The sequence below is a fragment of the Megalops cyprinoides genome, chromosome 5 (assembly GCF_013368585.1).
Source record: "Megalops cyprinoides isolate fMegCyp1 chromosome 5, fMegCyp1.pri, whole genome shotgun sequence".
NCBI lineage: Eukaryota > Metazoa > Chordata > Actinopteri > Elopiformes > Megalopidae > Megalops > Megalops cyprinoides.
The window spans coordinates 15,908,749-15,966,868 of record NC_050587.1 but is presented as its reverse complement, the minus strand read 5'-3'; the positions used below and the strand labels follow the sequence as shown (position 1 = coordinate 15,966,868).

At 40.9% G+C, this 58,120-nt stretch overlaps 1 protein-coding gene and 1 non-coding gene across 2 annotated transcripts; both read right to left on the bottom strand.

The window, feature by feature from the left end:
- Window positions 1–3,209: 3,209 nt before the first annotated feature.
- Window positions 3,210–53,359, bottom strand: LOC118777658 (lipoxygenase homology domain-containing protein 1-like). Its single transcript, XM_036528765.1, has 41 exons — window positions 52,591–53,359; window positions 49,250–49,364; window positions 46,436–46,516; window positions 45,634–45,818; window positions 44,179–44,277; window positions 43,459–43,607; window positions 41,496–41,619; window positions 40,782–41,032; window positions 40,241–40,376; window positions 39,401–39,561; window positions 39,190–39,276; window positions 38,747–38,882; window positions 38,080–38,234; window positions 37,169–37,329; window positions 36,764–36,840; window positions 36,319–36,515; window positions 35,959–36,151; window positions 35,486–35,646; window positions 34,665–34,995; window positions 33,235–33,386; window positions 32,472–32,605; window positions 31,016–31,164; window positions 30,368–30,472; window positions 29,905–30,033; window positions 29,212–29,376; window positions 27,811–27,992; window positions 27,079–27,195; window positions 26,068–26,230; window positions 24,047–24,201; window positions 21,707–21,916; window positions 21,387–21,531; window positions 21,013–21,221; window positions 18,069–18,254; window positions 17,064–17,191; window positions 16,592–16,709; window positions 13,480–13,657; window positions 6,170–6,355; window positions 5,042–5,212; window positions 4,577–4,715; window positions 4,036–4,191; window positions 3,210–3,690 (listed from the first exon to the last, which is right to left on the bottom strand). The coding sequence occupies exons 1-41, from the start codon at window positions 53,357–53,359 to the stop codon at window positions 3,210–3,212; spliced, it is 7,326 nt and encodes a 2,441-aa protein (XP_036384658.1).
- trnal-aag lies at window positions 7,773–7,854 on the bottom strand. The gene has a single exon. It is a non-coding gene; the product is annotated as a tRNA-Leu (tRNA).
- Window positions 53,360–58,120: the final 4,761 nt, after the last annotated feature.

Here is a 58,120-nt window from a genome sequence, read left to right as displayed (position 1 = left end):
GGAGATATTATGTGCATTCCTCTCAGACACAAACCTGCCCTATTTTGTGTACTTGTTTGGATTCCATTTGCACAGCAAAAGCAAAGCTCTTTTTTGACTCACATTTGCAATGAAGGGAAAAAAAAAAACTATTTGCAGTATTTTCTATTTGGACATTCGATCCTGGTTCAGAAATTAAGTTTATGCCTTTTTATTGCTATGAAAACACTGGGGTATAATTACAAGCTATTATATCTAACATTTTATTCACATTCTTGGCGAAGAAGGATCAGTTAAAAGGAATATGAATGTGTGTTGTAAAAAGGACACATTCTGTGTATTCATTGGGCATTGGGGACAAGGTAATGATATGACATGAAATTCAGTTTTCCTGAAAACACTTTTATTGATTGGTCCCATTTCATTCAAATGCTGGAAAAAAGCCTTCATGACCAAGACACCGAGGCACAATTATGTGGCACTGTCTATAAATACAAAGGCTATGGTCATGTTATTACAATTAGTCTAAAGACTGGAAGGTGTAAGAAATTTCATACAATCCACTTCAGCCACCTTTTCATCCACCCCAGGAGTGTTTTAGGGGGAAAAGTGAGGAACAGCGAAGGAGTCTAGGATACAAAAGAGACGGAAGTCAAACAAATAACGTGGATTCTTTCTGCTGTACAATAACAACATTGCCATGACCTGACTGGCTTACACGTTCTCTCTCATTCAGAGGAAATAAATTATCCAGGTGACCTTTATGGATTCAGAGCTTCACTGCCTTGTTGGACCTTTCACTAACTTTAGAGAACAATTTCCATTAACATCCAAACAGCTCTGAGCATTTTTAAACACTGCCACGGCAAATGGAAATTGAATGAGCAATTTACAACCTTGCGGCCACTCAATCCTGTAATATCCAATGATGAATTGAAATACTTTCGCTTAATGTTCTAAAAAAAATTGCATTCAGCTACAGAAACTATCATTCCAAATAGCAGCACACAAGGGGGATCTATGAGATATTCAAAAATACATTCTGTTACATGATACTGAAATTAAATATTATTGAGATTGAATTGTTAATTGCTAATAGAATGGACTGTTAATAAATAATTCAGGAATTTAGTTTTATTATTATGGATTGTTCCCATTTGTATTCATAGAGCAGACATGCTAAACAGGAATGCTGAAGGATAACTGAGAAGTTAATCATATTTAGTAAATAACAGGGTAATTCATTAACTCATCAACATGCAGGAATCCTTGAGGCTAAAGAGGGGAAAACAATATTAAAGACTCCACTGCGTATCAATGCTCAAACTCATTAGGGTGCCATTTGAAAGAATATATTTATTTAGAGTATGTGGCACCACATCAGCCTGTGCCTGCCAACATATCGCCATTCAGTCAGGAATATTCAATCACCCATGACAAATGATCACCTACATCTGAATACTACTGTTTCCTCACTAACACCTAATCATTATCATACACACCATAGCAATATTAAGCGCCGCACTCCACTGATTTACCACCAACATCTCATCTGATTAGCGTTAGCGTTTCACCAAACACTTACATCCTCTGCTCAGTTTCTAAAATACAGGGGATCAATTTTCTAGTTGTGACTAAATGTATCAGGTGAAGGGTTGTTGCTCATGCCTGACCTGTGATAAGTTGTGAAAGGTAACAAACTGCATCTATTTCTCTTTAGTGTAATAGCCTGTTCTTTCCAAGCAACCTGATATAAAAAAGCCTTGCGATAAAAAATAAGCATACACTGATTTCTATAAATGCATGCAAAACGCTGTCTATTGTCCTCATTATACGGTCTATAAACTATGTACACACCTGACAGGTATATATTATACACTGACTTTTACATTATTCTACAGTACTCCAGTATTCATCATTGTTGACCATTCGTGCAAAACCTTGGATGTATATGTCAAAGTATGATCACTATATACATGCCTGAGATACGTTACTCCTAGTTCGATAGAGTGATAAAGAGAAATTTGAGGTAGGGAAGCTTCCAACAATTTACTGATTTCATAGTACAAAATTATTTAACAATTTAATTACATTTTTACAGGAATTAGTTACTTTCAAAGTTTACAACCGGTTAACCGGTGGCCGATTGGCTTGTAAAGAGCATATGACCAGACGCACATGATCATAGTTCACAGCAGATTCACCTGAGGGCAATGAAACTAAGGCTTTGAAATGTCTTTTAAAATCGAAAGAAAAACCTGAGAGGCCAGAATTTTCTTACAGTACTTTAAAATCTTGACTTGTCTATGTTTGAACATAGAGGAGTTCATAAAACCAAATCACATGATATGGCCTATGACAGCTAATGCTATTGCTGTATAAAAGCTACATTTTACCTCTTTTTAAAGAGCTGCAGGAGAGCATTACTCACCTCTCCTCCAAACCCACACTGTGCAAGACTTTGCTGTTTATGGTGTTATCATTCCAGGGTCATGGCTCAAGCCATGAATACATGTGGTTTCAAGGTACAAGAAAGGGACAGTGTAGTGCCTGGTACCAGCTTAACCCAAGGTCAAACACATCATTTGTCTGCCTTTTCTCAATTTAAGACTTGCTCCATTGGCAATATCCTCTTCCAAAGATCAAAGCTGTGTCTCCGTTGCACTATGGCAACTACTCATCAATAACACAGGGAGATGCTGTTTTGTTGGTAATCCCACACCCTACACTGCGGAATGTCCAGAAATTCCATCCAGGAGAGTCCGTAGTGTTTTGCATTGTTTGGCAAACATAAATAAAAGGAGGGCTGGGTTGAGAACTGTCCCAACCTGACGAGTGTAATGGTCCTCTCACAGTTATTTAGGCAAATACCTTGCACTATAGTATCCAAAGTCCTTTACCACATGCTGCTACAGCATCCAGATAAGGGTTCACATATCCTCTTTAGTCTCGCCTCCTCCCACAGATGCCTGCAGGATATAACAGGATCACTGAAAGGATTTGAAGAGATATACCCTAGTCTGATATACCTCAGTTTGCCAAGTTGTACACACCTCCATTCCTTGTATAAAAAGCTGTTTTCTTCTTATTCTCACCTGAAAAAAAGAAAATAAATTCAGCTCCAGATTATCTAGGCTTAAGAATCAAGTAAAAACACAGAAGGAAACAGTTTCAGTAAGAAACATTCCTTCCACCACTTCAGGGCTGAATTACCGTAAGCATCAAACCCCTCAGTACTTAGGGTAGAGCACTCTTTTGATCTGGCCATCTGACCGCTTGGTATCCAGCCACTTTCCACACAGGAAAATGGTGGTGACCCCGTTGGCGGTGTTGGTGACCTCCACGCGGTCCAGCAGCCAGCCGGCGCTGATGCCGGAGTTGTCGTGCTCCACCTTGACCCTCAGCAGCTCGCCCATGTCCAGCATCTCCAGCAGGAAGCGGTCGGTGCGGCCGCGCTCGAACAGGTTCCGGAACTTCTGCCGCAGCTGCCGCTTGCCCGAGTCCCCGTTGGAGCCGTAGATGGTGATGAAGACGTTGGCATCGGTGCCGGCGCCTTTCTCGTCGGCCGTGATGACGATGATCTCGTACTTGACCGGGACCAGGCTGCGGGCCTTGCTGGCGAAGCTCTCCATGGCCTTGGTGCACTCGAAGGTCATGAACTCGTCCCTCTTGGCCGAGAGGGGTATCTGCGCGTTGCAGCGGAAAATAAACCTGAATAGAGAGAATAAGGAGAATAAGATAAGAACAAGAAATAGGAGCTGTTCAGGTCTTGTTTCACATTTCAAAAATGACAAATTAGTCAATTAATATAAACTAGGAAAAACAAAAGGATCAAAAGAGAAAGGAGAACTACTGCACAGCAGGTATAAACCGTGCATTCAAAATTTATTTTGATCAAAATTTTCACATATAATTTGGCCCTCGTGTGGTATAAGGGACCAAAGAGATGTTGAACCTTGATATAAATACAAAAATGAAATACAGTGACATACATAGCCATAAATCATTAGCCTTCGTGAGAGAGCCCAGTTATCTCTACTGATGGGTTGTACTCACTTGTTTCCTAGCTCTTTCTCTGTCACAACAACCTCCTCCACGTGCCAGAAGGCCTCGCCCTTAACCTTTTTGCCATCTTTTGGAGTGTGCCCAAGGCAGATGCCAGCAATTTCACCCAGGTTTTTGGAGGAAAACTCGAATTTATCAATGCTCCCACTGATAAAAACAAAATATTTTAACCGAGTCACTCAGCACCAGATCAATAAATCATTCAGTTTTATCTTCTTACCTGACAAAATTTTGCTAGTTCTGAGAAATATGCAAATTCTTATTAAACACCGTTATTAATTTCACTAATGTGTCTCAAAAGCACATATTGACTTCATTCAATCTACAGGCTATATATTAAAGCAGACCATGTTAGCTGTGAGCTTTAAAGGCCACCTATTTACAAAATGTTATTCATCAATGTCTGTACCCTATTTCTGTAAATGTGAAGGTATTTTAAAAATATAAAGAGAGAACCTCTCAAATTATTAAGAGCTGAATACATTTTTAACAATTGGATAACTATTGAGGAGACAGAGAAACGCCAGCATACCGTAAGAACCTCTTCTTCTTAGAAGAATTCTCCATTACAAATTCCTTTGAACGTCCCTTCCTCCCCTCAAGTGCGATCCAGACATTTTCCTTGGTTTCTGCATCGTCTGTGTCAGCCGTTGTGGTGATAATTTCATACTCTTCCAAAGAAATACAAACCGCATTATTTAAAAGAGACAGCGTTGCCGCCGTTATCTTTAAAGTCTGCCTTCCCTTGAAGTGACCTTTTTTAACAGTTTTATTCAGTTTTCCAAGAACTATATTTTACAATTTCTCCATCATTTGTCTTGCACTGCACACTGAGCTCTGCCAAAGTACTTTTGTTAAAGGAGCACTTATAGAACAAATTAAAGTTAATAGATTGAATCTCATACCCATATTAATATGTGAGGTGACTCCAGGTAATATGTGATGAAACCTGATAACTAAAGCAAGTCAGAGCCGGACTCAACATAAGAGGGCTTACTCGTCTTTTCGTTGAGGTCTAGGATGTCATTGTTGGCACAGGGCAGCTCTCGCATGATCTGTCCGTCGTCCTCATTTTTGGCCAGCCAGCGGTCGCAGGGGAAGCGGAATGTTTTATCCAGCATTTCATCCTTCACATCAACGTGCTCCAAGTGCCAGCCTGGAGCTGGGCCTGATCGGCACCGACCATGACATTAACAGTTTCAGTGAGAAAACATAACAATCTCATGACTTGTAGAAAATGCACATGTTCAATATGTGATGGCCCTCTCATCATTGTAAATGTAATACTTGGCGGCTTTATTATGTATAGATATTTGTACTACAATTCTGACTTACATTATAAGATTGCATATCCAAAGTACTGCATGTCTTTGTGGGTATAAAATGTTATATTCATAGTACTGTATGCTTTGGGGGGTATAAAATGTTATATCCACAGTATTGTATGTCTTGGGGGATACACAATGTTATAACCACAGTTTGAGTTAAACACTATGAATGGGTTACTGACAGGGTTTGCTGTCAAATTGTGGGAACTCGTAACTAGTCAAAGAGTTTTGTAATAGACAAATAACTTCTAAACAGAACAAGAGACCTTGTGTGACTGTTGTCTGTATGCAGAAGGCTATTACAAGGGCTTATATTTCATCTGTTTAATCTCTGCTTGCATTAAAAGTCATCAGCTGCAATATATAAGCCCAACAGGGAAGGATGCTTAATTTCTCTGCCTGGAAATCTCAGGAAACTCTGTGTGAGAGAGCCTGTCACACTCTGCTCACATCAGCTGACAGAAGTAGACCAGTAATGGGCTGCATTATTCATGTGCTGGGTCTCCATTTTCACACATCAGGCAAAACAACCTGATTCATGTTCTAAAATAGGACACTGTGATACTTACTCATTCCCCCCACCCGTGTCTTTTCCTGCACTCAATTTTGCCTGCTTATCAATGAAGCATTCAGTGATATTCTACCTTTCTGGGAACACAATTGTTAGAGCAGATGTACCAGATGTTTAGGTAACTTCATCCTAATGGGCATCGCTGCCTGACTGTCAATCTTGACTGTGGCTGAATATCATTCCACTGCCTGTGGAGAGTGTGTGTGTGTGTGTGTGTGTGGCTCACCTGTGTTGTCGTGCCACACTCGGACTTTGGACAGGTCCCCCAGGCTGAGGACGTCCGGGAAGCGGAAGACGTCCGTCTGCTTCCGCTCGAACTTGTTGGTGTTGTTGCACTCCTTCAGCGCCAGGGTGCCCGTGTCCCCGTTCTCCCCAAACACGATGAGGAACACGTTGGCGTCCGTACCCGCCGCTGGGGGGAAAAGAGACACCGATTGCTCTGCGTCTTGAGCGAGCCACTATGCTTCCGCAGGAAGGCAGCTGTGAGGCTTACCAGACAAACACTTCATCAAAGCGTGATGTGGCTCGTGTATGTTGTGCTACCTGACAATTCCCAATCTGGATTCAATAAGCATTTCTGTGTCGCCATGACAGGCCCGCTTTACATATTATTAAACTGTTGCTCACTCTCTTGTTGGAATCGACAGTAAGGAGACATTACAGAGGAGTGTTACAGACGCATCTTGACATGTAAAACATTATTCGTAATACCTCATATTTGACATGTATGTATGGGGACCACACACCTTTCAGTAATTCAGAGTTATGAAAGGCTAAGCGATAACAAGGATGCTATGAATTGAAATCATTCAATCTTCCTTTAAAAATTGTTTGCATATGGTTTGGTGCCAAGTGATAGGCCTGATCGGTGGGCCCTCTCTCTACAAGGATCATGCCTTTATCTGACTGATGAGAAAACTGCCATGAGTGGCTTGTATTGCATGTCTGATGGGAGTCAGAAAATGGAGATGTCCCCCTGGTGATGACAAAGCTCAGGAGAGCGGGTGATGGAACAGGTAACTAAGCCTCATCTGCCCTTTCGGGCTCTGTCTGTAAATGGATGAAGCCAGCGTTCTTCCATCTTCTTTGATCGCTTCCATCTCGTTAGTCAAAATGTCATTAGTCTTGGTGCTTGCAGAAATATGATGGCAGTGGCTTACAGCGGAATTGCTTATAATGGTGTTTTTGTCCAAAACTGAGATTTTATGAAAACAGAAACAAGTCAGCACATTACACACTTCATCAGACAAGCCTCGATTGTCAGCCTTCCCCTGAAAGTAATGACATTTACTGTTCATTGGCATCCATTCCCAAAGGCTCTCATCTGTTTAAATGTCATATGAAATCCGTTTGCATGTGAAGGAGATGTAAAAGATATGTATTATCTTTAACGTGATATGTTTTCCATCGCAAGTGTTTTCAACAAAGTGGAGAGAGTTGGCACTCAGTGACATAACTTCTTGATAAAGAGGAAAGCTCATGATTGATTACATTACATTATTGGCACTTATCAGATGCTTGTATCCTGAGCAACTTACATCAATTACAGGTTTTTACAATGTTATCCATTTATACAGCTGGATATTTATGAAGGCAAATGTGGTTTAAGTACCTTGCCCAACGATACAGCAGCAGTGCCTGAGTGGGAAATTGAACCAGCAACCTTTTGGTTACAAGTCATGCTCCTTAGTCACTATGCTACAACACTGCCTGTAAGTTAAATTCATTTTTGAATGTAAGTATTAGCTGACAGAGGTTTTAGATTAGATTCAACTTTATTGTCATTGTGCAGAGTACGGGTACAGAGCCAATAAAATGCAGTAAAGAGATGGCAGCGGTGGGATTCGAACCCACGCCCCCGAAGAGACTGGAGCCTTAATCCAGCGCCTTAGACCGCTCGGCCACACTACCACATGTGGATGTTTATATGATAGGATGAGAAGGTATCTAAATTGGCAGGGGAAAGTAGTTTTGGAAGGGAAAGTAATATTTTTTTTGGGGGGGGGGGGTGGGACATGTCTGGCAGTATATCAAAACACTGGCACTACCATTGAGGGGTTCTTGTCCTCAAGACCTCTGTGTGTTATCTGATCCAACAAAGAGCCTAATACATCAAACTGCCCCCAAATTCAGACATAACCATCTCCTTGAAAACAGGAATTGATTTCAATGGACATGAGAAACTACACCAGTTACTGAGTATTGGGACCTCTTCAGCTGTTCTTATTCATTTCAGTGAGCAGGTGTATGGGGAAACACTCTGGGACCCTAGAGGGATACTTACTGTGGAAACATGTGATAAAATGTAATTTCTTCTGCGTCTTAAGCCTTAAATTGGCTGCCTCTGCCCAGGCATATTTCAGACACAGGTCTGGAGGGGTTTCAACTTCAAAAGAGCATCTCTTTTATATTGTACACATTAAAGGAATTTTCAAAAGTGAAAATGTGATATGTTTTATGTTACATATCACGTATTTAGATGCATGATTAAATGTTCTGCATCACATCCTGTAGGGCATGAAACTGACCATCCTCCAGTCAGTGACGCAAGCAGGCCTTACTTACAGCCAGAGCTTGTCATTAGAATGAACAGATACAGCCAAGATGCAGTCAAAAAAGCTAGAGATGACATCAAATGATGGATGACTCCTCTGACAGAACAAGCCATGCTTTTCACTCACCATCTAAACAATAAGCCCTCAAATTATGTATGGCATTATTATTTGTAATGGTTTTTACATGTACACAGTTACTGATATGAAAATATACTTAAAAACACAGCTGTTTCTAGGCTGAAAAAGTATAAAAGGTCTGAATTAATGCAGGTGAGGACTAAATATTTTAGCTTACAACAATATCTACTAAAGGTATTATTGTTATTATTAATAACAATAATAATAATAATAAATACATAGTTTAAAATTCCAGAATGTTCCAAAATAATTTACAATGCAGCCTTGAGCTCTTGTTCAAAATATCCTGTCAGGTCATGCTCAACTATCATTATGACAACATGTACCTAGATGCAGCATACGTTTGTATAAACAACATCATATCCAAAAGCATCCCCTGCTAATCTAACCCAACACTGAATTACATCATACAAGAGCATGGCACTGAGGCAGTATTTCAGACAATTACAGCTCAGTAGCATTACACAAATTAAGCAAAGGTCAAACCAGAGAACACAGTACCTTTAGACAGATAAATGTCTCTAGCATAATATTCTTCAAGGAATGGGGAACTGTTGAGACAGTTGTTGTTGAGACTAGAGCTCAATTATTAGCTTGATAACCAAGAAATTGCAGACCTGTCCTTGGGTTCAATCAATATTAGTATTAATAATCTCTTGGTTATACTTAACTGTATTTAAACACATTTTTTCTACACAAACCCAGTTTAGTAAACTCAGAAGTCACAAAATTCATTGAAAAATGTTTATATAAATATAAAACCAGCATTACTGACAATTCACAGTTAAGGACAGATCCTGGGGCCGTACATTAATGCGATGGTATCCTTATTTCACTGTTTGCTCCTGCAGCTGCTATTGTGGCCATTGTATAAGAGTAGTTCACCACCACAGCTATGGCATCTCCTCTCCTGAGTTTCCACTGCAATGCAGTACACAGCAGAGCCTGAGGGAACCGAGTGAGTAAAAGCCACTGTGATTTCCCTTGGTTAGGTTCTGACTCGCTGAAAACACATTCTGTAAAGAAGACTGCTTGAACCTTTCACAAAAACCGATACGGTGGGGCGTAATCTAAATCAAACAGAAGATGTGGGAGTCTCGCTAGAGCGATGTTTATGGACTACAATTGCCATTCCTTTGGGACAGGACCGAATCAAAAACTTTGATAATAATTATCGAACACACACAGTCTGCATTCTTTGCAGGTACTCCAATGCTGTTATCTCAACACAAATACTGACGAGCAAAAGAGGGTCTTCTCATTACTATTTTTTTTGGCTCTCTTATTGTTAGTGCTCGGTGTTGCTGTTGTTCTTTCACATTAGTATTTCCCCAGCTGGATACACATTTGCATCTGTGTCTCGACACCAGCAATGAAACAAATGAGACGACATAAGAGAAGTGGTCCTCAGCTGGAGGCAAACAGGCTATACGGTCTCTGATAACGGTCTCTATTCATGTAAAACTCCCTTTAAACAGAGATTTTATGAGCTTGGAGGCTCTTGGAATCTCTGTTTAATAAAAGTAGATTAGATTTCTTCTTGCTCCTGCGTTTTATCACCGAGGGTTTACACCTCTGTTTTATTTTGGTTGAACTGCAGGGATTTTTTTTTTTTTTGCTGCCCTATTTTTAGCACTTTATTACATCCTGAGATAATGAGAGTGGAGCTCACTTTTTTAAATGTGCAGCACTTAACCAGATTCTAAACTGCGTGAATGGAGTTCATGTGATTTCAGACACTTAAATGGGTTACTGGGCGATTGGATCGAAGCCTTATTTCAGAGCGTTTACTACTTCTTATCATTCAAGTGGTCACAGACTCTGTCTTGAGAATTGTTTTATTGAATTTTTAAAAACAGGTTGATACTTTAAAGGATGGTCAACTATTATATCACCTATTATATCCCTCAACCATAACAGGGAATTTAATCAGGGCTCAGCACTAATGGAAGGTTGCAACAAACTAATATTGCTCCTTTCAAAAATCCCAATCATTGGAGAAGCTGCACAGATTGAGTGATCTCATTTGAAGCTACCCATCATGTCAACGATTTCAAAAGGCACCATCTTTTTCTTGATTTTCTTCAAACTGTGCTTTGTGCGTCCCTTCACCTTATGCAGCGCTGTCACATCTGTCATGTTACTAATCCATATAATCAATCAAATGCAAGTCACGCCAGGGCAAGTAATTTCAGTGAGTATTATTATATAATCATATGGATAATCATATGGATAATGATGTCAGAATAATCTACTATCTGTCATTATATTTTGGGTACTAGATTAAAAAGTATAAATGAAAAATGAGAAATACTCTGCCCTGAGGACAACCATAAGGAGCTGTGACATGTAAAACTACACTGAAAATGGAACTGGTATGCAAGAATATGCTGAGGGTTAATAACAACAACAACAACAACAACAGCAAAACCTTTTAAAATGCATGGAGATACGGCAGGCCAAGTTAACAAGTACACAGTAATCTTATAATGACTATCAGTCTGAGAGAAAAAGGTGCTCATTAAATTCCTCATTAGTCTTCATGGAGTTTCTCCCTCATGGAATCAGCCCAGTTGGTTAATTATTCCCAAACAATCAGATGCTAATTGCTTTCTACAGGTGTATGTCTAACCCGTCATATGGTTTATTAGCAGTGTAAAATATAGCTCCGTATCTACAGTCTCCATAAATTGAAAGTAATGATGATTTTTGTGACACATAATTATGCACACAAACTTGCGCAATTATGGAACACTCAGAGCCATTACTAATAAGAATGGCCCCCTTCACTGTCTGTCACCTCAGCAAGCTGCTACGCCATGCTGTTATTAACAGGCAGTAAATACACATTTGTCACCCCTATGTACAAATGTACACTTCTACCAAATGACTCCCTCACTGACTTTGGCTCTGGGGATGCAGAAAATTGATGTTTCATGCTGGAAAATCATCAAAGTGGAGCGAGCAGATGACTTGGAGTTGAACTTGTGAAAGCTAAAATCGAACGGGTACAAAGTCAAACCCAGCTTTGGAATGAAGCAATCTGGAGGGAAACCTGGGGTCAGGGGTGACCCAAGCACATCAGGGGAAAAGATCTGTCATGGCTGCAACTAGCAATATCTTCCTTTTGTCTGCGTTAGTGAGCATTCCCGGTCCGGGTCTATACATACGTTATTACCAAGACCCATTTTTAAGCAGAAGATCTGTTGAAGACAATCCTCCATGGAGAAGAACACAATTTACAGATTAGCAAAAGCTTGTCTTATTCTGGGGGCTTGATCCTCTTTCTCACCACTCTCTGACCAGATTAGAACAAAGGCCATTCCCTTGCCTGTAGCAGTTCAGACCACAGAACCCACATTTAGGATCAGCTTGCCAAAAAATCCATCCCAGCAAGCCTTCTGCATGGTACTGACCAATCTCTACATGGCTCTTTCATGTAACTTCCCTCCTACCACTATGGTGAAAATACAATACAAACTTATCTGTCTGTCTGAGATGATGGTGTGGGGAAATAATACTGCCAAATTAGCCCAGTGAGTGCTGCCTTGCTGTTCCAGTGATAGAGAGATTCACATATCAGCGCTGGGATCCTGTGGGGCTGTGAGACTGTCAGTCAGAGACTCTCAGATGCTCAGGTTGAGACAAGGGAGACCAGACATGCTTTCTGAGCGCAATCGCTCCACATGGGACATGCTTTAAAAGAGAAACATCTTCATTACACCTACGGATCCCTGAAACAATATGAAATTCAGATTTTCCACTCACAGAGCTGCTTCTCACAGCATCCCAAAAATGGCAGAAAAACGGTGTAACCGCACTGTCATTTTCCAATCCACCACCAGCGGTTGAAAGCGTCTTTCAAGAACCTACAAAAAAAGGAGGCTGTTTTTCTGAGCCTACTGCGTGGCGGTGCTGTATGTGGGGGGAGGGGGGAGCGCCTCCATCTATTAAGTATTCCTTCACTCTGTTCATTCCATCGACTGCCAATTACCTCCGAGCTGAAATAACCTTTACCAGTCAAGGATCGGAATCATTCTGCCTTTTCCTTTTTTCCCCCTCCACCCTCTATATGCTCCATTTCCCCACAGCATTCCAGAGGGCAGATCCTGTTTTCTGGCACTGTGGAGTGCGGAGGGAAAAAAAAAAAAACAGTGATATTTTATTTGAGTTAAAATCACTATGCCTGAAACCCATAAACTGTATCAATATGTGCCACCACCCATATGTACGCGCAGCATCCACTGCACAGCAGAATTACTTTTGATGCAGCTCGTGACAGTGAATATAGCGACGGCGCTGTCTCATTGAAATGCAGAGGGCGGCTTTTTGCTGTTCAGGGAGCACTTTGAATTTTGATCAAACTGGCAGAATGAAAGGCCTTATGAAGTGTGCATCAACCCCTGACTCTCCTGGTCACATGCGCAAACACCTTTCACCGTGTTATAAAGACATGCTTCAGAGTCTAGATCAGCTGTCATTTTTATGGCCTATTTTTCCACGTAGCATTGCATTTCTGCAAAAGGTAACAGGGCTCCTTGCCTTTAAAACTGTGGTATACATCAGATATTGTACAAATAAAATGTACAGACTGGGCTTCTCCAAGGTTGTTTTGTTCAATCTTTTCATTCTGTGTTCCAAACAAGAATGAAAAATTAGCTTCTGAAAGTGCAAAACATTTGTGATGTAACATGATTCAACATGTTATGACAATATTTGTTGAACTTTGCTTGTATTGTAAATGATTAATGTGACTGTGATTAACCATGGAACCTGGTAAATGAAATGTTAAGACCATCATAAGTTTTTGGTGGTATAGTGTACTCCCATATGCTGGACTCACCTGTGACATCACTAGTTTTGACATGGATGATGTAAGTGGTGTGCTCCACCATTTCCTCGTCATCCACCACTGCCGGCATCTCGCAGATCATGGTCCTCTTAGGCCCCTTGGTCTTGGACAGCCATCCCTCGTAGGTGAACACAGACACCTCCTCCGTGGTCAGATTCCGCATGATAACCTGCAGAATGAGCCAAACCAAAGCAGGGTTCAGTGGCCTAGATGTGCCGGGCGCTTATTACCGTCATGGTGTGGGTGTGAAAATGTACGCATCTCTTAAAAGGCACCGAGGGTTGTTCTAAGGAAGAAAAAACATCAAAATGCAAACCTTTTATGAATCAGTCTTGTAAGCATCATTGACACGGTGTATGCTTGGTGCAGTTAATTCTGAAATAGTAACTGACTCTTTTCCAGAAAACTTCAAATGTATTTCAAGCACCAGTTTATTCCAGAAGCTACCACACTGTAAACAGAAGCTGTAAGGTGGAATGCTGATTATTTTTCAAAGAACTGCCCCAGGTGACATTTAATTTGAATTTGTAAACTAAACAACAACACGTTTTTACCACATGTGTATTTGACAATGCCATTTTACTGGCATAATGCGGTAAGCCCCCTTCTAGCCTGCACTGTCACATCATATTCTGCATACTGCACTGAAACGTGGGCCGCGCAGAAATTAACGGTGACCCGGGGCAGTTTGTAATGCTGTTAGCAGGGATGAAAGTGTCTGCCTTCCGATCTCGCGCACCGCTGCAGAACCCAATAAAGGTGGAAACACAGAAGGAGAGTTCATTAGCCCCTGGTATGCAGAAAACCAATGAGGAGGGGGCTGTGGGAGACATTCGGGAACAAATGGTTAATTAGAGGGGTTGATGGCTTAATTCAGTCTCCGCTCTCATCCTACTAGCTAGCATTTACAGAGGACCATCTGTCTAGTTATCCCACTTTAACAAAAAACAGAAAGGATTTCCCCCTGTCCTAATCACCAGCACATGGGAAGAAAATTACATTTACACGGGCTTAAGCGGCTGCTCGGCAGAAACACTGAGTGCAATTCATGTTTCAGAGTAGGAATCAATGTGTCTTCACAGATTTTTTCCAAGTATTATCTATCTTTCAGTTAACGTTTTTCTATCGATCGACAATTTTTAACAACCATCAGTTTATTTTGGGTCATTTGCACATCAGTTAAAAAGTTAAAGTTAGTTAAAAATCATTTGAATATATACGTTTGTGTAAAATGCAGTCCCGTGTAATGTAATGTCCTATGTTAGAACTAACCTACACCGTTAATTTCAAAAGGACACATAAATCTCAGATTTGAGTTGACCATTTGGTCTAATAGTGAATGGTCCTAGTTTCAGATAAACATTATTATTAGTCCAATGTGTACAGTTACAGGTACAACCTGATAAAAAAATTCAGATGATACATTCACATCAAATTGTTAACAATTACTTTGAATATCACCATTACAGCTAAAAAAGGGGTAGTAAACATAAGTCAACTGAAATTGTTATGAAAATAATGAAAAAAAGCTATGTATTTTTAACATTTCATATGCATTCTGTAGGTGTTCTTTCTTTTGAAAAAATGACCTTTTTTGAATATAGAAATACTGGGCTGAAGACTGCACCTAGTCTAATAATAACACCTCTCAAAACTTTCATTACTGCTACTTTATGCCACAGAAATAGACTGAAAATGCTATATATGCCTGCCTTACAGTATACATCAGTATTCAAAACAGCACACTATGAAAGATAAAAGAACTGTGGCACATCTCTGTGCATCTCCATACGTTTGTATGGAATGATGGAAACACCACGTATTTCAGACGTATCTCTCATGCCATATATATATATATATATATATATATATATATATATATATATATATATATATATATATATATATATATCTGCACAATATTCAAACTTCCATGTAATGACATTGTGAGATGAGTTTTTTAAAAATAGACATGATTATGCGGCCTACCTAAATGCTAGGATTTGGCTCGACTGGGCAAAACTCCATTTCGTTACATCAATATATTAATTTTAAAAGATTATGGTGCAGGCCAAATCCCAGATAACATCAGCATTGGCAATAAAAGAAAAAAAAACACAAAACAAAACCACTGCTTCTCAATCCACAGCTGCCCTCATCTGGTGCGTCTGCTGCCTATTAAGCTGTTAAGGTCATCTCTAGTGTAGGGAAAACCATTGACAAATGTGTTCTGACCACTAAATTAATCAAAATAATAAACTGCCTATCATTAGGTACTAGAAGCGTGATCATTTATCAGAACTGACAGGCTAGTGATCTTGGTGCATAATTAATGACCTCGTTTTCCAATCAGCAAGGCGAGTTCCGCTATTCTTCTGTGTCACTGACGTGCCATCTTTTCCGACATGGGTCACAACCCATCCTTGGGGATGAACACATTATTCATCAGCACACAAGCCAAATTATTAGTAATGCAATTATGTTGCCTAATCACACCTAGACGAACGCTACACAAGTGCACGCATCATGGTGTGACACGTGTTCAAAAGACCCAAACAACCAAGACTCAACTGCACTAAACATTCCAAAATGTTCTGTAGGATGCAGACTCCCTTTTGTACTGATAATGGGGTGTTTGACCGGTCAGAACAGTTATTTTGATCACAACATGAGCACGGTTGCGGTTTTACCCAAGCAAAACATTTACTCTGGAGAGTCTGCAGACATGTGTGAGAGGTCTTAGACATCTAAATGAAGCCAGGCCTTCAGGCATGACTGAGATCCTCAATTCTGATACAAAAATAAATACACCCAGTAGGGACATGCCCTGCCCAATCAAAAATCAGACCCTTGTATGACCTTGTATGTAAACCTAACATACTGTAAATGTCATGTGTCGCCTAAGTCAAGCTCCACGTATATGTAGAAGTGATTTATACTGTTTTTCCCCAATAAATTACAGTTGGTACATTAATATACCAGTTTTTCTACACAAGGCACAGTGTACAAACTGCTTCATGATTTTCCTTTCAACATATAACATTTTCTGAAATATCTGTCTTTTTCCTTAGTCTTTGTTTCTTGTAATGCTTTCAATACCTACCTTGTCAAGGAACCAATCGGGACGGCTTCCAGACCCATCAATGCGCACCCTCATCTTTTTCAGTGGGGCGATGTCATCGACCTCCAGACTGAAGGTGTCCTCTTGGCCTCTTTCGAACCTGGAACGCATCAGAATCACTGTGATTCTGCATTGCAAACTGGGCCCTTCAGATTGGCTTCAAAATAGCCACTGTCCTTTGGATTTCAATATATATCTTCAGTAAAAAACACCGTGCTCAGTTTTCAAAGTGTCAAAGGTCTGCTTGTGAGAAAATTGATATGGACAAAGCTGACAGCATTTATGTGCATAAGTCAACAGCAGAAAATAACACAGACTGCAAGGTCAGTGCTGGATCACATTTGGTTCCATCTGAATGAATGAGGTGGACTCTATGTGGCATCTATCAATACAACCCAAAGTAACACAGCCTGCCACATTACACTCCACTGCTCTGCGTGAATATATTTGGCACCTGTCCTCATTCTTCTGAAGCAGCATCTCCTCTGTGCTCCCATTGGCCCCAAACACAGACAGGTAGATCTTGGTATCGGTCCCAGCATTCTGGACATCCCCTGTGACAACTGTGATCTCATAGATGATCTGGGGGAAGAACATAGCTACATCAAATTACTGTTTCTGGTCTCAGCATGCTATCCATGGTGCTGTCTCTTTTCCAGTGTAAATGACTTAGAGAGACCATCGAAAATATAATTATGGAGCAATTTATAAACCTTGATTACAGTAACACAATAACAACAAAAACAATAAATATAACAATTATAATAATAATGATGATGATGGTGATGGTGATGATGACAAAAAAGAAGAATAAGGCAAAGAATGTTTGACAATAATTCAAAAGATTAAATGAAACTGTCTTGGAAAGAATTACAAGATATACTGTAATTCTTTCTCTTTTACGCATGTTCATGGAGTTTATGGACAGAATATTTCTGTTTCAGCACACGTCCACATGGGCATGGAACTAATTATCATCACAGTATTTCCCCTTTGTGTCTCAAGCTTTGTCTACATAGAAACATAGAATTATATATTATCAGGTTATTTCTGTGAAGGTAGCAAATTCCTCTGGGAAAGTAGGGCACAGAAACAGTCTCATGTGATGATGGACGTCACAATAATAGTTATTACATAATTACACGACTGTTCAGAATTGCTTTCACTCCAGCTTCTATAATGGCATCCATGGCTGTTCTCTGAAAACACAGATGATTCATCTATACAATGTCCTTTGCATAAATACTAACTTACCTTCAGAAAAGAAAAATAAAAAATAATAAATTCTTATGAATGAGTAATGAAATCTTCTCAAAGAATCTGAATACCAGAATACGGAAAAAAAAATGTCAAGACAAACAGGTCAACACGGATTACAGCATGTAGGCAAACATAACAATGAAGTATCAGTTTAACACATATGCCTCAGAGCCCCTCTGAGTGAAATATGCTCATTCACCTTCTGTGTGATGGTGATGGTGTCTGCATCCAGCACGTTGAACATTCGCGCCGTCAGCCCGTCGCCCCGGTCTTTGGCCAACCAGCACTTGCAATGGAAGACATACATGATCCCTCTGGTGGGCACGGCTACAGACAGCTCGTCCACCAGCCAGCAGCTCTCAGGCGTGGCCCCATCATGTCCCAGCTGTGGAGGTCAGGTACAAGGCCAGAGTTGCCGAACAGAACTTATTCATGGACCCAAGCTCCCTTGCTAAGCACGTTCAAACCCGCCTGCCAATCACACAGCAGAAACTTGGCACTTGTAGCAACACACTACTCAACTTGTCAGAGGGTTCACGGACTGATCCGAGAGGAACTCCACCGCCAACTGTGAATGTGTGCTTAGTGATTAGCTGGTGGGTCTAAATTTAGACAGGTGGGTGCACAGCTTGCTGGTAACCCACTGTGTAATACATAGCTGCATGTCACACCAGAGTAATTTTGTGAGGTGACAAACAGACATTCTGCAAATATTTGCATTTGCCACAAGAAGGTTTTTTTCCTCTTAAGCTTTTCTTACAAAATCAAAAGACAAAAGTCAACAAAGCTAGCTATAGAATCAATATTTATAGTAAAATTCCCTCTTGTGTGTGCTCCTTTTCACCATAAACTAGTGTGCATGTTATTCCAGCTGCCCTGTTGTGTGTGTGCACACGTGTGTGTGTGTGTTTGCTTATGGGTTTGTGATGTGATGTGATGCAGTTCTGCAAGTTTACTGTGACATCCAGCTGTCAAGAGCTTCAAAATCTCCAATTCTGACGTAATTACCCTGCCTGGCTTTCCAAGGGCCAGATGATGTTGGCATTGATTGGGAAGGACACGGGGGAAAATATGGGGTTTGTACATGAGTCGGGCTGGAATCAGCCCAGTTGGGTCTCATTACTTGAAATCTGTTGCAAGGACTGTCAGAGAACACTGCTGTTGCACACTGGCCTTCAGAAGAGACATACAAACCAGGGTAGATCCACTGGTGACAGTATGAAAGGAAAATGCATACTAAAAGCCGCTGATAAAGACTCCTATGGTTTAAGTGTATGTGCGTGTTCATGTACTGCTTGTGTATGTACTGTGCATGTGTGTGTGTGTGTGTGTGCGTGTGTGTGTGTGTGTGTATGGATGAAGGTTAGATGAAGCTCAGTGTGGTTCAGCCCAGTGTAATATATGTAAACCATTCACACTCAATCATCAGGGATTAGAGTGTGCTACCAAGGATTCCTCCAGGTATATTGATTTCTTACCCTGAGGAGCTCTGGGAATCATCCTAAGGATCATTGACAATTTGGAATATTTTAGCCTGAGCTCAGAGATTAGCGTTTCCATGGGCTGACACACAGCTGATATATTATGGTCCAAGACAATGTGAAAATGCACATATAGCTGTTTCCTATTTTATACAGATTGATATAGCAAAAAGTGTGGAACGATTCCTGTACACGAATTTCTCATGTCTCAAAACTGTTTTCTACTAAACTATAAAATGAAATAAAAAATCTAATGGTTTAACGCACTTGTTAGCTCTACCAGCTATCTTGCACCTTGTCTGGCCAACCATTGAAACCTGGTCATGCAGCACTTCTAATATTGTTGACTCCTTATGGTTTTTTGTTCGTGTTATACTCTACCTCACTTGTAAGTTGCTTTGGATAAAAGCATCTGCCAAATGAATAAATGTATATGTAAATGTAAAGTCGGACTACACATAAGTACATTTAAGCTTTTTAATTAATCAATTAATTAATAAGCTTATATGTGCTTAATGTTTTATTGTTAAATTCGGATGGCCACAGAGTTTGCATAAATAAGCAAAAAGCAAACACAGTCTGAGTTACACTTCTCAAACCACACTCCAGACGTGTCTGTGTTCCATTGGTGTTTGTCTTTGATATACAGTTAAACAACAGGTTGAAAGTTCACTGCAACCATACAACTTTACCATCCTGCATAAACAGGGGGTCCTTTACATGGATACAGAGAAAAAACTAATTCTTCACAGTATGAAAAATGCAGATAGGAAATGTAACAGTCAATTCTGTAAATCTGTGTGTAAATACTATCTACTCTAAATCTATGAAATGATTGGTACTTTTCATGAGTTGAGGCATGTAAGTCACAAAAATTATAAACACTGATGTAATTGTTCTAACATTTTTTGGTTGATGAAAGTGAATATAGTTGGTTAAATAATTTATGTAGGGGAAAATCTTTTAACACACAGTCATTGAGCTAAGCATTAACTACCTGTATTTGCCTGTATTTGCCTATGAATTGACACAAGCTGCTGAATATTGCAATATTTGATAACACTGAGGTAATAGATAGCAATAATGGATACTGGGTTATGCATTTAGATGGAGGATTAAATAGATTTTGTGCTGCAGTGATGCACAAAGACAATGGATATTCTGTAGTTGTTTTGCATAACAGGAACAGATTCTTGATTAAAATTTCTTCAATTTTTTCAATTTGGCAAAGGATTATACACTTCTTTATCCTACATTCTGTAATTATTTTTTGTCAGGGCCTGAAAACATTGATGAACATTGGAAATATATAACATTACTAAGAATAAATGTAAGAAATAAAGTTTCACCCACTGAATCAAAAGCCAGTCCTGCCAAGCCTGTTCATGTAGTACTACAATAGTACCTGTACTATTTGTCTAGCAGTACTGATGCTTTGAAAAGTGCTGGGAAAATCATGTGTTCTTATTGCCACCCCACAGTTCCCTCACCTGTTCATTAAATATCCTTGGGGCTTGTTAAGATCAGACGTTTCCCCAAATGCCCTTGTGTCTTCCCCAAGACCTAAGCCCCGGTAGATATTTTGTCCCCGCGAGAGCGCGGTAAACGGCCGCCATTAAGCCAAATCCCCACCGTGCACACTCCACTCCCGTCAAGCCTAACCTCCACTTTCTTGATCTCTCCCACGTCGGCGCCGTAGACCTCAAACTTCTCCAGCGACCCGGCAGCGAAGCATTTCTTCTCCTCAGGCAGGTCCAGCCAGAGCCGGTCCGTCTGGGCCTGGTGGGGCCCCATGATGATGACGTAGACCCGACTCGTAGTGCTGGCATCGCGCTCCACACCAGTGGACACCGTCATGTGGTACGGGATGACTGCAGAGACAGAAACGTGGGCTGGGGCTGGATTTAAAATTTACATTTTATGAGCATGTTTAAGGAATGCTTACTGTACAGCATCCACTTCTCAATAACCCACACACTGTAACGAGCCCCTCAAAATGGCTTATTTAAAAGTACTAATCTAATATTTTCCCTTACAGGGGACATCCTCAACATCTTCATCCTCATCCTTGTTCTTCTTGTTCTTCTTGTTCATGTTGTTGTCCAGACTCTTAACATTCATTGACGAATCCTTCAGACTCTTCTTTGAGCTGTGAAGGCTCTCTCTCACTCCCTCATATCCCTGAGAAAACAGTGATATACAGCAGGCAATAAATTGACGGCTACAGGTTTGGCATTTTGAAATATCAAAGTTGGTACACAGTGCTGTCAGCAAACAGTCTGTCATGAGTAAAGTAGAAGCGCTGTTTGAAGCAGGCGCTGACAGGTGCAGCCTCAACGTCTGGAGCTGGCATTACCTTGACATAAAAGAACCTCTCGATAAGTTTGTCCTCCTTCTTTTTGGACAGCCAGCGCTCACATAGGAACAGGTAGACTTCTTCCATCTCCACGTTGACCACCTCCACCTGGTCCAGGTACCAGTCCGGGCTCACCATGGTGTTGTCATGGCGAATCTTAATCTTGAAGACCTGGCCAAGGTCCACAGCTTCGATGCTGAACTTGTCCACCTGGGAGACAAAGTGGCTCATCTTACTAGAGAGCTACTGTTAGATGGGAAGCCCACACCCATGGCCCACCTATGTCCCACCAGTGGTCATTAATAGTCTTTGGATTTATGTAATGAACTGAGTGAGAGATTCATCCACAATCTTTTTTGTGTTTCTACCTACTGTTCATTTCTTCCCATTGTTTTCCAGAACCTTCACTCTCCTGCCTTTTCCTAGGGTCAAAGAGTAATTTTTCAGTTTTTTCCTCAGCTGGCTCTGAATTTCTGCATTTTTTTCCCTGATTTCCTCTGGAAAATACACACTGTCCAGTGCCTTCTGAAAATGTAACTATCAATACACTCAATATTGTCAATATTGACTGATTGTGAACAAATGCATATTGGGGATCAGTCGTACTCTGCAACCAATCAGATGCTTTAATTAAAATCAATTCAGGTGGTATGCCTTTTTGAATTATTTTGCAGTGGTAAATCCTAAATCTGTTTGCAAAATAGAAGGTCATTTAAATTCATTTGATCAGTGTAGCTGATTAGTTGGGGCAATTGATAGCTACAGAGCATAAATGATATTTGAAAATAGGATGCCAGATCTTGCCAAACAGACTGCGTCTTGCAGCTCTGGGAACAGTTTAAAAGCATTGTGATGACACTTGGGTGGAGGGTGGCTGATAAAGTAGAACGTGCAGCCATTTGGAAAAGCCATCATTATGCTGTCCTGTCCTGAAACGTGCAGCTGCAGGGTGGTGTCTGTTTCTCACAGGCAGTAACCAAGGGACAGCTGCGGCGGGACAGAGAGGAGCGCTGTCACAGTCTATCTCTGATTCTGACACGGGGACGGCCAGTCAGTCACCTCAGCCTCCATATTCCCCCTCTTTGCAGTTAAGTGAAACACGCGTGTAGAAGGCATTATGGCAATTCTCTTCTAATCTGTATGCACCATATATAGGGGCATATATAGGAAATGGCCAAAAAAAGACACTACAGGCTTTGTTACATGAAGAGAGATAGTCAGATGTTTTGTTTTGATTTCATTACAAAAGTTAGCATTAAAAGAAACGTAGAACCCTCTTCTGACTACGTCCAGTCCCAGTTTTATACTGTGAATTTAGTGGATGGATTTTAATTGTGCCTTAGACATGACAGTATTAAGCGCTATCATATATTTGCTCATTCAGGGCGCCTAAGTTTATAAACAGTATTATCAGTTTATTCAGCCAGATATTCCACTCCCAAACCAACAAGGCCAGATGTTGCACCACAGAGCAGAATTACAATGAACGAAGAAAGAACATCCTGCTCTGGGGAGAGACCCAGGAACACTTACAAAATACAAAAATGGAAGCAGAGCGTGTGAGGTGAAACGGGACCGCTCCAGACAAAGGCAAGGTCATGGCAGGTGACGCCGTTCAACTGCGTGCAGGCTATTAGCACCTCCCCTCTTCATTAGTCCTGACATTTACATTATAAGTCTGTTTAAAACAAATGTCAGGAGGTGCCATACTTTTTCATCACGCCGGCACCTTCTCAGTACTGTGACTGCACTGGAACAACAGTGAATGAGTCACTTAGGAAGAGTGCAGTGAAGACAGCGACATGCTAAACCATTGACCATTGACATAGGCCTCAGGACAGTTTTTTTTTTTTTTGGGGGGGGGGGGGTATCCTCGATGAACACGTTTAATTATTTTTCACTGGAAGAAATACCTGCAGGTAGCAAAGCCTGTGAAATGGAGAGTAATTATGGAGCCTTGGACAATGGGTTTGGGAACCCCTGCTGTAGAGAATATTGATGGGAAATTCTGAATATTACTCCAGATGTGCTCTGGAGAATATTCGTCCCTTCGCCTGAATGCTGGTGCTTTGCTAAAAGATTGGTGCTGTGCTCCATTTCAGCTCCGCAGAAATATACTCTACAGAAACACGCTGTTTTACTTCACAAAACAACAAACAGTTCCAGATATTACTTCAGGAAACAGGCAAACTTAATGACCTTAAAGGCAACTTAAGGTAGAACTAAGGCTGACTGCAGTTACAGAGCTGCCCAGTTTGTGTCATAGTGGTCAATAAAGTGGCCTATGAGCTGTTTTATAATGCCCACCGCCATGACCACGCACAGACTCCTCCCACTTACCGATCCTCTCTCGAACTTGTTGCTGTTGTTCTCAGACTTGCTGAGCTTTCGTTCCCCCGTGTCTCCCAGGTCTCCATAGATGGTGAGGAACACGTTTGCATCGGTACCCGCCCCATACACATCGCCCGTCATCACAGACACCTTGTAAGTATGAGCTGTGGGTGACATGCACACAAGCACAAATTAATTTTTTTCCACAAGACTAAAAAAAGCAATGCATACCCCTTGCAAGCCTTGGTTGTAGTCTGCCCTGGAAGAATCTTTGAAAAGAACAGAGATGGAGAGGACAAAATTGTGACCAATATTCAATGGCGGACTTTAGAAACAGAACAAATTTGTTGCAGTGCAAAAATGCTCCCCTGGTCAGACAGACAATGCCCACACTCACAGGCTTCTCTCAGAAGACCTGTTACCTTTGAAAGAGCTGTAACAGGACTGCATATAAAACTAATGTGCATTGTAACCATTTCCATGAAAAGCCACGTATCCCCTCACTGGCAGAAATCAATGAAAGCTGCTTCTATTGGCAGTTGCTCTGAATATTGTTACAGCATGAAACCATCTGTAATCCCACAGTCATTAATGAAAAAAACTATTAAAAAAAGATTTTTTATTCAACAGAGGAAACAGATTCTACTGTGGGATGACAATCAGCTAGCATAATGCTCATAATGCAAAATCATAAATCTCAGAGCCTAAAGCCACATACACCAATGAGCTAAAACATTATGACCACCTGCCTAATATGCTGTTGGTCCTCCGTGTGCTGCTAAAACAGCGCCAACCCACGAGGCATGGACTCTACAAGACCCCTGAAGGTGTCCTGTGGTATCTGGCACCAAAACATTAGCTGCAGATCCTTCAAGTCCTGTAAGTTGCAAGGTGGAACCGCCGTGGATCGGACTTGTTGGTCCAGCACATTCCACAGATGCTCAATCGGATTGAGGATTTGGAGGCCAGGGCAACACCTTGAACACTTCATCATGTTCCTCAAACCATTCACGAACAATGTGTGCAGTGTGGCAGGGCGCATTATACTGCTGAAAGAGGTCACTGCCATCAGGGAATACCATTGCCATGAAGGGGTGTACACGGTCTGCAACAATGTTTAAGTAGGTGACACGTATCAAATTGACGTCCACATGAATGGCCGAACCTAGGGTTTCCCAACAGAACATTGCCCAGAGCATCACACTCCCTCCATCAGCTTGTTGTCTTCCCACAGTACATCCTAGTGCCATCAGTTCCCCAGGTAAACGGTGCACACGTACATGGCCATCCACGTCATCTAAAAGAACACTGGACTCACCGGACCAGGCAATCTTCTTCCGCTGCTCCAAGGTCCGGTTCTGACGTTCGCGTGCCCATTGTAGGCGCGGTGGACAGGGTTCATCATGGGCACTCTGACCGGTCTGCGGCTACGCAGCCCCATACGCAACAGTGTGTGATGCACTGTGTGTTGTGACACATTCCTCCCGTAACCATCATTAAAATTTTCTGTGACTTGTGCCGACCTTTTGTTGGTTCGGACCAGATGGGATAGTCTTCGTTGCCCTCGTGCATCGATGAGCCTTGGGCCCCAACACCCTGTTGCCAGTTCGTGGTTTGTCCCTCCTAGGACCACTGTGGGTAGGTACTCACCACTGCTGACCGGGAGCACCCCACAAGCCTTGCCATTTCAGAGATGCTCTGACCCAGTCATCTGACCATAACAGTTTGCTCAGGTCTTTTCTCCTGCCCATTTCTCCTGCATCCAACACGCTGATGACGAGAACTGATTGTTTGCTTACCATCTGCTCTACCTAGACCTTGACATGTGCCCTTGTTTGGAGATGATCAACATTATTCTGTTCACCTGTGAGTGGTCATAATGTTTTGGCTCATTGGTTTATGTACTGCACTTTTACATTTGTAAGTGTATTCTTGTACCAATGTTTTTTTGTTCTCTTTTGTTTAAAACTTGTTTTTCCATGGCTGTAATTCAGTTTTAATGGGGGGCAAGATGGAAGGCAGGCACATACTCTCGAGAGCGTCCTCCACCTCGGTCTCGGTGACCTTGAGCGATCCGTCTCGGAGCAGCTTCTCCTGGATGATGTCTGAGGGCACCAGCTCTCTCACCGTCTCACCGTCATCCTCAGACTTAGCTAGCCAGCGTTCGCAGGGGAAGATGACGGTCTCCGAGCCCTTTCAATCAAGCAGCAGATGAGATCAATTCACTCAGTCAGGTGAAGCTCAGACACTCAAATGCTGACCCTTCCTCTACTGCAGAGAACAGCCCCACCTTGTGGTGGGATTTGGTGGTCTTGTTCTTAACACATATTATCCAGTATCTAGTTCTCAAACTGATAGATGGATGGTGATAAAGTTTAATAAGAGGTGGTCAGGGTGCATGGCTAACATAGAACTGAACCATAAACCATAAACTCCTCTGCTGCAATATTTCAAGCAGGTTGCCTCAGGTTGCTGTTATTACTGTGAGAATAAATATCTGCAGGAACTAAAATTCACACTGACATTCACAAATATCTATAGGAATTAAAATTCACACTCACAAATTTTACCATACATTTAAACCATTACAATTTCTTGTCTACTGATCTATGAGGAATTTTAAGAAGCATTCCACTTGGGTCATTTCAATATGTTGATGGTCTTTGCACATAAAAACTGGCCAACTGTTAAGGGTTAAAATACAAGGAATATGCATATTGCTCATTATGAAAAAATAGATTCTCTGAACTTTGTAATTAGAAATTATCAGACACAGATGGTGCTTATTCCCAATGAACAATAAATTACAATCTTCTTTGCCAGCACACAACTATTTTACAAGTGTAACATATGCTGGACAGTATCGGTTTTGGCAGTTAGCCTGTGAATTAATTATTTTACAACCAATTGAAACATCTGTTCATCTTGTGACATACTTACCATTTTGACAGTTCAGTAGCTATTTGTTTCTATCAGCTGTTTTGTAAATCCCCAAAACTAACTTTCTAAACATATCACTCTAAGTCAAGAGTATACAGTACCTTTCCCTTTCTCAGAAGTCTTCTGATCTCAACTCTGTCTAAGTGCCAGCCTGGGTTTATCCCCCGGTTGTCATGTCCAATCCGGATTTTCTCAATGACATCACCCACGTCCTCCAACTGCAAAGATAACACACAGCATGAGATCTCAACTTCAGGGGCTTTTCAGACTGTCTGATATAATTGTGCTTTGCTTGAAAAGTTTTTTTATGTGAAAATGCTTTACCATTTGAAGATTGCTATAAAAGAAAAATTTTCTAAGATAAATTGAGATAGATATAAATATATGAATATACTTGTGGCTCCAAACTGAAAACCTAATTTCAGTGTCTGAAGATATGGCCTCTTCATGAAGAGAACAGAATCTAGTGTCTTAGAGTAAAATAAGAATGTAATGAAATGAAAGAATGTAATGAAAAAGACCTAAGAAACTATTAGATACTTATTTTACAATAGTCTACTAATAAAATTACTTTTGTACTGTAGAAATGCTCTGTTCATTGTAAAACATAATAGGAACGCTACATGATTTGCTAAGCTTCCACAGGTGGTATCAACAATATCTGTACTGTATATATCGCAACTGTATACAGTAAAATCAAAGTCCTCATGCAGTCAGTTATTTGCAGCCTTATTCTGTTAATAGAGCAAGTTTTCCGCCTCTAAGTCACTGCTTTTATTCTCTGACTAAATGTACTTTATGAATTCTTGTTTCTTTGGTGGACTTGCTCTCACCTCCACAATGAACATGTCCTCTGCGCCCCTCTCGAAGTACATGCGCCTCTCTCTCTTGTTGACGCAGAGAGACTTCTGCTGGGTGCAGACCCCGTCCTGCCCATACAGGACGATGAAAACGTCTGCGTCAGTTCCCGCCCCAAAGACGTCACTTGTGAATGTTTTAATTTCATAGGGCACAACTGAAACAGAGAATTAGAATTTTGGCAAAATTAGTAATGAGTCATTTGAAGCAGAAAGAACACCAATGGTAACAAGAAATAAGCCTTGGCCCTGTCCCTTAGGGTGCTGCTGACCCAGAGAGACACTTCACTACTTTACAGTCTGCCAGCGTACTTCACATTACATTATTGTCAGAGTGACGTACATACGTTACAGTTTTTACGTTATTCATTTATACAGGTGGATATTTATTGAGGCAATTATGGGCTAAGAACCTTGCCCAAGGGTACAACAGCAGTGCCCCAGCAGGGAATTGAACCAGCAACCTTTCTGTTACAAGCCCTGCTCCATACCTCCATGATTCACTGCCATACTTTACAAACAAGCTCAAGAGAGGGGATGACTTAGTACTATTCAACAGCATGTAAAACATACTAACAGAGTGGTATTAAAACATCATAGCAGCATTCACAATTACTCTACAACCTCACCTGTCACTTTTTTATGTGAGGTCACAATAAACTATTTTTTCAGACAAAATTTTTTTTCAAATTCCAACCTTTGGCTGCACAGCAGTGAGTATATTGAGCAGATTACATTGTACGGCCATGCAAAGCCACTTGGGGAATATAATACATGTTCATTCTTTCAGGGAGTTGGTTACTGAGGAACTCAAACGATTTAATGGCAGATGATGTTGCCTAGAAACACGAGAGTTCCATGTCTAAACAATACAGTTGCTATTTAGTCCTGCATGTATTTTAAGCAAACCATTTGAGAGTGCTAGTGTTCCATTCAGAAATGTCAGCATGCGATTTCTTTTCATTTAAAGAAGTAATGAAAAACAATTCAGAACATATTTATGAACTAAATTAAAAATATTTATAGTAACTGAGGACATTACACAATCATGGAATACTTTATCACTATTCTATGAGCCTCTAAACCCAACAAAGGATACCCATCATCTTTTTTTAATCTTGTTCTCATTCAAGCACTGAGAAATATGAACATTTCATTAGCTAAGACGTACCACTGAATATAATGCCATTATATTGCGACTCAATGTTCTCAGATTCTCGTGTTCAGTTGCCGTCGTTAGGGTCAGAGTTAGGGTTAGGCTCCTCTATATCTTCATAATACAGTAAACGTTGTAGGAAACCTGTATGTGGCCACACTGGCTGCAGTTGACCCCAGGGTTTGAGTTTGTGGTGAAGGGAAAGGGAGAGGGTGTCTTACATGGGATGTACAGCTCGGTCTGGAGCTCGGCGGGGTACAGGTCCCTGACGATGGCTCCGTCGTCCTCCCCTGTGTCCAGCCAGCGCCCGCAGGGGAAGCGCAGCTTCTGACCCATGGAGGGGGCGTCGATCTCCACCCAGTCCAGAAACCAGCCTGCCGAGCCCCCTGAAACAGGCAGTGTGAATGAGCACCGTCGAAAGGGTGCACAGGAAACGAAACGCAGGAAGAAAATTTTGAAAATGAACAGCTAGTTTCTTCAAATAAGTCTCTGTCTGCATCCACAGTCTGTTTGGTCTGTTGATTAGGAATGCAGAAGCTATAGGCTGTTTGAAACGTAGATCGATATCCAGGTCTGTTTCTGTTACTGTTGGGGTTGAACACTGAATGAACTTTTCCTCATCTTCAGCTATGCAAATGGATAACACAACAAAATAACAAGTTATAATCATCAAACGACAGTACAAACACTAGCTTCCTACTCTTTGTCCAAATGTTTTTTGGGGATTTTGCTTATAAACATCACAGCATGTCACTAGGCATAAGGGGTTACTTGTCCAGGTGCTGCACACAAATCAATCCAAGTTTCGGTTCTTGAAGAAAGGATATGTGTTTTTGTAAAATATAAACGTTGTGATGCATTTATATGTGTCTGTCTTACCCAGGTTGAGATGTGCTTGTATGTGTCTGTCTTACCTGAGTTGTCATGCCCGATGCACAGTTTCTTCAGCACACCAAGGTCCACAGCCTCCACGGTGAACTCGTCAATCATCCCCTGCTCAAACTTGTTCTTGTGAGTCTTAGAGGCCTTCAGGTTTATTATTCCTGGGAATACAACGTGAATGAATTAGAATAACTGGGAATAAATAACAGGAGAGAGCAACAATATAACATGCACACAAATGTCCTGAAAAACACTCATAACTTGCACTTTTATATAATACACATGAAGTGTGTCTACTAATAATAACTTGACTTGAACATTTTGTAACATTCACTCAGCTCCTTAAGGGTATTGATCATGGTTTCTGACATAAATTATAAGAATGAATGAACACAAAAAGGAAAAAAAAGTGATTGTGTGTTAAATGGATTAAATGCAGTTAAACGGACAGGAGCCAGAGGGCAATGTAAAATTTGTACAGATCAATAAGGTTACCTGTGTCATCCTTTGTGCCATACAAAATGGCAAAGACATTGGCATCTGTGCCAGCATACTTCTTCTCTCCTGTCTTGACTCTGAGTGTGTACGTTGTTGACATGGCTGTAATAGTGAACAAATTAATATACAAAATAAACCTACAGTATAGTATGTTTTTATATAGTCTCAGTGCTCTGATTAACACTGCTGTGCACTAAAAGTCCCCCAGGCTTCCAAAGAGGTAGTTCTAAGTCTAATTACAGAGGGGCACCATGAAGCCATGTCATATTGAAATGTCGTGTTGAGTTCAGGTAATTCAGGCCTTACTACAGGTTGTAAGAGGATGTGTTGTACTAAATAGGCTTGAGTCAGAAAAGGGAAAATGTATTCATTTGAAAAGATAATGCATTCAGATACACTTTACCTTTTAGCTGACACCCTTATGTCAGGCAAGTTATTGTACATGGCATAATTACAATAACCTCAAACCCCAAATGCATTGGCTGAATGATGTGACACCAAAGTATATAAAAACAGAATAATTATCTGTGTGTGTGTGTGTGTGTGTGTGTGTGTGTGTGTGTACTGACTGGCTCACAAACACCTCTGTTTTCTGTAAGCCGTAACCGTTCACTGTGTTGAACATGCACCAGAACCCCTTCTCACCCTTCTGCTCAAGTCCCAGTGTAGCTGCAGAGTCTTCCTCATCTTCATCATTCTTCTTCATGAAAGCTTCATCGACCGGCACAAGCTCCCTGGCAATCTGTCCATCATCCTCGTCAATGGCCAACCAGCGCTTACAAGGGAAGTAGTACCTGCAATGACATCAGATGACAATCAGACTCACTCTATTTACCTTCATATAAATCATGGGAGAGCTCACAAAACTTTAGAAACTCCACGTCGCATTTTCAGAACAATCATATAATCTTTACTGAATGGAAAGAAGAGATTTAAAAATGTGCAGGTATTTTTTAAAGGCAGTACTCTGTCAGTTCCAGTGGAATTAAATTATTTAAAAAAATCTAAATTATTTTAGAAAATACTTTTCAATGAATTAATAGAATTCCAATTAATTTCAATTCATTCTTTCAACTTACTGAACTGAAACGCAATTGACCCTACCTCTGACTCTCAGAGCATCTGAATCTCATTTACACTTACCCTATAGCTGCTGATATAACACCTACTGCTCTAATGCCCTAATCCTTGTAAGAAGTATTTTGGTTTAATATTATTCCTCTTTCCTTTTGTGTTTTACATTAATATAAGCTACAGAATAAACACTAAAGATTTCTGACTCTGGTTGCATTCTTGTTACTCCCATAAGTCTCTGCCTGACTCTGCTGTGAGAGCCTGCGCAGGCGGACCTTGGACACATTTCGGAGGATATGAACATATGCGCACTGCTGTTTCACAGTGTTATTTATATAATCATACTGGTTAGCCATGTTCACCAATCTTCTGAGTAACTCTTCACAGCCTTCCTGCGCTGTTTACTTTCTCCCTGTTGTGACCTGTATAAAGTCTGCAGGTTACACTTTCAGAGCTAGAGGATGTGTGATCTCTGGTGTTGGTTCTGGTTGAGGTCAAAATTTAACCTGCTTGGACAGTATTCATATTTGAGGACAGTATAATGTTTATAATTTTGTGCAGCCTCACTGCTGATGAGTCTGCTTGAAAAGAAAGCAGCACTGTCAAAATTGGATGCCAGAATAAATTAATAAAAATAGATTACTGCAATCTGACGAAATAACTTTTCAGACTGCAGTAATATTTTTTTACACCACCAGGGGGTGAACTATAACTTCTAAAGTATTGTATGACCTGGCGTAGCTCAGATATATCGTGTTTGGAAAAGACTCCCTGCAGTGGGTTATCATTGCCACATCTAGCTATTTTTTATGTGCAGGAATGCTATGGTAACTGCAAGAACATACAGGTATATTTATTGTAAACATTGCCCTGATTTATAAAATTATTTCCTTATGTTGCATAAGAGCCTATGAGGTCACACTATCACTGAGGTAAGGCTATATTTGCTTTAGTCCTCATGAGGATTTTATTATAAACATGGACATCTTATATATAATCATATATAACTCCCCCCCCCAGCCCCTACGTGGTATCGTCCTTGCTGTCCACAATCTCCACTCGGTCCAGGAACCAGGCGGAGTTTGCCTGGGTGTTGTCGTGGCGAATCCGCAGCTTCTTCAGCGGCCCCAGATCGATTGCAGAAATGGTGAAGACATCCTCCTGTGCAGTGCAGAAAGACAGTTTCTGAAGGTCAGTTTCCGCAGACAGAGGCCTCTGGGCCTGCCAGGGCTAAAGCCACGCACACCCGACACGCTGGAACACGCTGGCACAAGCCTTTTCAGCGCGTTCAGCCTCTATGCTAAGACTGCATATCCATGAAGGCATTCAAAGCCATGCCCTTCTGAATGGTCTGATGTGAACCATGAAATAGAGGGAAGATGAAAAGCATTGGATACTGCTTTATGCATTATTTTACAATGAATTGCCCATTTGACAAGGCTTGATGAATACATTTGTGTAGGCATTTGTATCTGTAAGGCTCTTTCATTATATCACTGTCTCAAAATTCATAATTAAATTTTTTTTCTGTTAGATTCTACATCTTCCTGGTCTGTACTCTTAGAAATGTTACAGTTGTTACCAGTGCACATAGCACATCATACACTTACAAATGATCCTTTCATACAGTTCGGTATTTACTGTGGCAATCTACTGTAACAAGTGTAAATTCAACTATGGTAAAATAACAGCATCCCACCTGAGATTCAAACCCGCAACCTCCACATCATACAGCCACAACATGCCACCACACTGTCAAGACCTCCAGACATAACCCCGGACCACCCTACCTGCCCTTTCTCAAACTTATTGAGGTGGTTAGATTTCTTCAAACGTCGTTCTCCCGTGTCGCCAACTTCACCGTAAATGTTGATGTAGACGTTGGCATCAGTGCCGGCTCCCCACATGGTTCCCGTGAAAACATGAACCTCATATGTGTTCTCTGTGAAACGAAAAGAGCTGCTTGTTTATGTCATCAGTTCATCATTTAAAGTGTTTTATTTTTTATGTACTGTTCTTGTTCTTAAAATCAAGATAATCAACTTAATCAAGAATAACTGTAATGTGAAAAAGAATCTCCACAACAGCGATCTTGCATGAGTTGCACTAACATATAAAAAGATCAATCATATCTCCTCATAATCATGAAAAACAGAACTGTTCTCTTTTCCAAATGTGTGCTGCTGTCAGGGCTCCGCCCCCCTAGTTGTGGTGTTTTTGTTTTTCCCTGTCCATGTGCTTTTTGTTTTTCCTTGTGTTCTAGCCCCGCCCCGCTCCCCACCTGCTCCCCGCCCACCTGATTGCCCCATTACCTTTACCTGCCTGCCTGCTCACCTGCATCCCATCTCCTCATCAGCCCAGCCCTATTTCTACCCTGCTTGTTCCTGTCTTGTTTGCCAGTTCGTCTCAGCGTTGGCGTACCTGTTTTGTTCCCGCAGTTTTTTGGATGTCTGATTTCTCTGTTTCACTCTGCCTGCCAATTTGTCACGTTGCCTGATCGTTTGCCTGCCCGGTTCCTGACCCTTCCTGCTTCTGTTACCGACCCTGCTTTTGTCCACGGATTGCCTTCTGGTTTTCGACCCTGCATGCTTTTGTTTCGCAACTTGCCTGCCGTCATAAATAAACCCGCCTGGAACCTGAAGCTCTCTTGGTCTGCGACTGAGTCCTTGCCTGAGCCCTTACAGCTGCTTTAATTACAATTAACTAGTTAATCCAGTAAACATGCCCTTTCTAAGAAAAGCTTCCATCCAGTTAGTCTGTTTGCTTCATGAGTACTTTTAGTCACTATTTTTAAAAAAGTGTCCCCCCACTCTAAGCCAGAACTCAGGTTTGTGTTATAGACCAGCGTTTCCCAACCCTGCTCCTGAAGGCACACCGTCCTGCATATCTTCTATCTATCCCTGCTCTACCTACCTGACTGAACTCATCAGTGGCACTTTTGATTAGCTGAGCACACCTGATTTAGTCAAGCAGGAAGGATACATAGAAGATATGCAGGACAGTGTGCCTCCAGGAGCAGGGTTGGGAAACACGGTTATAGACAATATCAATAGATCACTTGAGTGGGCTCCCTGTGAGGCAAAGTGTACCTTAGTGATGAATTGTAGGTGAATGCAGACACTGATTGCAGATTGTGAGCAGAATATTGAGTTGGTAGTTATGGAAAGCCCTTGTCTTTGACACGTTATCACAAAGTCCCTCACCTGCTAGGCCTACCCACCTTCTAAGTCTCCTCCATCTTCAGGGAGGAGCTCCACCACCAGCTCGCCATCCTCCTCATCCCGAGCCAACCAGCGCTCACAGGGAAAGGTGTAGGTCTCCACCACCTCCTGCAGCTCCATCTGTGGCGGCTCCTCCTCCTCATCCTCCTCCTTTTTCTTTTTCTTCTTCTTCTTGTCCTTCTTGTCCTCCTTCTTGGCGGTCTCCTTCTGCACCATGGACATGCTCAGGCGCTTGATGTCCACCTTGTCCACGAACCAGCCGTCACCGATGCCTGACCCGTCGTGGCCTAACCGGATCTTGAAGATCTTTCCCACGTCCATGGCTTCGATCTATGGGGGGTGATGTGTTAGTGTGTATGTTTTCAGGAAGGAGAGACATATTTAAATGACACCCATAGCTTTCTTTGTTGGGAAATCACACCACATCAAGATAGGATGACAGCTTTTTGTAGCCCAGTAGAGAGAGCCCAGTTGGCAGCTGCAATGAGCTGATAAAATATTTAAGCTGCTTAGCCTACAGTTTATTTTTAAAACCCTCCAACTACACTTACATCAATTATTCAGCGGTTTCAGATTATTAATATGTATTTGAGATCGTATAAAGTATATTCAGCAAACACCTGATACAATCTCTTCAGCTCTACAGAAAATGCAATCAACCCGATTAAATTCATCATCGATTTTTCAGCTCTGCCTCAGCTTTGTATTTATAGTGGCTGCAATGAAAGAATCCTTCTCCAGTTTAAACCTATTAAACACTTAAACAGCGCTTTTACAAGTCAGTGATGTACTCAAAACATTACATGATGTCCACGCCCACCTTAAATATCTCTGTGGTTCCCCGCTCAAAGTTGTTTGATCTGCTCTTCAAAGGGATGACCTCAGATTTCCCTTCATCCCCATAAATCTGAATGAAGACGTTGGCATTTGTGCCAGCTGCTCGAACATTGCCAGTGATCACTGTTATCTCATAATTAATCACTAGAAAAAAAGAGAATGATAATTAGACTCTGTAACACTGCAAACATTTTTGTCCAAACTGAGCTTATCATTTATATTAAGTTTTCAGCAAAAATAAATATAATTGGAAATTGAACTCAAAGAAAGAATTTTGTGTGACACACAACACAAGCCAACGCAAACTTGATGGACCTTAAATGGATGTTATGATAAATACCTGGCACATTTCTCTCTGAGTTATGTTTCTCTCAGGGAATCCCTACTGGCTCCCTTTAAAGAAGCATCACTAAAAGGCATGTAATATGATGCTCAGACGTTAATGTTCACTCTTACATTTTTCGATGTCCAGAATCTCACTGGGGTAGATCTCCACCTCCACCTTCCCGTCTGCCTCATCCTTACAGAGCCAGCGGTGGCTGGGGAACATGTACTGTTTTCCGTGGACAGGAACCATGATCTGCACACTGTCCAGGAACCAGCCAGCCCTTAAGCCCTCATTGTTGTGTCCGATCAAGAGACGGTTGATCTATTGTGAAAAACCAAGGCCAGACTCATCGTTGATTCAGAACTGAGTGTGATATCATTGAAAACCAATGTGATTCTCTTTAAAATAAATTAAAACAGCAAAGAAATCAAGTAACAAAAATATGTAAACATCACTGAAATTATTGTGTGCTGGAACAGAGCACTTACTTTTCCGATATCAAAGGTTTCAATGGTGAAGACGTCAACCCGTCCAGTCTCGAAATAGTTGCGCAAGTCATTGTCAGAGACTACCAGCATCATCCTGCCGGTGTCGCCCTTCTCACCATACAGCTTGACGAAGACTTTGGAGTCAGAGCTGGCTCCATTGATGCTGCCAGTCTTCACTGCAATGTGGTAGCTGATGTCTGAGGATGTAATGACACTACATTAATCCCACATAAGGCATGATTTAGGTCCATTACAGTAGTACAAGCATGAACGACTAAATATTCCTACCATAGAAAAACAACATACCTTTTAAGGGACAAATTACTTTTAAAGACAAAGAATTTCATTAAAACAGCTCTTAGTATTAGTGTACGGTAAACCTCTGGTGAACGTGATTGGTTGGATTTTTTAATTCACTCAAGGTTGGTCTTTTGACCACACTTACTGTGAAGACGCTGTCCGTCCCCTAGTGGCACCAGCTCCCGAATGATCTGCCCGTCATCCTCATTTTGGTCAAGCCACCTGGAAAAGCAGGTTATTTTTTCCAAATCACTTTGTTTATGGGGTGATATATGAAAGTGCTCCACTTAAACACATTAATGACCCTATTTTCCCAGACAAAACAGAGATACCTCCTTAATGTTGATTTTGTAATGGACTACGCAGTCCTAGACATAGGGTTAGCTCAAATTACCTCTGTTGTTTTGGTGGACTGGTCACTGTGCATTTGTCGCTATTTGTAACTGGACGCTCATTCATTAGCTAACTGCAGTGGTTAGGAGGGATATCGGGATACAGCTATTAGACAGAGAAGTTTGTGTGTGTGTGCGTGCTTGAGTCGCCATCGTACCGGTAACAGGGGAACTCCACGGCCTGGGATTCGGGCTGGCCCTCCTCTCTCACCGCCACTTTGTCCAGGAACCAGCCACAGCCCCCGCCCCGCCCGTCATGCCCAATCCGCACCCTCCGCACTTGGCCCAGCGACACGGCCTCAATGAGGAACTCATCTGCCTGTGGGCCGCACGCAGAGACACTGAGCTGAGACTCAAGGCTCAGTAGAGCTCTGAATCCCTCAGTAAGGACTTACACTGGGGAAATGCTCTAACTACTGCCAGCAACACTAATTTAGGTTTAAGACTGAGATTATATTGAGTGTCATGCATAATTCAGTTTCAACTATATACTTAAACATCCACTGAAATAAAGAGTAGAAAGCTATAAAACAACAGTCTATGTCTCAAGAAGCTGTGTACTTCTATGTTATTTTGGCACTACCTGTCATCAGAACCAAAGTTCACTTGTGATAATTCATGTATGGTAGCTGTCATATTGTCATATTGTGTCTCTTCATAGCAATCATGTAGCACACGATGTGGAGGTGGATTCATTCATTAGTCCGCTTTGCTAATGATGGATTCCAACTCTGCTTAGAATCAAAATCACCAAGCGCCAGGACAGAAGTCATTCCTAACTGTGTTACTATGCAGATGGGGAAAGTCAAGTGGAGACAGTGGGGGAGGTATAGTGTGGACCATTGACTAGAATGGATTGACCACTTTTTTTAAAAAACAAGCAAAAATCACCTATATGCATGTAAGTCATTTGACAGAAACAGAAATGATATCTAATCTTCTCACGTTATTTGGATCGTGTCTCATTGTCCTGGGTTGTGGTTCACAGTATGTATAACGTAACACAGAGAAAATGGAACCAGCTTTAAAAACGTGACCGCGTGTGGCATTGAGCTGGGGTCGTACTCACATTCCCCTTTTCAAACTTATTGACGTTGTTCTTGCTGGCGACCATGAGGCGTTCTCCGGTGTCCCCCAAGTCCCCAATCAGGCAGAGGAAGACGCTGGCGTCTGTTCCACTGCCACTGACAGTCCCAGTGTAGATGGTGATGCGGTACTTTATCACTGGGGAGCCACATATAAAGTATTTATCACACACCCCCATGGACTCCCACGAGACATCATTAAGAATCTGCGTGGGGATGAAACCAATTCTTACGCGCTGGGCTTGCGGCAATGGGAGGCCTTCATTGGCACCCGAGAGGATTAATTAGGCTTTGAGATTCAGATTTGCCAACTGGCATTCAAATTGGAGCTGTTTTCTTCTGTCACAGTACAGTTCAAACCATAAACCAGAATGGGTCACACTATTAAAGGCAAACCCTCTTTCACCTCGACTTGTTAATGGGTTTAAATCTATTCATTAACACCAGTGTGCCAGCACCATGCTGCATCTCGACCTGCACATGATCAACCTGTCCCTCCACAACAAACTGCAAGATAAACCCTCCATCAGCTGGAATGCAGAGTCCTGTGTGATGAGTGTACTTGAATACTCAATGAATGCTGATATCATTCAACAGACTGTAGTTCTTTGATGCTGAACCAGGAATCCCGCTGGGCTCTCATTGTCTTACGTGGCAGAGGTTCAGGAACGGTGGGTCCTGTGGCAGGAAGCTCTCTAATGATCTCATTGTCGTCCTCATTAATGTCCAACCAGCGGCCGCAGCTGAACGAGTACTTCTCCTTCGTCAATGCGTTCATCGCTGTGACCTTTATCAAGATGAGGGAGGTTAATGACTTCTTGTTCACCTCTTGTTCATCACTGTTTTCAGACAAGCTTGACGCTCATAGTACTAGTTCAAAAGTACTATGTGCTGTAGACTGAAAGAATATAATAAGAGACATTTTCTCTTACATAGACAGGAATCCTTGAATAATAATATATAAAAGAATTTTAAAAAGAATAATTATTCACCATAACCTGATATATTCTGCTCACCAATATTTATCACTGTTTAAAATGATTCTGCATTTAAATTTTTTTTCAACCGATGATTTTATACTTTTCACATCTCACCCTGTCCAAATGCCAGCCTGCAAAAGGGTGCCTCTTTTCATGCCAAATACGTAGTTTCAGTAGCTTCCCCAAATCTGGCATTTCAATCTGTGGGCACCCATAACAAACAAGCAAACATACATAGTCAGCCCTCATTAAAGGCCTCTGAATGACCTCGGTCTCAATGTAACAGGTGGGATCACCAACAGGCTCTCTGCCATATCAGGCTTACCATGAACTTATCTAACTGGCCCTGCTCAAAGCTGTCAGAGTTGTTTTCCAACCTCATTTCGTCAGACTTCCCCTTCTCCCCATAAATCTGTAGGAAGACCTGGGCATCGGTCCCTGCACCCTTCACATCTGAGGTCCAGATCCACAGGGACCAGGGATATTCTGCAGAGCAACCAGACAGCACATCTCTTATCCTTCCCAGTGTGGGTGCTTCCATCAGGGGCAAAATACACTAAAATACATTTAGTCAATTAATACTGGTACACTTGTATCTTTTCATAAGACCTCACTACCCACTACCCCCTATTTTTACATTAATAAAAGCAAATCTTAGGAGTAACCTCTTCTAGTATGAAGCATGCCCCTGAAGTTCCAATTTACGAGGATAAGAACTAGACAAGAAATAAAACGTACATCATTGTTGATGACCCAAATGGCTAAAATTAGTATAAGTGTCCAATGGATAAGTTTGGCCTAAGTCAGAACAAAAAAGGATTAATTGCCTTCAAAAGACAACTTGGATACAAACATTTTTGTTTGCACCTAATGCATGAACTTCAAGAGATCAATCAAAGATCAACAATCAATAGTCAATAGTCAATAATCTTTGCACTAGTAAGCATTATTTGCTAGTATTATGACTAATCATGATCATTAATTCTTTGGGTAGATGTCATCCTCCCTGTAATGCCCATTGCTTGGAGATGATTTGCAACAGCATAACACTATTGGAGAAAGACCACCCCAACCAAGCTCCATTCTAGGGAGGGTCTGTTAATTCACCTTTGTTCTTCAGCATCAAATGAAGGCACCAAATGCAGGAAGTGGACAGATCACCTACTCTTATGCTTTTTCTGCCTTAGTGAGACCATCTCATAGAGCTCCCTCTCGATCAGCCCGTCCCCCTCGTCCTCGTCCAGCCACTTGCCACAGGGGAACGTCTGCTCTATCCCCGTGAAGGGACAGTACACTATGACCTGAAAGACAGCCAGACAAGATGTCAGAGTGCTCCCAGCACTACCTGGGACAGTCAAACAGTTTGACATCACCCTGTGATGTACAAGACATGAATTCAACATGCCAGCTGTATTTCCTTCAAAGGGAGAAGCTCTGCTGTGTTACACTGCTTTCTGAGTAGCTTCTGTACCATTCACAAGAGTCAATACATTCCGGTCAGAAAGTAAGAAGATTCATACCATATAACATTACACTAGAGCACCTCTTGATGTCCCACAGCATAATTTTACCAAAGTCTTTTACACTTAAGAGTGTATCATTCTTAGTGTCATTTGTAAATCAAGACTACCTGGGCAAAATGTGCTTAGAACATTGCCAAAATGGAAGGGTCTGGGGAGGATGGGTGAGGCAGGATCTGAGCCCACCTTCTCGCAGTACCAGCCGGAGCTGACGCCGCAGTTGTCGTGGCCGATGGTGACGCGGCTGAGCGGGCTGAGCAGGGTGGCGATCTCCACATTGAAGATGTCGATGAGGCCGCGCTCGAATTGGCCGCCCTCCAGGAACACCTTCCCGCTGTTCTTCAGGCCCTTGAAGCCGTGCAACAGGATGTGGATCTTGGAGTTGGTGCCAGCACCCCGGATGTCCCCCGTCATCACCTGGATATTGTACACAATGCCTGTGGGGATCGGGTGACAGGGCGCCCCGTCAAGATCCCGCCAGTAGGTCGCGTAAATGGAACTGCCGAAAGACTAGCGGAGTGCAACCAAAATGAAGCCTGTCTGGGCTTTAATCAAAACTTGCCAGACACAAGCTACACACCTCTGTATTAAATACTATTCCAGTCAATAGCTTTTGCTGTCAAACAAACCACAGTTTACTGTGAGAATGTATCAGGGATGGGAAGGATTATTTGACAGAAAGTGGGGTGGAACCCTACAACATTGTGCGATATCAGCTATAGGCCTGTGCACTTTTTTCATTTTAGCTGATATGCATTAAACTCCAAGACAAAAAGATCCATGTTAATTTTTCATGCTGATAATTTCTTTGATATTCTCAAAAAAAAACATCTTTTCCAGGTCAAAGATGCTGAAACAGTAATCATCAGCCACAGTCTGCCTGGTTTCTAGTCATCCCACCTGTGGGCTGACTGCCCCCCACCAGCACGTCCCTTTGGATCTTCCCATCATCCTCATCCATGGCAAACCAGCGGTTCACTGGGAATTCGTACACGGCCTTGTTTCCCAAGTCATCCACGACCACCTGGGCAGAGGGCAGAGCACAGGTGGCTCATTGGGTGTCGTGGAACAGGCCTCCCATTCAAACGCTAATGCAGATATATTACATCACTCATCATTTGTTTTACAACCTGTAATTACTGTAAGAGTAACTAGGAGTGCTTGTATGTCTGTGTGTGTGCCTTTGCACATGCTTGTACATGTGCATGTGTTTGCAGCAAGACAGAGGGTGAGAGGTGGCTCTGCAAGACTTACATGTATATGTTACTGTACCTCTCATATTTCAGTATTCTCACAGCGGAAATACAATCTCAGGTTTACCATTACATTACAACAGACAGTCTGTCTGCGGTGACTGCAATTACACACTGAACTAACGGCAGTTGTCATGGTGTCTCAAAACAGCCAGCATGCCGGCCAAAAATAGTGCAGAAAACAGTCCTTGAATGAATTAACTTGGTATATGGCTGTTCACAGTTGGGGTCAATTCCATTTCAATTCAGTCAATTCAAGAAATGAACAGAAACTCAATGAATTGACTGAAGAATATTCATATATCAATACATCAATTAGTTTCCTGAACTGCAAACTATCTAACTGCTGGTTTACAATTGGTGCTGATTATGGGCACTTACTTGAGCTTGCTAATAGGATGGCTAAATAGAGAGATAAACTACATTGTAGTCAACCTAAAAGCAGGTATATTTTCCAAAAACAGCTCATAATTTATAGGTCACAGACTGTCTTGTGAGGCCTATCACTCTCGCCTCATTGACCATGCTAGGTCATGGACAGGTGCAGCACAAAGAACCTTGTAACTTTCAACTTTTGAGTCGACACTCCCCTGTTTGATTCCGCACCCAGTTACTGCCAGGTCTCCATAGACAATCATGGACAATACTGCATAATGCAGTCAGGCTGTCTGTCTCAGTGAAAGCCCTGTATGACGGAATAGTAACTCTGTAAGCAGTTCCGATTTCTCATGGAAGACTGTCACTATGGAGGTCAACTTAAATTTGTGTCTGCCCAGACAGCTAGCTACTGCATTAACTATAGTAATGATAATGATAACTATATAATAACTTAATTGGATTTCACATACCTCATATAAAATGTATGAACAACAACTGTCAACACTGTCACTCAAGCTGATGAGCAGATAAAACACAGCAGCACAGCCACGACAGCTTAGAGACTTCTGCCATAATTCACAAATACATTGGAGGCATTAATGCCTTTCGTTTTAAGTAATGACAATACTGTGTGCCAGAGAATAATGTCTGAGTTTGTTTTATGTAAAACAACAGTATCAGAAGACACGGGCAGCCACTAAAAACACGTTTGGATGAAAAACTATTAGTAGATAACACTGCTAACATATTAATGGATGTATACACAGCTTGTAAGTATGCATCATGTATGCATTCACATACAGAGAGAGTTAGACTGTGCTTAGATGGCCGCAGTGAATGTCCATATGTTGTATATTTTTGAGTGTAAATTCTCTTACGCACACTGCATTCAACTCCAGCATCACTGAAAGCCTGAGGAAGCCTTTGTGTTCCTACAAAGAGTTTCTCTTTATTGCTATTATTATTATGTGAAAATAAACTTCACACAATATTGAGTTAAAAGCTGAATATTTACTTCAGCAATGGATGCATGGACATAATGACAAAAAGGATTTTACACCCACTGCTCATTAACAATTGTGCTGCACTTCTACTCCTGCTGTGTGTAGTTTTCCCCTAACATTACCACGTGCTTAAAGATTCATGTAAAACGACTGTTAAGGTCAACAAATGAAAAGGCAGTTGAATGCAATGTGTGTGTGGCACTGCTACATTCTAAGGATGAATGGTACCTTGTCCAGACACCAGCCTGCAGAGGAACCTTTGTTGTTGTGGCCAATGGTGATTTTTCTCAGCCTCCCAAGGTTGGGGGCCTCGATAATAAACTTGTCTTCTGTCCCCCGCTCAAAATTGTCCTTGTCATTGTCAAGTCTTCTCTCCCCTGCCAGAAACATAATTCAGAGCAAAGAGTCAGTCAGTAAGAAAACACTTTTCACCTCATTCATATTTCAAAAGGCATACAGAGAGAGCGCTAAAGAGAAGAACAAACAAAAGTTGTGAGATATAACAATTTCCTCTAGAGCAAATCAGCCTGTGTGTTTTTTTCTGGAACACAACTGTCAGATACAACAATTAACAACAAAAATAATGAAAAACAATGAAAATAAAAAAAAACATTCATTTTTGCAATGCAGATTCTTTTAAACTAGCAAAATGTTCCTTTTAACACTTCAGATGCAACCGAAAACCACAGAGGACCTTTCCATTACCTGAAACATTTAATAGAATTAAAATTTCATGGAGGGAAAGACTGTCTAAGGGCCTACCTCTTTCCCTTAGACACATTTGGTGCAGTGTATGCTAGCACAGAAAAACATTTCACTACAGAAGTGCATTGATGTAATGTTTTTATCTTATCTTTTTCTGTTATGTTGAGCTATGTCATGCTATGGAGACATACTCTCATATTCACGTTCTTTTCAGCACAGTTAGTAGCTGTGGTTGCCTCCTACCTGTGTCTCCATTCTCTCCAAAAATATTCAGGAAGACATCGGCGTCTGTTCCACTGCCTTTCACATCAGCAGTGAAGACACTCACAATGTATTTGTTGACTGCAAAATGAACAAGACAATGAGGTGAAACATATCACATGCTCTCTTTTACATTTAATCATTTAGCAGATGCTTTTATCCAAAGCAACTTACATAGGTTACAGTTCTTCACAATGTTATCCATTTATACAGCTGGATGTTTACGGAGGCAATTGTGGGTTAAGAACCTTGCCCAAGGGTACAGCAGCAGTGTCCCAGCGGGGATCAAACCGGCAACCTTTCGGTTACGAGTCCTGCTCCTTAACCACTATGCTACACTGCCACTATGCTACATGGCCGCTTTTGTACTTCACCACATGCTGAAACCTAGAACAGTACTAGAACAAAATAACTCAATTTAACAGGTACTGTCTTTCCTTTTCAAAACCCACTTCCTGAAGAGGTAATGGGTGTGCGATTTGTTGGGGTGGCTTGTCCGTCTCGACCTGTCTCTGAATTGTCATCACATGGCTTACTGCTTCAGCTGCAGCACAGTCTGAGGAGATGGCCAAACAGACCCATCCCATTCTATACCCTATACAACATATGTACATTACAGAAGATCCTGGAGCTTCTACTGTATAATCCTGTAAGCAGTTTTCCATGTTAAAATTTCATGGCACCAGTGGACACTTTTAAGGTTTGTTCCAAGTGGAGGGTTTGGAATATCAGTAAGGGGGCGAGTCTGGTGACAGCGTCCCCTATCACTCCCTGGCACCTTTTGTTGGCTGCCTCCAGCGAACATGCCCTGAGGTGCACAATACAGGAGAAACCAGATCACTATACACTAATTCTGTTTGTATCAAAACGTATCTTAATTCCACATCCCAGGGTCTGGGTCAAATAGCCTACATGCTTGATGCACTGACACATGCTGATACAAGGGTGATAGTTTTGAGGAAACTCCATCAAAGACCAAACTTCAGAGATCTCTTTGTCAGGTGCAAGGCTATCCATGTATCTTGTGATTAAATGTTAAGATGTAAGCTTACACTGCTCCCGTGTAGTTACTCTTTTGTCACCGAGAAGGAGAGGCTATTGTTGTTACTTTGACGTGTTACATTTGTAAGCCGCGCTTGTCCTTGGCACCTGGGAGAACAGGCTCTGTGCTGAGGTGAAAACTCAATTTTAATACTGTCATGAATAAAAGTGTATTAAAATGCACTTGCTTTACGCGACAAGAGGGCTGCCAAAGGACAGGGCTCAGAGCTACAATGATTCCATTGTCTGCCTGTTGCCAGTTCATTGTGGAACTGGATGGCACACATGAACCAGGCTTCATGTTATTAGTTCACCTCAGATCTGATGCCTAAAGATGCCTAGGAGTAGAGCAGATGTCTCTTTTTGCTTCTTTGGGAGCGGTGAGGAGGGGCCTACGTTTGGGCACATCCATGGGGTTGAGGCTCCCCAGCAGGTCACGCACGTACAGCCCGTCCCCCTCCTCCTTGCTCAGCCAATTGTTGCAGGGGAAATAGAAACGGAGGTGGGGCCTGTTCATGTCGGTCACCACAACCCGATCCAGGAACCAGCTGGCGTTCATGCCCGTGTTGTCATGCTCAATCCTGGAAGACAGGAATCACTGTTCATTTCACTGTCTAACACAGGAAATAGGATGTTCCCGTGTGACCTTCATGCCTGGAGACAATATGCGATTGATGCGTGAATGCCAAATTATTCCTATGCTCTGATAAATTTTGGAATCACTAATATTTTATGGATAAACCAGTTCCACATTGAAAGGTACCACGAAAGCCATTTGGGAACTTGATTATTTGGGACTGGAGTTAATCTTTCATTTACAGATTTCTGATAATCTTTTGGTTTATCAACATATGCTACCATTACTGGACACATATGGATGTGTGTTGCCATCCTTTTTGTTTCAGAGATTGGTATGTGGAGCACCTGACGTATTCAGCACCAGTGTATATTTCATTAAGCTGTAATTTAAATGAATATGGGTACACTGAATATGGGAAAACTGAATCGTGCCTATTTAGCTTTGTGAATGCCAATCTGCTCCCTGTGAACAGATGGCGATTTTGTCAGAATTAATTCTCGCAGCTTTAAGTGCCTTTGGATTTGGAGGAAAAACCTGCAATTCAGTAGCAGAGCAAAAGCCGTGTAAGTGTAGCACACTTGCAATTCCTCTAAAGGCGGAAACATCTGGGCAGTGTACCTCAGCTTTTTAATCGGTCCCACATTGTGTGTTTTGATTCGGAACACGTCAGTTTTGTTCTTCTCGAATGCCGTTCGGCTTCTGTAAGGGAAACAAAGACAAGACGAACTGTGTGAGTGCCAAGCTTTGGCTCACAATGGGGATACCCCCCCGAGCAGGAACATGCTGCATACACAGAGGACCAGGCACCCAGGGGTCCAACCCTGTTATGTTACCCTACACCAGCTTCTGTCGAGGCTTCTGGAGATTCTACTGTATGACTTACGTTACACTTTGCTGCCTGTGCTAAAGAGAGCTGCATCACTGTAAGTCTCAATTAAATATGCTGCTTCAACAATGGGAGGTAAGCCTGCCATTGTGGCTGACTTCACATATCAGCCTGTGTTCCCCCCCTGCTTACAACTGCGGGTGATATTGAATTCCATCTGACAATGTGAGGGCACACTTGCTAATTAAAGAGCATGTGCATAAATAACAATGGTATCCAGTCTAAATTACTACACAATACAGGCACCTCAAATAAATTTGAAAAACACAGAAAGAGAACAATGATAAAAATGTATTTATAAAATGTGTTGTCAACCCACAAGCAAACTTTGGAAATAATGCAATTTAGGCAAACCACGTGCCAAATTACATTTCAATTCCAAAATGTTGCATTCAGAGAACCAGTTCAACCAGAACAAAAAAAAAAAAAATACAGAAGCAGATCCCATACTTACCTGTGTTTTTAGCAAATGCAAAATGCAAGTCTTGGAAATCACTTGTAACACAGATAGGACATTCATCTGAGCAAGACAAAACTCTTCATGGAAAAACATTTCCAATGAGAGTCAATGCTGTCCACATTCTGATCAGCATTTCTGAACTATTTCATCATCTCTTCTCAAAGCCAGAAGAGTTCTGCCACCTAAAAATTTTCTAAAAGGTCTTAAATTATGTTGTGTTGCACGTAAACTATTACAGAAAAAACATTCAAATGAAATCAGGCATGTACCATTTGATAAAAATGCATGACATTGTATCCTGTTTATCATGAGCCGCTTTACTTGGATATGTTTTACAAATGCAAAATCGCCTGTTGTTTATGACTGAAACACACAGATTCAGTTTGCATTTAAAACATATCAGACTTCATTTTATACTTTTAGTATATATACACTCACACATACATATACATATAGTAATTTGACATATATGTATACATACATATATACACGCGTGTATGTGTGTATGTATTTATATATGACAAATTAAATCTGTTTACTAGATAATGACATGATAAACTGGAAATATTCATGTATTTACTATGTAATTTGAACTGCATTGGGTAAAGTGGGAAGGTTACACATGGCATTCCATCTGTTGTTAGTGCTGTTGGCAACAGGCAACACAAGTATGAAATGGCATGCATTTCAGATTCATTTGAGCCATTAAATGCTCAAGAGACAAATACATGTGTCTGGAAATGAAAATTGTGATCTTTTTTCATTCATCTCAAATGGAAAAAGAACTACAAAGTAATGCATTTCCACACTACTCCAGATATTGTATGTGTCCATCATATTACTGTATACAGGTGCATGTCTATTCTACCCCTTTACCATGCTGTTGTTTGTAATACGTTTGCATTAGCAGCGCAGGAGTGCATATTGACCAACAAGATGTACGCATCAAATTACTCACAAATTTCAGTGCTGTGTTCATCTGAAATTTCATTAAAGTTACTGTGTTACTCAAATAGACTTCATTTATGAATTCCTCTATTATGTAATGATTAATTTAGCCACTGGGCCATGCTTCAGATGACTTAAAAACAGTTTTCATATGTATCTTTTTTAAACAGGGGAAACAGTCGCTGCTAGCAATGCATACTTTGTTTTTAATAAGATACAACTGGCTGGTCGCATTCTAATGAGAAGAGTATACCCGCTTATAATCATGGTAAAAGGTTGTGGAATAGAATGTACTCATACAGCATCCTTACAACATCGCACAACTCAACACAGAGGGTAGTCCTTGACCGCTTTCCCTTTCACCTCAGTCACAGGTAGAGTGATATAAGAATACCTCTTTTCTGTGCTGTAGAGTTGGGGAGAAACAAGCCAGGAGTTAATCTTAATGTTAACAGAGTCCATTATAAGAACATCTGCACTTCACTTGTCTTCATTTATTTACAGTACATCAATCCCCTGTTTTATTCCATTCATACAAAAAGCAAAAGATGAAACAAAGGAAACATAACATGAACATGTCTATCATAATAATACATGATAATAGCAATAAAGAAGAAAAAGAAAAAACATTATCATATATTATTTTAATATTTAAATGTAAGTCAGGGGTAAAGTCTTGTCACTCAGATCTCCTGCATGACAATAAGAAACATAGAAGAAGCAGTGGTCATAAAACAGATTTGCAGATTAATACTGGGATTATTATTAACATACATATCCACTTACATAATAAAATCCTGTGGCGCAATCTAGAATTAGTCATCTATACTGCTACATCTGGACTGGATTTAATATTCATGACAGCAAAAATCAGTCCATTGATACATTTGAGAAAAAAGCCATGGCAATCTGATCGATCCAGGTAATATTGGATTTGCATACAGTTGCACATTTTGTGTGAATGCATCAAAACATAAATACTAATCTACAGAATCCAATTAGTAGATGAGGGCCCTTACATCAATGAGGGACTTTACATTGTTTGCAATACTTTCACACTTGGATGTAGTTTATTATTTTGATCTCCTTACACAACTCACTCCACTAGTGAGTTATAATCTAACAAAAATGAACTTACTTGCTGGCCAGGTGCACCTTGGGAGTGATGCCATATTCTCCAAACAGAGTGACAAAGACATTAGCATCTGTGCCTGCCCCTCGGACATCACCGGTGACCGTTACCACTTCATACACTATATCAAAGTGGATAGAGAGAGAGAGAGAGAGATGGAGGAAGAGAGTGAGGAAGAGGTGAAAAAGATAATACTCTGTTCTGCTTGCAAAACAAAAAACCTCAGAATGAGTAAAAAAGAAGATCATGTTATCAGTCATTTTCATACATACACAATACAGCCATTACTGTAAATATGATTTTTTAAAATGATTTATTTCCTCACCTGACAGAAAAGGCACATTTAAGGTACCAAGTATCACCCAGAGTGTCATATAAATCATTAACAAAATGCAGTTATATTGCACTGATATTGCTAAACATTTGGGCTGCAGTACACTACAGTTAAAAGAAATGTGTGGTCTTCATACTGTGCTCTTCCCCTCTCATCTGTATTATTATCTGTTTCATTGTGAGAAACATTGAAGCCTCTTTAAGATTTACTAGTAAATAATGACTTTTGAAAATGTTACTATAATACAAATATTTGCATACAGTATGCACAGAAGAAACAATATTTTTTCCCCACCTGGTTGTGTCAGGAAATAACATACTATAAAATTTATAATAAATAATTTAATAATAAATTTAATAATACACATTCTTTTTAATACCATTGAAGTCCATGCTTAATTTACAAATCAGCACGGGTTCTAACAAAATGGAATTAACACCATCAGGACACCTAGCTAATAAACCCAGGCTCGAATAATCCGAATATCCCCTGTCATTTTCAGTGTAACAATAGGAGCATTATGTTTCATTCCATAGATCTGCGCCAGGGAACTCAATGCTGCGCATCTGCAACAAATCCACACAGTGGCCTCGAGCCAGCCGTCATCACTCTCCCACTTCAGGGCAGGATTTCTCACTGACGCTCTCTAAGCCCACAGAAAAGACTGGTCTGAAACGAGAGTGGTGGAAAGCGGTGTAATCTAATGACATCAGGAACAGCATTGCCCCATTTAGCAGGGCTTAATTTGAGGTGGAAGAAGGGGGATTAAATATTCAGGTCACCAAGGCTCCCGTTTTGGCCAGCGCATGACGTGTTTTGACTAAAAAGCACCAGCAACGCGCATAACATGTGACATCCCTCATTCGGGGATGCCCAAGTATTTGAGTTCCAAAGGTTACTTCCAGGTCAAAGTTCAAGACAGCAAATCAAATAAATATATATGCTTCATATCTACAACCATAGACATCTGTGAGCCAGGGAGAAGCAGGAAATGTATGCTTCTTTACAGTACACTCTGTGTGTGGGTGGGTGGGTGGATGTGTGTGGGGGTGGGTGGATGTATGTGTATGTGTGTGTGTGTGTGTGTGTGTGTGTGTGTGGGTGTGTGTGGGTGTGTGTGTGGAGGGAGTACAGTGTGTGTGTGTGGATGTGTGCGGACGTGTGGGTGTGTGTGTACATGTATGCTAACATGTTCTACTACCCTGCAAGCTGTGCCACAGAGAAACATTGCTGCTAGGCTAAGCAAACCAACACACGAGTGTAATTTTTCTGTATTTTTAGCTCTGTGTTTGAATGGACCATGATATGATGGTTCAATTAAAATTTATTGGCTTTTTATCCAACAGATGTTCACACTGGATGCCAAAAAATCAGAGAGTTGGTGGCTGGAGAAATAGGGACATGCAAATACAAATAAAGAATCAGACAGTTTTAGAGGGGAAATTTCTTTACACTGGCATCAAAAAGACCAGAAAATGTAAATTGTGAAAGAGTATCTTCCAATGATACTCCACTAGTCACCTTTATATTCCCAAAACCAGAAGACAGAGAAATAGTTCAGAGAGAGATCTTTTTGACAGCCACTGAAGAATAAGACACTGAAAATGCAATATACACTAAGATAGGTGACACAAGAATTCTTGTTCAAGGTAGAGAAAACAAATTGATCTGTCCTCTAAGCACAGATGATTTTATCATTTTAATGAAATTGACATAATGAAGTGTCCGCTTAGAGTTCAGCCCAGGATACAGCCAGCAGTTGAAGTTCACGAGTTCACTTTAGCCAGTAAGAGGTTAGGATGTGTACAGCACAGAGCCGCAGTACACCAGCACAGGCTGTGAGGAGATGAGAGACAAAAGTCGACCTCATATCAAAATACACATTCTGTTCATTTGATCTGCCTTCCCGGGGATAAATATCACAACAGCCTCGATTACAAAGAGCATGTATCAAAGCAAGAGGTTAGAGGAGAAATTGTATCTAATTATTTCTTCTCAAACAATCGAAAACATTAAATACATAATTATGTTTAATATTTTAAGGGGCACTTAGGCTTGTTCGACTGAAATAATCAATACTTTACCTTACTACCACCATTAATCTTCTGTGTTAAGGCTGCATCTTTTTGGTTAAAAACACTAAGAACATACTAAGTAGATGATCAATCACAAAGCTGGGTGATGAATGCATCTTTTGCCCAGCCATTTCCCCTAAGTTTGCCATTTCAGAGGGCTTCCATTTAAAAGGCAGGAAATACATGAATGGCCATACAGAACAAGGACATTTGATTGGATCAACGGCTCTGGAATTGCTCACATTTGACTGTCTATATAGCTGCTATATCTATATGCAAGCAATTATCTTCTTCTCTGGTATACAGCTTATATCACAGTTGGGGTCAATTCCATTCCAATTCTTTCAATTCAAGAAATGAATTTATAAATTGAAAGTTCTCCACAAAAAAGTACGGGCTATTTTATAATTTCTTATGATAAAACTCAGGTGATTCAAATGAACACCATTTTGACATCACCATGCACCACCTAGCAAAGCAATAGTCTATGCAAGGTTTCATCACCTTTTACCTTATATATCCTTAAAAAATGAAGAGGAGATCAAGAAGAAAAATCACAGTTCACATTTGTGGCCTTTTCAAAATGTTCAAGACTTGAATTTTAAAAAGAATACACAATGCAGTAAGACAGACATTTAATGAATGGGTATAGAAATGGATTATTCTAGTGACTAAGGTAACTTCACTGGAAAATGTTGACCATTTCAGTTAAAAAGCCACCTTAAAGAAGTGAGATACCCTTAGGAAACACAGATTCAGATTTCCCCTGGCCTATGCCACTGCTCCTGCCACCTGCGGTCTGTAAAGCCTTTATGGTGTGCTATCCATGTGGAACATACTGCGGTATTATTCAATCATAAAGGCTTGGCTAGGCTTGGCTAGGTTTGCCCTGCAGCTGCCAAGATGCCCCGTGCACTGAGGTAATGGCAGAGTGTTACCTTTTCTCTTGTGATACTCGTCCTCATACCCGTCAGAGGACTCGGTGTGGTAGTTCAACAGCTCATTGTGATAAATCTCGGCATAGTCAATCTGCTTTGCTTTGGACTTCTTGCCCTTCCCCTTCTTCTTGTCCTCGTCACTGTCCGCTGACCCTTTCTTGGTCTTCTTGCCTTTCTTCTTCTTCTTCGAGTCATCTTCCTCCTCCTCCACCTCTAGAAGCTGTTCCTCGTCCTCCTCAGTGTGCTTTTTCTTGTGCTTCTTGCCACCATCTTTGGACTTCTTGTCCTTAGACCCCATGTCTTCTTCGTGATCTCTGTCTGCGGACTTCTTTTTCGTCTTCTTCTTCTTGTCCTCTTTGATAACTACAATCACTTCTTCTTCTTCGACCAGCTTCTCTGCTTTCTTTTTCTTGTCCTTAGATTTTGGGTCATTGTTGTTCTGCTCTTCTTGAATTCCTTCCTCATCATGAATCACTTCATCACCATGCCCCGGGTCCTCCTCCTCTTGCTCCTTTTTCTTCTTTTTCCTCTCCTTCGGCTTTGCGCTGGTTTCTCTTTTTCTCCTGCTCTTTTTCACGTCAGGTTCCGGAGTCTCCGCCGCCTCAGGCTCCTCCGCACTTTTGGACCTCTTCTTCTTCTTCCTGTCGGCAACTTCTCCGTTTGCAGCTGACCTGCTCCTCTCCTTCGGCTTTTGAGGCTTCTCCGCAACGTCATCATCCGCCTCTTCGGTTTCCTCAGTTCTTGGTGTTTTTTTCTTTTTCTGGGCCATCTTTTATTCATTTAGTTCCCTAGCCTCAGTTTCGTAATGGATTCCTGTGTTTCTAATTGTAAGACAATTCATTTGACCTGTGACGCCATGGCAGCCAGGCACCAGGAGCGGGCAAGCGGGCGCGCATGGGCCCCTGGGTATGGCCCTGGTGCACCAGAGCAAGCTGGGATGGCCAGGGCTACTGCGTGCTGGAGCTCTCCTCCCGCGGCTGCAGCAGTCACTGCAAGCTCATGAAAAATTACTACACTTGCGTGAGTCATGTGACCAGAAGAGAAAGCCTGGTGAAAAAGGAGACTTGCTGGGCGAACTTATCTTACAGGCTGTGCCGCCCTTCATTATTTATAGTGTTAGGATCGCTTTACGTAGAGGGGATGTCTCGGTTTTACTCTCATATTCTCACCTGTCAAGATAATGCAAAATGAAAAGAGAGAAAAAAACAACAACAAAAATAAATAAACATGGAAAGACCATATTGCAGTGACTGGGTAAATCTCTAATGCAATATTGCACTGATATGCCATGGGAGCGTCGATGCTATCACCTTGTGCTAGAAACATGCACCCATGAAATTAAGTTTCAAGAGCTAAGATTTCTAGGGTTCTGTCAATGGGGCACATCTGCTGCTTCTAGAGCTGAGGAAGTTAAGTCAAAAATTTTGTCTGGCTTCTTTATAACCAGTTTAAAAAGCTTTTAGAAGCAGGAATAATTATGTTATATACTAATTATTGGACTCTAAAAGGCTTTTTATGAAAAGTATTGAGTGGATTTGCTTTCCATAATGCCAGGGATATACATATTTCCTGTCTCTTACGTACAATGCAGTTCTGTAGTATCAGTGAAGTGCCAGCTGTTAGACATAAAGCATTTTCAAACTCCCATGTTTTTACAGAATGCCTGTGGATAATTAATTATTTTTTTCCATTATAGGTATTGAAATATGAAGGCCACGTGTTAAAACATGTCATACTTCAACCACCAAAAAGATGACCTAATAATGTAGTTTTTAGACTGGGATTTTACTGTCATAGAATAAACAAGTCATATGGCACAAAAAACAGTTGCGAGGTACATACAAGAGATGCCTTATTAAAAATTGACTCATATATTCCAAATGAATCTTTTGATATAAATAGTTCTGGTGTTAAGACAAGCCTCACATAACATGAAGGATAACAGATGCCGCTGTTAAATCACACGCTTGTAACTTTACAAACACACAAGCTGTGAACATGGTGACACCTACTGTTTAACACTAGATAAGTCACACAATGCACAGGTGTTAAATGATTACATCTAACCATTCTATTGAAATTAAGATCTAAATTACATTTTGCTATTTCAAATATTGTTTGTACCTTACTAAAGCCATTCCTCAAGCAGGTTCCTCTTTAGTAACCTGGTTGCTACAAATGTTGTGCAACAGCATATTTAAATTCAGTGTTTTTCACCATCTTTGAAAGCCCTCATTCCTAGTGACCTCTGGTCTGATACAGTCAATGTCAAGGAAACTGTGCTTGGAAAATGAATGTATAGCTGATATTGTTGTTTTGTAGAGTTTTTAAGTTTACAGCTTTTTCAACCCCTAATATTTTTTAACATGAAAAAAGCCAACAGTGACATATTTCTTCCATTCAATAGCACTTTCATGTGCTTGGCATTGCAAAGGACACCAGTGTCACTTGCTTTACGGCATCCACAACCACAGTGATAAATTTTACTTTTATATAAAATTTATATTATATTTGATATTTATATTAAATATTTAAATTATTTCATATTTTTTAAATATTTTGCTTATTTCCCACAGCTCCAGCAGGACTGCGGTACAGGGCGCATGCAATCTGACACACACTGACAGCTACTGTGACTGACCCTGGCTGACTTTTCCACCCCTGCCCTGGCAGAACAACACCACTGCTGTCTGCTCCTGGTCACTGTCTTCAGATGAATAAAATAATCATTTTTAAAACACGTAATCCAAGAAGCTGTAGCTATATCTCGGTTGATCTTCGACAGATAAAGTAGCAGTCTCTAGCGTGGGTGGCCTCATTTAATTACTTTTAAAAGATAAGCTATTCAAGTAGCCATATCTCTGACAGTAGTAGCAGTAGTAGTATACTTTAACAGTGAATAGTAAATTTCATTGTGGTTCAAACCAGTCTGAACACTGCAACCACACGGATTATGTAAGGATAATTCAATAATAAGGTGATGCATTATTGTAATACACTTATAGTAACTAAATTTAACAGTTAACATTCTGATGAAAAATGTTTAATGTTTACAGAAGACACTCAGCAACCACAGCCCTGGCTCCCATTTGCCACTTTTGGAGCTTACATTCTACTTTTTTAGATCAGCCAAAAGCAGGAGAGCCAATGTACCTGGAATATACCTAAAAAGGGAATCTACCTATGTTTAATGCTCATCCATGTATGTTCAGCTCAGACATCACTTCCATGTGGTCAGATTCATATTTATAAAAAATTATAGAAAATTAACATACAGTATATTAGGGAAGGTGTACTGAATATCCTATGGTAAAAAGTAACAAAGTAACATTATGGTATTCATTTGAGCCAGAGAGCTATTCTCACACCACATTAGAGGGCATCTACTGCAAGTTTTACACTTACATACAAGCTCAGTCATGATTTTGATTGAACACCAGTCACTTCGATTAATGAGGAAATGTACAGAGATTTTTTTCCCCCAAAACACGTGTTTGATATATTTATCAGAAACCAAATGCAAATGTCTGAAAAACAGCTATATAATGCAAACACAAGGATTCTACCTGAGTCATTTCTATCTAGTCAAATGGTGTTTCTTATCAGCTGGGTGTGGGCTAACATGATCCAAATCTATCCATGTGAAGAGGAGCAGAAGACACTTGAGAATAACTGATAAGAGAGGGCAAGCGGTTTCAGTTTGCCTGCTTCAATTAGAAGATGCAGAAACAACTGCCTGCGAAGATCTGCCCGACAGTATAATCGTACTTTAAGTGAGAAGTAAGGGTTTAATTAGATGGGACAAATGGATGAAATAACAGAAAGAAACTAATTAGAGTCAGAAATTAAAGAACATAAGGTAAAGGTGTGAAATAGTATATATACAGTTTATTCTTTTATTTATAAAAAACAATGAGAGTATGATACATGTAAAGTAGACAGCTACTAAATATACTTCTCAAACTACGCATTGGACATGAGCCAAATGATACCATTACTGTTATTAGTGCTACATGATACCAACTGACAAATAATAAACCAGAAAAGTGCCAATCCATGACTCAAACCCATGTTCATCCTTACTGCAGCACATTTGTCCTCTACACTGAACAAGTTGCGTAGTCAAAAGTTGTCTTTTTAGGACTTAAAAACCATTGCGGGCACAGAGTTCACCGCGGTAAACTAAAAATGCTGTGTGGCCATTAAAATGCAACAGTTGTTTAAATGTGTAACTCAGAATTAAGCATAAAGTGAAAAGTGCAGAAAGCAGGGAGTGTTGGTGCAGGAAGCCTTCTGTTTGTGAGTCAGAGCATGAAGTCATTCCAACATTAGAAATTTATATTGACATTAAATATAAAACTAAACTAGATGTAGACTTGACCCAAAATGTATTGCCCTAAGATTCAAACTGTAAGAAAAAAGTATAATATACATATGGTAAATATGTATGAAGATATATATGGTAAACCCCCTGAAGTGATGCTCCCTAATTCTGTTCAACCATCTGACTTCAAGACATATGGTCTGGGCAGGACTTGGGGGCAGCAGGCAGAACATGTCTGGCTGAAAGAAGCAAGCTCCACTGAACTATGGCTATCTCTAATGATCTCTTGATGCAGAGCCACAAATTAGAGATGGGATTTGCCAAGCACCATGTTCAATGGAAAGGCACAAGGGAATTCATGAATAATTTCAAAAGGGAACAACATTTCATTCTAATTACATACAATTATATTCCAGGAAATATAATTGAAGATATGATATGTGCCTTGGTGAATTCATAATATAGCAGAAACATGAAGAAACAGGACTGTAGTATTTTTTTTATCATTTCTGTCGGATATCCTTTCTCTCCTCTAATTTTAAATTAGTACAGCTATTTGTTTTGTATATAAACACTATCCAGTTCTATTACTCAGTGTAGTGCATATGGGCAGCTAAGTGCGGTGACTTTTCAAGTCAACCCAACAAAGTTCAATGTCACCCAATTGATTCCAAAAGCTTGGTGAGCTCAAAGTCGCACAAACAAATTAGAAAAACAATGTGATGAACTTCAAATGAGTTAACACAGCAGCAACTGTCATGATGTCCTTTAGGAAGTATACCAGAAATCAAAGAAGAAATCAAAAAACCATCAATAGTCACTGCATACAGACCTTGTCCTATTCACTATTGAACTTTTTAACATTCTATCAACATAAAACGTTGTGGCTGATATTTCAAACTGCAAAGTGAATTCGCCCGTTCACATCTACAGCTTCAAACCATTTCAAATTGCTGTCAGAAGGTCAGCCTCCCACACCTACCAGTATCTGCAGTGAATGGCTGGATGTGTTTCCACCAACACATTTCCCAAGGAGAGGTGAGCTGATCTTTCATTCTTTTATAGCAGCTGCACAGATGTCCAACCCCATGCCCCTCTAAGTGGCTGCTAAAGACAGGCTCTCTTTATGCTAGTGAATGCTAGATTAAGGCCACGCTCCCTTGCCCTTGCACTTAAACCTGGCCAATAGAGGGCTATTTGTTGTAA

Bases quoted from the DNA above. Each gene is read 5' to 3' on its own strand.
- LOC118777658 (XM_036528765.1), bottom strand. From the start codon at position 53,359: ATGGCCCAGAAAAAGAAAAAAACACCAAGAACTGAGGAAACCGAAGAG. The intron at 30,473-31,015 runs GTGAGAAGGGGT...TCACTATTACAG, and splicing joins ACTGGGACTTGAGCAGAAGG to CCATGTCAACAACGTACACA. The intron at 4,192-4,576 runs GTATGCTGGCGT...TGTTTTTATCAG, and splicing joins AAGAAGAAGAGGTTCTTACG to TGGGAGCATTGATAAATTCG.